At 43.4% G+C, this 71936-nt stretch overlaps 3 protein-coding genes and 1 long non-coding RNA gene across 19 annotated transcripts; 2 read left to right on the top strand and 2 right to left on the bottom strand.

The window, feature by feature from the left end:
• Positions 1 to 6712: 6712 nt before the first annotated feature.
• On the bottom strand, positions 6713 to 7941 carry LOC127304023 (protein ALP1-like). The gene is made up of 2 exons (XM_051334734.2): positions 7081 to 7941; positions 6713 to 7011 (listed from the first exon to the last, which is right to left on the bottom strand). Exons 1-2 carry the CDS (start codon positions 7844 to 7846, stop codon positions 6713 to 6715), a joined length of 1065 nt encoding a protein of 354 aa, XP_051190694.2. The 5' UTR covers positions 7847 to 7941.
• Positions 7942 to 18989: 11048 nt separating this feature from the next.
• Positions 18990 to 20803, top strand: LOC127301656 (uncharacterized protein At2g39795, mitochondrial). Of its 3 annotated transcripts, XR_011748698.1 has the most exons (3): positions 18990 to 19591; positions 19707 to 20033; positions 20153 to 20288. XR_011748698.1 is itself a non-coding variant. In XM_051331931.2 (2 exons), exons 1-2 carry the CDS (start codon positions 19071 to 19073, stop codon positions 20607 to 20609), a joined length of 681 nt encoding a protein of 226 aa, XP_051187891.1. In that variant the 5' UTR covers positions 18990 to 19070; the 3' UTR covers positions 20610 to 20803. The 3 variants fall into 3 exon arrangements, 2 of the variants coding, with proteins under 2 accessions (XP_051187891.1, XP_051187892.1); XM_051331931.2 differs by lacking the exons at positions 19707 to 20033; positions 20153 to 20288 and adding an exon at positions 20450 to 20803; XM_051331932.2 differs by having other exon boundaries at positions 19707 to 20288.
• Positions 20804 to 25431: 4628 nt separating this feature from the next.
• Positions 25432 to 35566, top strand: LOC127301655 (uncharacterized). 14 transcript variants are annotated; one of them, XM_071823655.1, is made up of 16 exons: positions 25432 to 25890; positions 26165 to 26376; positions 27012 to 27077; positions 27169 to 27318; positions 27453 to 27509; positions 27712 to 27836; positions 27944 to 28044; positions 28272 to 28382; positions 28508 to 28599; positions 29704 to 29793; positions 30753 to 30916; positions 31045 to 31152; positions 31347 to 31465; positions 31975 to 32092; positions 33204 to 33292; positions 35309 to 35566. In XM_071823655.1, exons 4-8 carry the CDS (start codon positions 27172 to 27174, stop codon positions 28379 to 28381), a joined length of 540 nt encoding a protein of 179 aa, XP_071679756.1. In that variant the 5' UTR covers positions 25432 to 25890; positions 26165 to 26376; positions 27012 to 27077; positions 27169 to 27171; the 3' UTR covers position 28382; positions 28508 to 28599; positions 29704 to 29793; positions 30753 to 30916; positions 31045 to 31152; positions 31347 to 31465; positions 31975 to 32092; positions 33204 to 33292; positions 35309 to 35566. The 14 variants fall into 14 exon arrangements, 11 of the variants coding, with proteins under 11 accessions (XP_071679756.1, XP_071679750.1, XP_071679752.1 ...); XM_071823649.1 differs by having other exon boundaries at positions 31970 to 32092; XM_071823651.1 differs by adding an exon at positions 26002 to 26034 and having other exon boundaries at positions 31970 to 33292.
• A 3032-nt stretch (positions 35567 to 38598) lies between these two features.
• LOC127298174 (uncharacterized) lies at positions 38599 to 47400 on the bottom strand. The gene is made up of 3 exons (XR_007849650.2): positions 47091 to 47400; positions 46187 to 46292; positions 38599 to 39179 (listed from the first exon to the last, which is right to left on the bottom strand). It is a non-coding gene; the product is annotated as an uncharacterized lncRNA (long non-coding RNA).
• Between the last annotated feature and the right edge of the window lie 24536 nt (positions 47401 to 71936).

Below are 71936 nucleotides of genomic sequence, written 5' to 3'. Positions count from 1 at the left end.
ATATATAGGAAGTCATTTTATAAGATTTAAAATGATCCGGAAGGTTCTAGAAGGTTCTAGAAAAGTCCGGAAGAAATCACTAAGGAAGGCGGAGTCCCGGAGGGACTCTACCTCCCATGGCCGGCCAACCCTAGGAGGGTGGAGTCCACCTTGGTCTCCTCCAAGGGGGCCGGCCACCCCCCCCCCACATGGAAAGGGGGAATCCCACCCCAAGTGGGATTCCCACCTTGGGTAGGTTTCCCTATCACATGGAAGGTTTTGGGTTCGGGTCTTATTCGAAGACTTGTAGTCCAACACTTGGGGCTTCCACCTATATAATGAGGGGCCAAGGGGAGGGGGCCGGCCACCCCAAGACCACAGCCTGGCCGCACCCCCTTAGTGGCCGGCCACCCCCTCCCAAACCCTAGCCGCCCCCTCTCTCCTCCAACGCTCCCGCACGCTTAACGAAGCTCCGCCGGAGTTCTCCACCACCACCGCCACCACGCCGTCGTGCTGCCGGATTCAAGAGGAGACTACTACTTCCGCTGCCCGCTGGAACGGGGAGGTGGACGTCGACTTCATCAACACCGAACGTGTGACCGAGTACGGAGGTGCTGCTCGTTCGTGGCGCCGTGATCAAGATCTTCTACGCGCTTTTGCAAGCGGCAAGTGAACGTCTACCGCAGCAACAAGAGCCTCATCTTGTAGGCTTTGGAACTCTTCAAGGGTGAGTCTCGATCATCCCCTCGTTGCTACCGTCTTCTAGATTGCATCTTGGCTTGGATTGCGTGTTCGCGGTAGGAAATTTTTTGTTTTCTATGCAACGAATCCCTACAATGAACACTTTGAGTGTTCGCCTTTGAAGCTACATCTTTTCTCGTGAAGATCAGACTTGGTGTAGTGGATTTGGTTCGTGTAATCACTAAGACAATGTGAGGGATGTTGTTTTAAGTGGGAGTTCACCTAGTTAATTTCAGAATTAAAATTGAACTCAATTTATCATAAACTTAGTCTAAACTCTTTGCAAATATGTTGTAGATCATGGCGCCCCCCTCCATCAATTTTAACCAGTTCCTAGAGAAAGAAAAGCTTAAGGGCAATGGTAGCAACTTCACTGACTGGTTCCGTCACGTGAGGATTTTCCTCACTGGTGGAAGCCTGCAATATGTGCTCGATGCATCGCTAGGTCCCCCACCACCTCCTGCAGTGTCCGAGGACATAAAGAATGTTTATGAGACTCGGGCAACTCGGTACTCCGAAGTTTAGTGTGCCATCTTGTGCAGCTTAGAGGCTGAGCTCCAAAAGCGTTTTGAGCACCACGACCCCTGTGAGATGATGCGTGAGCTCAAACTTATCTTTGAGACTCATGCGGCCGTGGAGAGCTATGAGGCCTCGAAGCAGTTCTTTAGCTGCATGATGGAAGAGGGCAGCTCCGTTAGTGAGCACATGTTCGCCATGTCCGGACATGCCAAGAAGCTCAGTGACATGGGGATGATGATCCCTAACCAGCTGGGTATTCACCGTGTCCTTCAATCACTGCCACCAAGTTACAAGAACTTCATGATGAACTACAACATGCAGAACATGAATAAAGATTTACCTGAACTCTTTTCCATGCTGAAATCTGCTGAAGTTGAGATTAAAAAGGAGAACCAAGTGTTGATGGTCAACAAGACCACCGGTTTCAAAAAGCAGGGCAAGCCTAACAAGGGTAACTTCAAGAAGGGTGGCAAGAAAGTTGCAGCGCACCCTGAGAAGCCTAAGGCTGGTCCTAAACCTGAGATTGTGTGCTATTACTGCCAGGGGAAGGGGCACTGGAAGCGCAATTGCTCCAAATACTTGGCCGATCTGAAGAGCGGCCACGTCAAAAAGAAAGGTATATTTGATATACATGTTATTGATGTCTATCTTACTGGTTCTCGTAGTAGTGCCTGGGTATTTGATACTGGTTCGGTTGCTCACATTTGTAACTCGAAACAGGAATTGCGGAATAGACGAAGCCTGGCAAGAGACGAGGTGACGATGCGCGTTGGAAATGGATCCAAAGTCGATGTGATCGCCGTCGGCATGCTCCCTCTACATCTACCTTCGGGATTAGTTTTAAACCTCAATAATTGTTATTTGGTACCTGCGTTGAGCATGAACATTATATCTGGATCTTGTTTAATGCAAGACGGTTATTCGTTTAAGTCTGAGAATAATGGTTGTTCGATTTATATGAGTAATGTCTTTTATGGCCATGCACCTGAGATGAATGGTTTATTCTTGTTAAATCTCGATAGTAGTGATACACATGTTCATAACATTGATGCTAAGCGAATTAAATTGAATGATAATTCTACTTATATGTGGCACTGTCGTCTTGGTCATATTGGAGTGAAGCGCATGAAGAAACTCCATTCCGATGGACTTCTTGAGTCACTTGACTTTGAGTCACTTGACAGATGCGAGGCATGTCTAATGGGAAAAATGACTAAGACTCCATTTTCTGGAACAATGGAGCGAGCTACAGACTTATTGGAAATCATACATACCGATGTGTGCGGACCAATGAGTGTAGCATCGCGCGGTGGTTATCGTTATGTTCTAACCTTCACGGATGATCTGAGTAGATATGGATATATTTACTTTATGAAACATAAGTCCGAGACTTTTGAGAAGTTCAAGGAATTCCAAAGTGAAGTAAAAAATCAACGTAACAAGAAGATTAAGTTTCTGCGTTCTGATCGCGGAGGCGAATATCTGAGTTATGAGTTTGGCATGCATTTAAAGAAATGTGGAATACTTTCACAGTTGACACCGCCGGGAACACCACAACGTAATGGTGTGTCCAAACGTCGTAATCGAACTCTCTTAGATATGGTTCGGTCTATGATGTCTCTTACCGATTTGCCGTTATCGTTTTTGGGTTATGCATTAGAGACAGCCACATTCACTTTAAATAGGGCACCATCTAAATCCGTTGAAACGACACCGTATGAACTATGGTTTGGAAAGAAACCTAAGCTGTCGTTCCTTAAAGTTTGGGGTTGCGAAGCTTATGTAAAGAAGTTACAGCCTGACAAGCTAGAACCCAAAGCGGAGAAATGCATCTTCATAGGATACCCTAAAGAAACAATTGGGTACACTTTCTATCAAAGATCCGAAGGCAAAATCTTTGTTGCCAAGAACGGACCCTTTCTTGAGAAGGAGTTTCTCACTAAAGAAGTGACTGGAAGGAAAGTAGAACTCAACGAGGTTAATGAACCTTCTCTCATAGATCAGAGTAGCGCAGTGCCGGAAGAAGTTCCTGCACAGCCTGCACCGATAGGAGAGGAAGCGAATGATGATGATCATGAAACTTCGAACGAGGAAGCTACTGAACCTCGCAGATCGACGAGGGAACGTACCACTCCTGATTGGTATGATCCCTGTCTAAATGTCATGATTGTGGACAACAATGATGAGGACCCTGCGACGTATGAAGAAGCAATGATGAGCCCAGATTCCTGGGCCGCGCCGCCCTATTGTCTGGTCGCCTCGTGGCCCCACTTCGTGACTCCTTCGGTCTTCTGGAAGCTTCGTGTGAAAATAGGCCCCTGGGCGTTGATTTCGTCCAATTCCGAGAATATTTCCTTACTAGGATTTCTGAAACCAAAAACAGCAGAAAACAAGAATCGGCTCTTCGGCATCTCGTTAATAGGTTAGTTCCAGAAAATGCATAAATATGACATAAAGTATGCATAAAACATGTAGATATCATCAATAATGTGGCATGGAACATAAGAAATTATCGATACGTCGGAGACGTATCAGCATCCCCAAGCTTAGTTTCTCGTCATTCCAGTAGGTAAACGATAACAAAGATAATTTCTGGAGTGACATGCCATCATAACCTTGATCATACTATTGTAAGCATATGTAATGAATGCAGCGATCAAAACAATGTAAATGACATGAGTAAACAAATGAATCATATAGCAAAGACTTTTTATGAATAGTACTTCAAGACAAGCATCAATAAGTCTTGCATAAGAGTTAACTCATAAAGCAATAATTCATAGTAAAGGCATTGAAGCAACACAAAGGAAGATGAAGTTTCAGCGGTTGCTTTCAACTTATAACATGTATATCTCATGGATAATTGTCAATGTAAAGTAATATAATAAGTGCAATATGCAAGTATGTAGGAATCAATGCACAGTTCACACAAGTGTTTGCTTCTTGAGGTGGAGAGAGATAGGTGAACTGACTCAACATAAAAAGTAAAAGAAAGGCCCTTCAAAGAGGAAAGCATCGATTGCTATATTTGTGCTAGAGCTTTGGTTTTGAAAACAAGAAACAATTTTGTCAACGGTAGTAATAAAGCATATGTGTTATGTAAGTTATATCTTACAAGTTGCAAGCCTCATGCATAGTATACTAATAGTGCCCGCACCTTGTCCTAATTAGCTCGGATTACCTGGATTATCATCGCAATGCACATGTTTTAACCAAGTGTCACAAAGGGGTACCTCTATGCCGCCTGTACAAAGGTCTAAGGAGAAAGCTCGCATCAGATTTCTCGCTATTGATTATTCTCAACTTAGACATCCATACCGGGACAACATAGACAACAGATAATGGACTCCTCTTTTATGCATAAGCATGTAGCAATAATTAATTTTCTCATATGAGATTGAGGATATTTGTCCAAAACTGAAACTTCCACCATGGATCATGGCTTTAGTTAGCGGCCCAATGTTCTTCTCTAACATTATGCAATGCTCTAACCATTTTAGTGGTAAATCTCCCTTACTTCAGACAAGACGAACATGCATAGCAACTCACATGATATTCAACAAAGAGTAGTTGATGGCGTCCCCAGGAACATGGTTATCGCACAACAAGCAACTTAATAAGAGATAAAGTGCATAAGTACATATTCAATACCACAAGGCTCCGTTTGGATGTTTGTATTGGCAGGCTTGGCATTGCATTGGGTGTAATATCAATGTCATGAGATATTCACATTGAGATCAATACCAATATCTTTGTTTGGATGTTTAGATATTTGGATTGTGGAATTGATATCCTAGTTGAATGCCAAAACCTGTTTGGATGGTAAAAGTGATGTATTGCATTTGTATGAGAGTTTGATCATAATACATGTTTGCAAACGATTTTCTTTGTAAGTTTTGAATAAAGAATGATTGTATGACATAACAATTAATAAAATGCAAAAAATATATAAATTTATGACATCATCTTTTAACTTTAAACAAACATGGAAAATGGAGTGAACATAAATTCATATGAGCAATACTATTCTTCAAAATATGACAATAGCAACACAATAATAAGTTCCTTGCATAATTCAAAAGGTTCACCACACGTTACACAATCTGGTACGCAATATTACAAGTTCTTAGGATAGGTCGCACATGTCATATGAATTAAATTGCACTCCTCTAATTCAGCATCAACAACCATTCCTTCCTGAAGGCCATGGGGAGCTCCATAAGTGCTTGGAATAAGCGTTCACTAAGGATCAACTTACCATATGCTCGCAGCTTGTCACTCTGAGAAAAATCTGGTATCTTATCAAGTGCGGCAAGGATATCAGCAGGAGGAGTAATCTGTGGCATGGGTAATGGCTCAGTTGTCTTCAAAGCATCATTGAATGATGTCTTCAGCTCTCCAATCATGCACAGAATTGCGTCACACGCCCGCTGCTTCTTTGGAGCTGGTTCAACAGATTCCGGAGAGATTTCTTTGTCTTCTGGTTGCGGATCTGCAGCAATCTCAGCTCCTGTCCTAGCACCTTCACCAGTGGCATGATCTTTTGAGTATATGGTGCAGATGTCATCCCAATTGTGCACTACTTTGTTCTTGTAAATAGCTGCTTTTTCATTAGCCTACAAACATGATCAGTGAGGTCAGATTGGGAAGTTGCAAAGTGAGCATGTATTAGATTGGTAAGATAAAGGACATACCTCCACGTATCTGTTCCATACATCATCACTATCAATGGACAGTACGTTCTTCTCATTGTCCCAACCAAATCCACTCAGAGCAAGAATTTTGCTAAGGATCTCATAATGCTTGTCAAAAGTTTTGCACCTGGATACAATTTTATCCTTTGTGACAGTCACTCCACATTGGTCACGTACAACCTTTATAGCAGCATTGTAGACATGTGGCTTCCATCCATTTTGGGCATGATCACCATTGTTGTGATGCTCAACAAGCACCGCCAACAACGCATGGTCCATCTCTGGAGACCATTGCACATAACTTCTGCTGAACTTCGCCTTGGATGGTTCTTCAACCCTGGATAGATCTTCAGCCATGGACCGGCCACACAAAGTAGATTAAGTACAAAAGATCGGGTAAGGTCATTTCATATATTAATTTATCATGATGATGCATGTACAAAATATCCAAAAGGCACCATCTAATAGCACAAAAGAAAGGCCAACTCCAACTAGCTAACCTACACATCCTACTACACATCTAATTCTGCATGGGCCACAAGATAATCAGCAAACATGTCGTCCGCTAAATCATTTCTAAATATGTTCCATTCAGCCGTCATTTGAACAGTTCTAATGTAACCAACATCATCTACAGGCTCAATGGGTTGAGCCGCTATTTCACTATCCACTTCCGGCAGCAACAAGTCGTCCATCATATGCTGCCTATCACGTGCAAAGTTGTGCAACACACAACAAGCATTAATAATTCGAACCTGCAACACACAACAAGCTTTTGTTCATATCAAGCATTTGCCATTTGGGTAGTTTTTATTGAACACTTTATGGACATATGTTACCTGGTCCTTTATGTCAAAGAAGCTAGGACAACGTAGAACAGCCCACTTTTTCTTCCATAACCCAAAAGTTCTCTCAACACAATTTCTAGCACGAGAATGACGCAAATTATACAACTCTTGATAATTTTGAGGATGTTGTTGACTCGCTGCCCACTCTTTCAAATGATAACGAGTGGATCTGTATGGACATAGAAAGCCAGGTCCATTTGTATAACCAGCATCGGCTAAGTAATATTTTCCTATGTTGAAGCAACTGAGTTAGCTAACAAACAAATTAAGTAAAACTACGCGAAGAGAAAGAGTCGTACCATGTGGTACAACAAATGCATCTTCTCGGCTTGTTCTCATTGCATCACGCAAGACCCTTGAGTCGGATGCTGAACCCTCCCAGCCAGGTAAGACATACAGAAATTTCATATTCCAGTCAACAACGCCTAGCATGTTAGTGGTGTAGACTTGTTTTCTATTTCTGTACCGCCCTTGGTCAGCCACATCAACACAAACATCAATGTGGCAACCATCTAATGCCCCAAGTGCATCAGGAAACCACTTCCATTTGTAATCATTTGGAGCTTCAATAGATGGATCAGGAAGCTTAATAAACTCCGCATGGAGAGAGAGAATGGCTGTTAACACTTCTGAAAAGTGTGTGCTAATAGTCCATAACGACCTCTTGTACTGACCTCGCAGCAACCTCATTTTCAGACCGTGACCAACTACTAGCAAAAACATGGCAACCTTTTCTTCCACAGAAACAAACACACTACCACGGAGACCACACCTCTCACGCAATATAGTGCACAAATCATGAAAGTTCCTTTTAGTTAAACGAAGTTGATCATAGCATGCTACTTCGCTGCCATCATACATATCTTTTAGCAGGTACTTTCTTAAACTCAGTTTATGCTCATCATCATTAAAGCTTCCTAATTCCCTCGGTGCCCTTTGTGAGCTAAGGTACGCCATAGCAAGAAGAACGGAGTGGAAGTATTGTTCAGTCAATACAATCCTTCTTCTCTTTCTTCTTCTGTTTTCTTCCGTTATATAAGAAACCAATTCTAATTCTTCGCTCATTTTCCAACTACAATATACATCAATTTTATTAGCATGCCATATAATTTGCAACCTAGACAGTGAATAGCAACACCAAATTATGAGAACTTTGCAAACAATTCACATCACCATTTTAACACACAATCACACATACAAATAATTCACAGATAACTTGATTGAAAATTAAACTTCACAGAGATTTGGGGGAGAGGGGGGCGAAATCAGTAGCCAGCCATGGCAGCCAGAGGGGCGGGGAGAGGATTACCTGCGCGCGACGCCGGGTCGGGGAGATCAAGCTCGCCCCGTCCTCCTCACTGCTGCTCGCGACCTGTGAGGGGCGGGTCGATTCACCAGGGGAAAAGGAAGGGGGCGATGTCGAGGGAGAGGGCGCGAACGCCGGCGGTCGCCGGGAGATGGCGGGGGAAGGGCGTGCGGCGGCGCGGCGGAGGTACCTGCAGGCGCCGTCGATTTGCCTGGAGCACGGCGCTAGGTCGCCAGGTCGGGGGAGTCGGGTTCTGGGGCTCGACTACGATGCCAAGCAATGTCGAGGTCTGGTGCTGGACTTTCGGGAACGGGCTCTCTCCATAGGAATCGGGCCGGTCAATATTCGGGCCGAATACCTAGCCCCAATGTCTAGCACAGCCAAACAGCTTCAATTGAGGTATTCGGGCTGGGAATGCCCCAATATCCAATGCCAAGCCTCAATACATACATCCAAACATGGCCCAATAGTTTTTAGGCTATTTGTCCCATGAGCTATATATTGTAAAGGTGAAGAATGGAAATTTTAAAGGTAGCACTCAAGCAATTTACTTTGGAATGGCGGAGAAATACCATGTAGTAGGTAGGTATGGTGGACACAAATGGCATGGTGGTTGGCTCAAGGATTTGGATGCATGAGAAGTATTCCCTCTTGATACAAGGTTTAGGCTAGCAAGGATTATTTGAAACAAACACAAGGATGAAGCGGTGCAGCAAAACTCACATAAAAGACATATTGTAAATATTATAAGACTCTACACCGTCTTCCTTGTTGTTCAAACTCAATACTAGAAATTATCTAGACCTTAGAGAGACCAATTATGCAAACCAAATTTTAGCATGCTCTATGTATTTCTTCATTAATAGGTGCAAAGTATATGATGCAAGAGCTTAAACATGAGCATAACAATTGCCAAGTATCACATTATCCAAGACATTTTAGCAATTACTACATGTATCATTTTCCAATTCCAACCATATAACAATTTAACGAAGAAGAAACTTCGCCATGAATACTATGAGTAAAGCCTAAGGACATATTTGTCCATATGCAACAGCGGAGCGTGTCTCTCTCCCACACAATGAATGCCAGGATCCATTTTATTCAAACAAAACAAAAACAAAAACAAACAGACGCTCCAAGCAAAGCACATAAGATGTGATGGAATAAAAATATAGTTTCAGGGGAGGAACCTGATAATGTTGTCGATGAAGAAGGGGATGCCTTGGGCATCCCCAAGCTTAGACGCTTGAGTCTTCTTGATATATGCAGGGGTGAACCACCGGGGCATCCCCAAGCTTAGAGCTTTCACTCTCCTTGATCATGTTGTATCATCTCCCTCTCTTGATCCTTGAAAACTTCCTCCACACCAAACTCAAAACAACTCATTAGAGGGTTAGTGCACAATCAAAATTTACATGTTCAGAGGTTACATAATCATTCTTAACACTTCTAGACATTGCACAAAGCTACTGAAAGTTAATGAAATCGAAATATCCATCGAACATATCAAAACAGGCAATGCGAAATAAAAGGCAGAATCTGTCAAAACAGAACAGTTCGTAAAGACGAATTTTATTGAGGCACCAGACTTGCTCAAATGAAAATGCTCAAATTGAATGAAAGTTGCATACATATCTGAGGATCACTCACGTAAGTTGGCATAGTTTTCTGAGTTACCTACAGAGAATTTGGCCCAGATTCGTGACAGCAAAGAAATCTGTTTCTGCGCAGTAATCCAAATCTAGTATGAACCTTACTATCAACGACTTTACTTGGCACAACAATGCACAAAACTAAGATAAGGAGAGGTTGCTACAGTATTAAACAACTTCCAAGACTCAAATATAAAATAAAAGTACTGTAGTAAAAACATGGGTTGTCTCCCATAAGCGCTTTTCTTTAACGCCTTTCAGCTAGGCGCAGAAAGTGTATATCAAGTATTATCAAGAGACGAAGTGTCAACATCATAATTTGTTCTAATAATAGAATCAAAAGGTAACTTTATTCTCTTTCTAGGGAAGTGTTCCATACCTTTCTTGAGAGGAAATTGATATTTAATATTACCTTCCTTCATATCAATGATAGCACCAACAGTTCGAAGAAAAGGTCTTCCCAATATAATGGGACAAGATGCATTGCATTCAATATCCAAGACAACAAAATTAACGGGGACAATGTTATTGTTAACAGTAATGCGAACATTATCAACTCTCCCCAAAGGTTTCTTTGTAGAATGATCAGCAAGATTAACATCCAAATAACAATTTTTCAATGGTGGCAAGTCAAGCATATTATAGATTTTCTTAGGCATAACGGAAATACTTGCACCAAGATCACACAAAGCATTACAATCAAAGTCATTGACCTTCATCTTAATGATGGGCTCCCAACCATCCTCTAGCTTCCTAGGAATAGAAGCTTCGCGTTCTAGTTTCTCTTCTCTAGCTTTTATGAGAGCATTTGTAATATGTTTCATGAAAGCCAAGTTTATAGCACTAGCATTAGGACTCTTAGCAAGTTTTTGTAAGAACTTTATAACTTCAGAGATGTGACAATCATCAAAATCCAAACCATTATAATCTAAAGCAATGGGATCATCATCCCCAATGTTGGAAAAAATTTCAGCAGCTTTATCACAAGCAGTTTCAGCAGTTTTAGCAGTTTCAGGCAGTTTTTCGCGCTTTGCATTTGAAGTGGAAACATTGCTAACACCAATTCTTTTACCATTATTAGTAGGAGGTGCAGCAACATGTGGAGCATTAGGATTACTAGTGGTGGTAATAGTCCAAACTTTAGCTATATTATCTTCTTTTTCATTTTCTTCTCTTTCCCACCTAGCACGCAATTCGGCCATCAATCTTATATTCTCATTAATTCTAACTTGGATGGAATTTGCTGTAGTAACAATATTATTATTATGATTTTCATGAGGCATAACTTTCGATTTCAAAAGATCAACATCAGCAGCAAGACTATCGACTTTGGAAGCAAGTATATCAATTTTCCCAAGCTTTTCTTCAACAGATTTGTTAAAAGCAGTTTGTGTACTAATAAATTCTTTAAGCATGGCTTCAAGTCTAGGGGGTGAATTCCTATTATTGTTGTAAGAATTCCCATAAGAATTACCATAGCCATTGCCATTATTATAAGGATATGGCCTATAGTTGTTACTAGAATTGTTCCGGTAAGCATTGTTGTTGAAATTATTATTTTTAATGTAGTTTACATCAACATGTTCTTCTTGAGCAACCAATGAAGCTAACGGAACATTATTAGGATCAACATTAGTCCTATCATTCACAAGCATAGACATAATAGCATCAATCTTATCACTCAAGGAAGAGGTTTCTTCATTTAATTTACCTTCTTACCTTGTGGAGCTCTTTCCGTGTGCCATTCAGAGTAATTAATCATCATATTATCAAGAAGCTTTGTTGCTTCACCAAGAGTGATGGACATAAAGGTACCTCCAGCAGCTGAATCCAATAGGTTCCGTGAAGAGAAATTCAGTCCTGCATAAAAGGTTTGGATGATCATCCAAGTAGTCAGTCCATGGGTTGGGCAATTTTTAACCAAAGATTTCATTCTTTCCCATGCTTGTGCAACATGCTTATTATCCAATTGTTTAAAATTCATTATGCTACTCCTCAAAGATATAATTTTAGCAGGGGGATAATATCTACCAATAAAAGCATCCTTGCATTTAGTCCATGAATCAATACTATTCTTAGGCAGAGATAGCAACCAATCTTTAGCTCTTCCTCTTAATGAGAAAGGGAACAATTTTAATTTTATAATGTCACCATCTACATCCTTATACTTTTGCATTTCACATAATTCAACAAAGTTATTGAGATGGGCAGCAGCATCATCAGAACTAACACCAGAAAATTGCTCTCGCATAACAAGATTTAGTAAAGCAGGTTTAATTTCAAAGAATTCTGCAGTAGTAGCAGGTGGAGCAATAGGTGTGCATAAGAAATCATTATTATTTGTGGTTGTGAAGTCACACAACTTAGTATTTTCAGGAGTACCCATTTTAGCAATAGTAAATAAAGCAAACTAGATAAAGTAAATGCAAGTAACTAATTTTTTTTGTGTTTTTGATATAGCAAACAAGATAGCAAGTAAAGTAAAACTAGCAACTAATTTTTTTGTGTTTTGATTTAGTGCAGCAAACAAAGTGGTAAATAAAATAATGCAAGACAAAAACAAAGTAAAGAGATTGGGATGTGGAGACTCCCCTTGCAGCGTGTCTTGATCTCCCCGGCAACGGCGCCAGAAAATCTGCTTGATACGCGTACAGCACGCGTCCGTTGGGAACCCCAAGAGGAAGGTCTGATGCGTACAGCGACAAGTTTTCCCTCAGTATGAAACCAAGGTTTATCGAACCAGTAGGAGCCAAGAAGCACGTTGAAGGTTGATGGCGCAACACCAGGGATTCCGGCGCCAACGTGGAACCTGCACAACACAACCAAAGTACTTTGCCCCAACGAAACAGTGAGGTTGTCAATCTCACCGGCTTGCTGTAACAAAGGATTAGATGTATAGTGTGGATGATGATTGTTTGCGGAAGACAGTAGAACAAGTATTGCAGTAGATTGTATCGATGTTAAGAATGGACCGGGGTCCACAGTTCACTAGTGGTGTCTCTCCCATAAGATAAATAGCATGTTGGGTGAACAAATTACAGTTGGGCAATTGACAAATAGAGAGGGCATGACCATGCACATACATGCTATGATGAGTATAGTGAGATTTAATTGGGCATTACGACAAAGTACATAGACCGCTATCCAGCATGCATCTATGCCTAAAAAGTCCACCTTCAGGTTATCATCCGAACCCCTTCCAGTATTAAGTTGCAAACAACAGACAATTGCATTAAGTATGGTGCGTAATGTAATCAATAACTACATCCTCGGACATAGCATCAATGTTTTATCCCTAGTGGCAACAGTACATCCATAACCTTAGAGGTTTCTGTCACTCCCCCAGATTCACGGAGACATGAACCCACTATCGAGCATAAATACTCCCTCTTGGAGTTAAGAGTAAAAACTTGGCCAGAGCCTCTACTAATAACGGAGAGCATGCAAGATCATAAACAACACATAGGTAATAGATTGATAATCAACATAACATAGTATTCTCTATCCATCGGATCCCAACAAACACAACATATAGCATTACAGATAGATGATCTTGATCATGTTCGGTAGCTCACAAGATCCGACAATGAAGCATAATGAGGAGAAGACAACCATCTAGCTACTGCTATGGACCCATAGTCCAGGGGTAGACTACTCACTCATCACTCCGGAGGCGACCATGGCGGTGTAGAGTCCTCCGGGAGATGATTCCCCTCTCCGGCAGGGTGCCGGAGGCGATCTCTTGAATCCCCCGAGATGGGATTGGCGGCGGCGGCGTCTCTGGAAGGTTTTCCGTATCGTGGCTCTCTGTACTGGGGGTTTCGCGACGAAGGCTATAAGTAGGCGGAGGAGATAGGTCAAGGGGCGACGCGACGGGCCCAGACGCCAGGGCCGCGCGGCCAGCTCCTGGGCCGCGCCGCCCTATTGTCTGGCCGCCTCGTGGCCCCACTTCGTGACTCCTTCGGTCTTCTGGAAGCTTCGTGTGAAAATAGGCCCCTAGGCGTTGATTTCGTCCAATTCCGAGAATATTTCCTTACTAGGATTTCTGAAACCAAAAACAGCAGAAAACAGCTACTGGCTCTTCGGCATCTCGTTAATAGGTTAGTTCCAGAAAATGCATAAATATGACATAAAGTATGCATAAAACATGTAGATATCATCAATAATGTGGCATGGAACATAAGAAATTATCGATACGTCGGAGACGTATCAGTATGATCCCTGTCTAAATGTCATGATTGTGGACAGCAATGATGAGGACCCTGCGACGTATGAAGAAGCAATGATGAGCCCAGATTCCAACAAATGGCAAGAAGCCATGAAATCCGAAATGGGATCCATGTATGATAACAAAATATGGACTTTGGTAGACTTACCTGATAGCCGCAAGGCTGTCGAGAATAAATGGATCTTCAAGAGAAAAACAGATGCGGATGGTAATATTACTGTCTATAAAGCTCGACTTGTCGCAAAGGGTTTTCGACAAATTCAAGGAGTTGACTATGATGAGACTTTCTCACCTGTGGCAAAGCTAAAGTCTGTGAGGATTTTGTTAGCAATAGCTGCATTTTTCGATTATGAAATTCGGCAGATGGATGTCAAAACGGCGTTCCTTAATGGTGATATTGAGGAAGAGTTGTATATGGTACAACCCAAAGGTTTTGTCGATCCTGAAAATGCTGACAAGGTATGCAAACTTCAGCGTTCCATTTATGGACTGAAGCAAGCATTCCGGAGTTGGAACCTACGCTTTGATAGAGTGATCAAAGACTTCGGTTTTATACGGACTCATGGTGAGGCCTGTATTTACAAGAAAGTGAGTGGGAGCTCTGTAGCGTTCCTGATATTATATGTAGATGACATATTATTGATTGGGAATGATATCGAACTATTAAACAGTGTTAAAGGTTATTTGAATAAGTGTTTTTCAATGAAAGACCTTGGTGAAGCAGCATACATTTTAGGCATCAAGATTTATAGAGATAGATCAAGACGCCTAATAGGCCTTTCACAGAGTACATACCTGGACAAGATTCTAAAGAAGTTTAGAACGGATGAAAGCAAGAAAGGGTTCTTGCCTATGTTGCCAGGTAAGGTCTTGAGTAAGACTCAAGGTCCAGCTATGGCAGATGAAAGAGAGAGGATGAGCAAGATCCCCTATGCTTCGGCAGTAGGCTCTCTCATGTATGCCATGTTGTGTACTAGACCGGATATCGCACATGCTGTTAGTTTGACTAGCAGATATCAAAGTGATCCAGGAATGGAACACTGGACAGCGGTCAAGAATATCCTGAAGTACTTGAAAAGGACTAAGGATATGTTTCTTTGTTATGGCGGTGACCAAGAGCTCGTTGTAACCAGTTACGCCGATGCAAGTTGGAACACCGATCCTGATGACTCTAAGTCTCAGTCTGGGTACGTGTTTATATTGAATGGTGCGACAGTAAGCTGGAGCAGTTCCAAGCAGTGCACGGTGGCGAAATCTTCAACAGAATCTGAATATATAGCGGCTTCAGAAGCTTCATCGGAAACGGTATGGATGAAGAGGTTCATTGTTGAGCTTGGTGTGGTTCCTAGTGCATTGGACCCGTTAGTAATTTATTGTGACAACACGGGTGCCATCGCCAATGCAAAGGAACCAAGGTCACACAAGAAGCTGAAGCATATCAAGCTGCGTTTTCATTCGATTCGCGAGTACATCGAAGATGGTGAAGTAGAGATTTGCAAAGTACACACAGATCTGAATGTTGCAGATCCGTTGACTAAAGCTCTCCCTAGGGCAAAGCATGACCAACACCAGAATGCTATGGGTGTTAGGTACCTTACTATGTAATCTAGATTATTGACTCTAGTGCAAGTGGGAGACTGTTGGAGATATGCCCAAGAGGCAATAATAAAGTGGTTATTATAATATCTTCATGTTTATGATAAATGTTTGCATACCATGCTATAATTGTATTAACCGAAACATTGATACATGTGTGTTATGTAAACAACAAGGAGTCCCTAGTAAGCCTCTTGTATAACTAGCTTGTTGATTAATGGATGATCATGGTTTCGTGATCATGAACATTGGATGTTATTAATAACAAGGTTATGTCATTAGTTGAATGATATAATGGACACACACCCAAATGAGCGTAGCATAAGATCAAGTCATTAAGTTCAATTTGCTATAAGCTTTCGGTACATAGTTGTCTTAGTCCTTCGACCATGAGATCATGTAAATCACTTACACCGGAAGGGTACTTTGATTACATCAAACGCCATTGCGTAAATGGGTGGTTATAAAGATGGGATTAAGTATTTGGAAAGTGTGAGTTGAGGCATATGGATCAATAGTGGGATTTGTCCATCCTGATGACGGATAGATATACTCTGGGCCCTCTCGGTGGAATGTCATCTGATTAGCTTGCAAGCATATCATTTTATCATAAGAGATGACATACCGCGGTACGAGTAAAGAGTACTTGTCAGTAACAAGGTTGAACAAGGTATGGAGATACCGATGATCAAACCTCGGATAAGTAAAATATCGTGTGACAAAGGGAATTGACATCGTATGTAAATGGTTCAATCGATCACAAAGTCATCGTTGAATATGTGGGAGCCATTATGGATCTCCAGATCCCGCTATTGGTTATTGCTCGGAGAGGAGTCTCGACCATGTCTGCATAGTTCGCGAACCGTAGGGTGACGCGCTTAAGGTTCGATGTCGCATAAGTAGATTCAGAATATGAGTTGGAGTCCGAAGTTTTTGTTCGGAGTCTCGGATGGGATCCAGGACATCATGAGGAGGTCCGGAATTGTCCGGAGAATAAGATTCATATATGGGAAGTCAATTTCCGGGGTTCGGTAAAAAGTCCGGTGTTTTGACCGGAGCTTCTAGAAGGTTCTAGAGGGCCACCAGTGGGCCCACCACCCCGGGAGAGGCCACATAGGTGCCACATGGCATAGTGGGTCCAGCCCACCATGACATGTGGGCCCAGGCTGGCCCCCCTTAGAGATAAGATCTATCTCTAATTTAAATGGTTTGAATTTAGAGATAAGATCTATCTCCTAAAATAAAGCGTTTAAATTAGGAGATACAGGGGAAGACTTGGGGGAGGAGTTGCCCCCTCCCCATGCGCCGGCCAAGGGGGCAGGTGGGCCCTAGGGGAAACCCTAGGCCGACCCCCCACCTATATAAAGAGGGGAGGGGGTGGTCGGCCAAGGCCTCCCATCCATAACCCTGGCCGCCCCCCTCTCTCTTCCACCTCCATACGCTGTGCAGGCTTAGGCGAAGCCCTGCAGCAACTCTTCTCCACCACCACCACCACGCCGTCGTGCTGCTGGGATTCCGTGGAGATCTACCACACCTCCGCTGCCCGCTGGAACGGGAGAGGAAGGAGCTTCATCGACACCGTACGCGCGACCGAGTACGGAAGTGCTGCCGGATTGCAGCACCGGGGACGATCGTCTACACCAACAACGAGATTAATCTCGTAGGCTTTGGAATCTTCGAGGGTTAGTCTCATCTCCATCTCGTTGCTTCGATCTTGTAGATTAGATCTTGCGTGTTCCATAGATTAGATCTTGGATTTATTCGTCTTTGCGGTAGGAATTTTTTTGTTTTCTATGCTACGAACCCCATCATGATGCTGCCACCGCTGGAGGTTGATTTCGGCCATCCCGCCTCCGCTGTCACACGAAGAGAGCGCTTCGCTGCCGCCCGCTAGACTTCCTGTCTTTTTTCCGAAAAATTGCTATGAAATTCCGGCCTATTTTGAGCTACTTGGCAGGAATCGATGGATGAGCATCGGCCACAACCTGTAAGGCGCGCGAGCAGCAGGTGGCTTGGGGGTAAGCTGCGCGGCGACCTAGGCGGCGGGGGGGGGGGGGGGGGGCGACGGGTGGCTTGCTAGGCAACATGGCGGTTGGCGGTGTATGGCCTCGACAAGGGGCGGATTAGGTGAGGGGCGGGCGAGCAGGTGAGCGGGGGGTGGCCTGGGCGAGGGTGTGTAAAATATGCAAATTTTCAAAGAAAAACTTTCTCTTTTATACATAGACCCCTAAAAAATACCGAGGTTTTCTTTAAACTTGACAAAGGTACATATATTGTTGAGATGTACATGTACATAACAATTTGCAGCAGTTATTTTGCGGTATCTTCTAAAAAAAGACCTCACCTTCACCACCGTTGTGGCAAGCTGCATTGTCACCGACTCCATTGAGGCCCTTTCCTCAACTCACCGGCAACGTCTCGGTCAGCCGTGCCATCCCCATCATCGGCGAGGTGGGCATGCCTCATCCCAGTCGTCGGCACATCATCTCTACCATCTTCGGCCACCGTCGGATGTTAACTGGGCCTCGGCCCACCACTCTCCCTTCACAAGCGTCGCGACGATAACAGGGGGAAATCCTATACACTGACCAGGTCGGTGCCTACCAGGCACCGCACACCCTGGTCGGGTATTGGGCTTGGCCCATTTTCACATTTTTTCTTGTTTTTCGTTTTCTGTTTGTGTTTTTTTTTCTTTTTTCTGTTTCCTTTTCTTTTCTTTTTATTTTTCTTTTTGTTCAAAATCGAAAAAGTTTAAATTTGAAAATAGTTCAAATTTGTAAAGTGTTTAAAATGAAAAATGTTCAAAGCTAAAAAAAATTCGTATCTAAAAAAATGTTCATAATCGAAAAATGTTCAAATTTAAAATTTGTTCATTTTCAAAAAAATGTTCAAATTTTGGGAAAAATCGATATTCGTTCAAATTTAGAAATTCGTTTAAATTTCGAAATCTGTTCAAAATCTGAAATTTGTTCACTTTTCAAATTTGTTCAAATTTTTAAAAATGTTTGGGATTTAAAATTATCTATATTTTGAAAAATGTTTAAATTTTGAATTTGTTCAGATTTAAAAAAGTTCAATTATTTTTTAAGAAATCTCAAAAATTATTTTGGTTTTCCAAAAAAACATTGAGATTTAAAAATGCAAAACAAAACAAAGGAAAGGAAAGGTGTACCTGATGGGCTGCGGCCCATGAAACTGCTGCCTGCCCGTGGGGTGCGGTGGCTTGTTTCCGCCGACCAGGTCAGCAGAAAGCACCTCCCGTGCTTAAGGCGTCAAACATGGTTCGCCAAAGGCCTGTTCCCCCATCTTGTGCTGCAAAGTTGGGCCAGTACTACTAGGCCCTACCGGCCCAAAGACAGAAGAAAGCCCAAAATCATAACGATTTCCGACCCAGCCCCCTGCGACAAAGAGGGAAGCGACTTTGCCCACCCCACCCCTGCTTTCCCCAAAACCCTCTCAAAATCACCGGCGGCCACCGTCGTCCACGCGCAGCGCCGCTTCGCCATGGCCCGGCGGCTGCTCAGCCTACGCCCCCAACTCGTGGATCTCCCTCCCCGTCTCCTCCATTCGCGACAGTATATGTCCGCCATGCGCCGCTCCGCCTTCCTCGACCGCCTCCTCCGCTCTCTCCGCTCCGAGATCTCCTCCTGCCGCGCCGAGCCTGCCCCGCCGCTACCGCCTTCCGTCGCGCAGTTCACCGTGGATGACCGCCCCGGAGAGCAGTGGGTCCGCCTGCGTCGTGCGTTCTCTGCCTCCAAGGGCGGGGATCAGGAGGAGGTCAAGGTGGATGCCACCTTGGTCGACGGCGCCGTGGCGCCAACCCGCTCGGGCGCGGTCGCCGAAGACGGTGGACCGTCCAGGATGCACATCAGCGTCCACGTCGAGGTCTCCAAGCCCGCGCGGCCTGACTTGGCGCTCAGCTTCGAGTGCTCAGCGTGGCCCGAGGAGATGGATGTGGAGAGGGTCTTCCCTGTCCGCCGCAGTGGGCCGACGCCGGAACAGCAATACATGGGCTGCGCATTCAGGTGAGCCAACGTTATGGAATTTCAATGAAAATATGTTGCATACTGTAGTCATATCCACAATATTACTTAGATTCCTTGATTTGTTAAGAATCCTATTCGTGCAATGCTACTTCAGTATAGGTACAACAAACGATTTAATCGAACCAGGATATCTGGCTCCAATAATCACAGGGATGAAGGGATGATATAACAACTTTATGTGCACCCAGTTTACTTCATCTTGCTCAGGCCACAAGAAATGGTCAACTTTGCACACAAAATTTCTGCTGGATCGAACATCTACATGTGTGAATCTTAAGTTTCAAGTGGAAAGGAAGTGTTTCTTAGCAAAGCTCATTTTATCCTGGGCTATCCTTTGAGTTCCGGATTAAATCATGCTATACCTGTTTATCATGCCTACAGGCTACACTAGTGGACTAGTGGTGACTGACTGCCTGGAGAGGTAATCATGCAATAGATGGAATGCTTGGGGATGTGGATGGAACATTCTTTCAATTCCAGTTCTGTGTTAACTGAAATTTAGTAACACAGAAATTTGATCAAATCTGTTTCTGGATGAAGTGAGGCATGTAGACTTACTTCAAATGCTTTGGAGGATGAAAATGCTTGCTCCTTGGAGTAAACAAAAGAGTGTAAAATAACCAGGGTGTAATCTTGCACGGGTAAACTATTTAGCACAAAAATATCCTACAGTTCTTGTTGTTAACTGGTATTATTTTGCTTTATTAAGATTCAGACTTAGTTGTTTGAATTACTACAGTATAGGCACATTATGATAAATCTCGTGAGATGTTAGTGTGCCTTTTTCCACTAGCTGTTGCATGTATTGATAACTAGGCTGGTCTTACCAATGAGCAGGGAGTTAGATGACGAGATGCAAAGTGCAATGCGAGATTACTTGGAGCAAAGAGGAGTGAATGATGAGCTTGCAGCATTCCTGCACACGTACATGGAAAATAAGGAGCAGAGAGAAATTGTCCGCTGGCTGAAAAATGTCGAGTGCTATCTCAAGAAATAGAGAACATCTGCTAGACAATTTGAGTTAGATTAGTTGTGTCATTTTGTCACTTCATCATAAGTGCAACCTTTATTTTGCTAGATGTGAGGATTGCAGGGCATGGTGCATGGTGCATTCTCGATACTCAACATCCAACAGTTGAGGGGCCAATGTTTCACTAGTTCATAATAGTATGTTGTTCTCGTTTATCTTGATGTTTCTAAATCTCAAAGTGAGTGATCACAATTTCGTTCTCTTGGCTTGGAAAATCCAAAAATTGTAGTTTGAAAAAGCGAAGGATTATGCGTGCACCTTTCCTGCGGTTATTGCCAAATCCATTTTAATAGGCTCAGAGATGAATTGATAAGATATTGGACCCTTCCAGAACTATAAACTTGGGAAGCAGACCTTCTTACACTGTGAAATCACTCTATTTATTTTCCTACAGATATAGAATTCTGTTATTTTAAAGTGTTCAGGATTTATCCCAATTGTTATTAGAGGAGCTGATATTTATAAGGCAAAACATCTGAAATTACATTGTGCAATAACTTGGTTCTTCGAAGCATCCTGTTTTGGATTTTCTTTAAGAGCATTTTCCCCTTGATGGCTACTCTGAGAGCTTTCCGTTATGTAGAAGTCAGAAGTGTTCAATGTTGAGGAACACAAATATTTCAAAGCTAAAACTGAACCAGCAACTTGAAACCCATTCAAGAAAGAGGGAAACAGGCAAACAGCTCCCGAACAATTACCTTGGATTCTCTTGATTATATATGATTTCATGAGCAGGATGAGGATATTTAAATAAAAGCCATAAATTCTTTACTGGGCTATGTGTGCCTAGGTGAAGTTGGTCAATCACAAGTGATAGTCAAGGTAACCCAATTAAATTTTGACTAATACTCAAGAAAAATATTGTGCAACCATCAACTGCCATGTATCTACTACTAGTTGAATGCCCGTGTGTTGCTACAGTCTGATAAATTTCTTTTTTGTCGCACATGTTGTGCACACGAAAATAAGATGGCGTAAGATTTAAAGTGTGTAGAAAGGAAAAAAAATATGTGGTGTTATGGGCCAACATCAATCATACTTCAATTAATTGAAGTTTTTTTAATATGAAGACAAATAAATTTTCAACCTATAACAATATTTAATTTAATAAAAATTAAAATAAATATGCAAGAATAACATTGACATGGTAATGTAGGATATCCGTAAAACTCGATTCTTCTCCAAAATTTTGTTCAACCCTATCAGGCTCTCTAAAGGACAGCGCTGATAATCCTCCGGAGGTTCGGGACTTCTGAACCTCCGGATCCCCAGCGTGACACGTGTACTTTTCCCACGGTTAAAAAAAGAAGAGGATGGTTGTGGTCCACGCAGCTTCGTCCTCCTCCCCTTTTCCACGCTCCTGGGTTCTCTCCCTCACAAATGACATCGCTGATCTCCTCGTAGACGTCGCCACCTTGCACCGTAGATAGCTACCAAAACCATGCGAACTCCGGCAAGCAGCTCCGCCGCCCCTCCTTGCAGCACGAGCTGGCAACACCACCTTCAGCTCCTTGCAGCACCGTCGTGCTCGCGCCGTCGAGTGAAGGTCCGGCGAGAACTCACCGACCACCGCGGCAGCACCGCCAACCGTCGATGGTAGCATCGCCGGCCGCTGGTTGCAGCATCGCCGCCCTCCTCAGCATCACTATCCGTCGGCCACATCATCGCTGCCCGCGGCCGGGAGCGCCTCCGTGCTGCATGTAGTTCCGCTGGAAGGCCTTGCAGCATATGCGGTGGCCCTTCGAAGCTCAAACGGTAGGCCTTTGCAGCGCCGACCATGGTCCTTTGCAGCTCCATGTGGTGGCCCATTGCAGCTCCAGCGTCGGTAGGCCTTGCAGCACTTGCGGTGGCTCTTCACAACTCCGACGACGCCCATTCGCAGCTCCGGCGATAGCCGGTTGTAGCTTCAACGTCCTGCCCTTTGCAGCTCCAGCGCGAGGATTTTGAAGCTCTGCCGTAGGCGGTTGCAGCAGGGGCAGCGGCGGCGATGCCTGCAGCAAAAGGAGGGAGTCGGGGCTGGCCGGTGACCTCCCCTGCTCACTGCAGCGCCTCCAACACCGCCGCCTGCTCATCGCAGCACCACCATCCACGCCCTCGCAGATTCAGGGATATAGGGACCTTGAACGGCGGCGGTAGCGTGGGAGCACGGTCAAACTGCAACGCATCGGATTTAGCTCTTGCACGGATTTGGGGCAAGGGCACCGTCTCACGAGCGTTGACGAACTGTGGCTGTGGGGGAAAAAGAGCAACGGTAGAATCCAATGGAGAAGAAAGGATCTAAAGAGATAAGGTTTCCCTCGTGGGCCCCACGCACGGCTGCCTGGCAAGTGGATGGACGCGTGGCGGGCGGAGAAGCCGGAGGCAGCGAGAGCCCGCGAGCCTCCGGAGGAAACAAAGCGTTTTCCCTCTCTAAATGTCACACCATATATTCCACTCGCCCATATATTGTGATAATATAACGTTTTTGGGGATTTAAGCTTGCTTTCATCGAAGGGTAGGCTGCTCATTTCCCCAAAGATCAAAGTGTTATGTTTCTTCCTAACTTAAATCTGGATCGGACATCAACGGTTGCATCAAGGGAAATATAAAATAGACAACACAAACAACCACACTATATGCAGGCTAGAAGCAACAACAAAAAATAACATTTTTCGGCAATTCTTTGCAAGGAGACAGAAAAATCACAACCATAAGCTAGCATAAGAAGCACGACGCCTCTGTTTTCCCAATCTCCATCTTCTCTCCCCAGTGCAACCACACTCCCTAATGCCTCTGCAGCACACGCTCCGCGGAGACACCCACGAGACGATCAAACAAGAAGTTAACATGGCTTCTCAAATCAATCTTAGGCTATGAATATGCAAGAGAAGAAAGGAGAGCACAAGCTCTATTAACATCTATGGTTGTTACATTCGGATATCATAGATGGGAATTAGTCATCATGCTTTCACTATTTTGTGAAATTGGTAGCAAAGTATTTGAAATCAAAGTATTAGAAAATTACAGTATTTTTCCCCGTAGGCACAAGATACTAACTATAGTTCAGATGTATTAGAGTTTGACCTGTTTTCTAGTGTTCATAAGGGTACCGCCGCAACAGGGCATAGGCGTCGCAAGCACACGCAGGCTGCCGTCACCAGGAAGTGGCTAGAGGACAAAGGCAACAACATCGCCGAACATGAGGATAGTGGCAAAGGCTGTGTGCTCAAATCGTTGGTGTTGTCCAACGTGCGTTTCTCCCTCTCCAAGCACGGTGACGTCGTCTGTTTTTCCACGCGGCAAGACTACTCACCTCAATTTTCTAACTTTCTCCGGGTTTTTTTTTAAATACGTCTCGGGCTATTTCTTTAATATTTCCAAAACAACACGGTTCTGGGGAAGTGCAGGATTAATACCCATAGTTTCTATTTATTCCCAAAAACATAAAAGTAGTGCAATTTTAAAAATAGTGGTATTGTGAAAATAATTCAAAAATACATTTAACCCAATAAAGCATAGATGAATAGAACATGTTTTTCATAGGGTAAACAAAGATGATGTTGCTTTCGATGAAGCACACCTTTTTTTAGAAGTAACCACGCATCCATTCATATTAGCAACTGGTTACATCGTGGAAACCACACGAACACTCCAGAACAACAGCTGTTCCGACATTTTGCACAAAAGACCTTACAAAAATAGAAAATTGCACATGGGCCATTGAGATCTTTGCGCAGACCGCCATCAAGCATCTCCCGCACCCGCCTCCGTCGAGGACGCCGGAGAGGAAGGAGATGACGCCAACGAACCTTGACTCGGAGAAGCACCCTCGCAGACGCCGCTGCATTGTGGACCTCTAACCGCACCCGCCAAGCACTGCGGAGTTGCCTTCTTTGGGGAACATCGGCCGGGGATAGCCCCGAGCTTGTCCAAGTCGCGCCGCCGATGGAGCCAATCGACAGAGTCGATGGAAAACCGCAGCGCCACCCAACCGCATCCGCCAAGCCCGCGTCGGCGCCAGCAGCCCCTGGAGCCTGCCGGCAACTAGTGCCGGCGCTACTCCTATACAAATCCCCTTGCACCCATCGCCGGAAATGGAGAAGACGTCGGCGGAGGGGAAGCGGAGAAAGGGGAACAAAAGTCCTCAACTGAGTCGCCGCCGCCGCCTCCACGACCGTACCTGGACACACACATAGCTAAGCCAGATCCTCGATTGATGAAGATAGAAACAGCCTCGTCAACCTTGGATCCGGAGGCATACTATTGACCCCACCACCACCGCCGCCGGAGCAGAGAAGCTGGGGGCCCAAACCCTAGCACTGAAGACTATACCTAGTCTACTGCTATACAAGTCCGGACGCCGGATCCGGCCACTCCTCCACCACCGACGAGCACGAGGCCCTCGGGGCGGAGAAACGGCCGGAACCAGCGCCGGAGATCTAGTTGCCTCTCTGGTCACCTCTCTCGGTTACTGTAGAAGGAGATAGGGACGAGAGGTGGCATCTGATTAGCTAGGATGAAGCGCACCTACGATAGCATCAAGTATAGCACCAATACGATCAGTAGTGATCAATACCATGTGAGGGGTGTATAGAAATCCAAGAGGGACTTGTTTCTCCTTCTATTGTCTCCATAGGTGTTGTACCATTGCGGCATTGCCCACATCAAGTGCACATCTAAAGGTATAAACGATGCCCCCCATAGGGGGCCTCTGAGGCTATCCACGATAGGCCACCTCGCGTGCGTGGGTTGGGCGGTGGCCTGGGTTCGTCTCTCAGAATTGGGCCACGTGCCACTTGGGGATTGGCCTGACCCAAAATATCCCAAATCAGATGGAGAGAACCAACCCTATCCCCACGTAGCCAACCTAAAATCCCCCCGTTCGTCTCCTCTGCTCAGCCGCCACCGCAGCGACCTCGCGCCGGCGCCTTCCCAAATCGACGGTGCCCCTCGTCCCTCCCCCTCCCCTATCCATCTCTTCCCTGCGCCACTTCCTCCATCTCTGGATCGGGAGGAGGAGTTCGCCGACCATCAGTGTAGCGCGGGATCGACGCAATTGGAGATTCACGGCCGACGAGGCGGTTTCCACTCTGCCCCCTGGCCAGCGTCGCCCTCCCAGCAAGAGGAGAAACGGGGCAGCGCTGGAGAGGAGACATAGACGGGGGAGCGGATTGGTTGTGGTCTTGGGTGGAGAGGGGTGGAAGTGGAAGTGCCTCACCTTGTTGAGCAGATAGGGCAAGCGTGACCGCTTCCTCGACCTCCATGTCAGGTTCGTCCCCCACTCATCTCTCTCTCTCTCTCTCTCTCTCTGTGTGTGTGTGTATTATCTCCATCTCTCTTCCTAATGTCAAGCTCTATAAGATTAGCTCCTATTTTTCAGATCGGAAGTGACATAGGCATAGCTGCTATGAAGGTTTTCCATGCTACCCAGTGATAAAATAGTTCTCCCATGTGTATTGATCTATTTCTGCATCTTATATTATGGTCAACATTGCTAACGAAAAAACAGAGCTTTAAATAGTTATTGCTGAACAAAATTACAGATACAAATTTGGGACATCTGGAAGATCCAGAGCGATGTGGGGGTTAGGCCTCCACAACCACCCTTCTCTGCTACAGCAGTCCGTTGGTGAGGCTTAGATTTGGGGCTTATCCAAGGAGAAGTGGTCGGCTCCGTTTTGGCCGGATGGACGACGACCAGCAGCTCAAGACGTTGGCCAGCCCTCCTCTGCTTCTTCTTTTCAAGGATCTACAGGTTTTCCCTCTTCCCTTTCTCTCTCTGATACACGGCTCCTCACGAGGCTGTGATAAAAGTGGAGGCCGTGTTTGATTTAGCCCTTAAAACATCACCTCATGGTTTATGCAGATCCATTTTTACTTGCATGGAAAGTGTTCGATGAAAATCCCTCATAAGACTATGCATGCAACGAATTTCCCTGCTATATGCTTACAGTTTTCTTGGTCATTCTTTATCATAGAATACATACACATTTGCTAAAATCATGAGTTCACCATGCATATATTATTAATAGTATATATGTGTGATGTGCAGTCTACAAAAGGACAGTGAGATATACGGAAATGTAGCTTAGATTCAAGCTGCATCCTTTTTAGATTTTTAGACTGAACATTATCACTATTAAACTAGAGTAGTTTTCATATGCTACAAATATATGGCATGTCATGATGTCATATGCTACAAAGAACTTAATTTATTGACGATCAAATGTTAACTTTTTATGTGAGCTTATTAGATCATAATGATAGTTAGGAAATAAGCAATGGCATTTCACAATGGCAAGAGACAATGGTTTTTCTCCATCGTTGTGTATCAGCACATCTAGAATTATTCTATGTTCAGGTTCCATAAAAGTTCACATACTTGTGCAGGTGGTCAGTCATGGGCAGAAGGATGGCTTGTGATTACCCGTGTACACTTGGGCAGAAGTATGAGGAGTGAGTCTGCAATTATGCCTAGAATCTTTCATCTAATTGAATCCTTTTTTGTTGGAAATGTTTGGTCTAAGAAGGAGATTTTTTTTTACAGATTATGTCGGTGGTTTGCTCGCTAACAGATAAGACCGAGGCTGATGTGAGCTGGCAGGCGGAGGTTCAAGAGGAGCGCGACGTTGCAACCTCCAGGCGTAGCGTTAGCCGCTACTATCACCATCGCCATACTTCTCTCAGCTACATGGATGTGAGTGCATTCACACAGTATTGAGGTTTCTCTCTTGCTGCTACTCCACCTGGAGGAGCGCCGTCTTGGTCACCGGACGGTCATCCTTGTGTCGACATGGTTGCGTGTATATTTGGTTACCTTTTTCTCTGCAGCTTAGTAAACGAGAGAAACAGAGATCTACACAGCGGCAAGGCAGAGTTGAAACTTCTGTAAGATTTCTATTGTGTGTGCTTGCTTTCCTCACATTAGTTCATATTGTGTGTGCTTAGTTGACCTCAGCAATGGAGCTAAAATTAGATACATCAGAAGTTCATAATTACTGACATAGCAATGGGTCAATCTTCAGCGTCATTGATCTTATTTTGCTCAAAATTATGCACACTGAAGATGGAGTTGTTTTGCTTTGTACAGGTGATCCGGATATTACAGATGGATTTTTTCACACAGCGAGGATGTTTCTTTAGATGTTCAAGAATGTATGCTTATGTTCAAATGTTAGTTATGATGTGTGTGTGTGGTGAAGTAATTATCCAGCGGTAGTAATTAGTAACCCGTTGTTATCTACATCCCGTTTGGTAGAAGTCATTTTAATTACTTGCTAAAACTGTATGAGGACTGACTGAGTTGTTTTTGATCTATTCAGCAAATTTATAGATTGGATTAGGCTGATATGCTTAAGCCAAGCTCAGGTTCAAGTGCGCTTCTCATCTAAACAAGAGTGCCATTGCTGTTGTCAAAATTTAGGTGAGAACCGTGAACCTGTATTTGTTTTTGCACTTATGCTGTTTGGCAGTAGCACTGATAGCTTTGTTAGAAAGCAAAGTAGCTTTGCACTCACGCACATGGACAATTACATTAATTATGTTCTATACCTATCAACTAGCTAGCTGATTTTATATACGTGAAATATGATGCTTAATCAGATCTCCATCTTTATTTACATTTATGACATGACATTTTTTTTATTCCAGAACTCACAAGGAGGAGGTCGTTGGGGTCATCTCCAATGGTGTGGAGCTCCATCCTTTGCGCTGAACCGTTCTGGTTTGCCGTTTTTTCTGCAGTTTGTGACATCGGCTGAGGTTTGTCTAATCTCAGCATCCACATTCTTTAAATCTCCTTTTGTTTTTCGAAGAATCCAAAGGTCATGAGCAAATTAAATTTTGGGATTTGTTGGCTCCATTGATTTTGACTTTGCTGTCTGTAGATGGTTCCTAATTTCCAAGTTAATTCAGACATCTCCACAGAAGTGAAGGAAGAGAGCAAAATAGCAAAACCTGAGGATAATCTATCTACTAGGTGAGCATCTATGAGCCTATGACCTCTAATCACCATATTTGTTTTGGAAAATTTACTGAATTATGAATGTATATGTAATCTTCTAAAAGCTTCCTTGACATTACTAGCATGTGTCTTTAATCTTTGTGGAGGCACGCAAGGATCCTTTTTTATCAATTAGGTACAGCAAAAAGAATCACTACACATGTTTAGTAAGTTATGATCATACGAATTATGTTTATCTAGCATTAGTAATCAGAATAGTACTGAATTCATGGGAGTACTAATCCATAAGAGTGTTGATCCAGTACTGCAAACACCGCATCAGTGTCGCTGGATTGCCTTGGGCACGAGCTCCGAGTCGGCGCTAGCGGGCCCGCCGCCCTTGGGCGTGGGTGCTGCGAAAGGCACGAGATTCGCGTATGGCATGCCCCACCCGACCTGCTCAACGCTCACCGCCGCTAGAGGTTTGGCGGCGCGCCTCCTCGGGGAGCCCGTCCCCTTCAGTAGTGGTGATTCTCTTCAAGATATAGAAGCTTCATCATCATCATTCCTACTACATATATCTTCACTGACATACTCTTGAGGATGTGCTGACCTATAGGGGATACCGTAGGGACTGCAACTACCACCAGAGGATGTGGCACTATTAGTATCGTAATCTTGAGCTGTTACAGCAGGATAGTGATAATCAACATTAGTGTTAACCACCGCCAAGTTCTTTTTATGAAAGCCATTCGCTCTGTTTGTTATTTAACGAATCATGCATGCATTTTTCACCCAGCATTAAGCACGGGGAATCAACAAAATCTACCTTATCCATCAAACAAAGAGAATCTCTAGGACGAGGATATTGGTGTCTTCCATCACTGCGCTGCATAGGGAAAGCTGATGCAGCAGATGATTTCCTCTTCATGCCTCGATACATATTTCCCTCCAACACAGTCCCGTCCTTTATTACAAGATGACTGCCCCCCTGAGTTTCCACCTTTTGTCCGACTCCTAAGTGAACCACTAGCACATCATGATAATTAATTGCTTGCTTGTTTACATTTCATCCCAATCCATGTGTTTGTTCTATTGGGTGTTCAGTCACACCAACAATGCTTAGTGTGTGCTTTGCAGCTTTCACTAGAAGAGATGAATGGCAACAAGGAATAGCATCAGTAGGCCGGGTTGGTTTGGGATTAATAGTATCAGCTGACATGTTATTTGGTAAGCTTCATATCAGCCAACAGGAATTCACTTCTTTATATTCTTTTCCTAGCTTTCTAGGAATTCCTGTGTGTCCATAATATTATCAGATTCCCTGTGATCATTCATGCATACCAAAATTTAAATGACATAACTTATTAGAGATAATTACTTATGCGTAGCAGATTGGTTATATGTCATATGAGCACTTCCAGTTTGAGTGAGTAGTATTTACCTCATAACATATAGTACTAATATTTACTTACAGAGGTGATTTTTTAAAACTTTGGTTGTCTTTATGTGGCAAATTTAACAGCTCTAGGTAGATGATCAGGATCAACGTTCAGTGACTTGATCCAAGTAATGAACATTTCAAAGCATGCTATCTTCCATTTAAATTTATTTGAAAGTTGTGCTTCTTCAAGCCTTACTGTATAATTACCTATACCTATTAACTTGAGTATCTTTCTCTTTACATGGATTGTCCTTATATTTTCCTGTACAAAGAAACATGGTAAAAAATATCGATTTGTGCTTTCATGTAAGGGCTGCCATTGCTCAGTTAAGAAACAACCAGACTGGCGTAAAGTTGATTTAACAATATGGATCATTTTAGTTTGTAACCCTGATATTGTGATTGTTCACCATTTAATACTCCAGTACTTCTATGGTACTGGTTTGCCTACATCCCTTGGAGGGAACAAAATGAGGGAAAGCTTGAAGGCAATCTACAAAAATTTGTATGCACAAATGTATGGTCAGGGTTTTTTCAAATTCATATGTTGGATAGTTTTTCCAGTATGATTTCCATGTGCTTTTTTATCCGTTTATGTTATGAAAGGAATTTTTTATGATGGCACGCTGGTTTCGAGTTGTGCTTCATTTCTAATGTTTTTTCAAAGATGTTATTTCCATATATATTAGGTCTCTGAAATTATCTGATATTTTTTATATCTATGTCACGGTGGGATACAATACAGAATAAGGCGGAGGGCGGAATTGGTGACATGGATGGAGGAGGATGATCTTGGCATGGAGGAGAAGGCGGGGAAGTTGCAGATGAGGAAGTTGTATGGGGACACAAGGATGGTATCGACAGAGCCGCAAGCCGCTGCCAAACCATAGGGTGACGCCTATGACTGAGGTGAGCTCCCTCTCCAACATCCCTCACTGCATCTCTCGCGTGCTCACTCACCGTGTCCTCTCCTCTTGTGAAGTGTTGGTTCCGTGTTGACGTGTTGACCGCATCTCGATGGTGCCTGTTCCTTGCAGTGTCTTTCCATGGCCAGCTGGTGGCTGAGCGCGATGTGTTGCTGTTGGTGAGAGTCTGGAGCAAGAAGAGGAGCTAGAGAAGATAAATGTCCCCTATTTCCGTTACAGGTATTTTTGATTCTTTACCATACAAAGGAGTCTTCTGGTAATGATTATTTTGTAAATTGTGGGGTAAAAAACATATTTGGTGGACTTCTATGTTAATTAGTTCATTTTTAGACTATGTTTCTATGATTTCTCTTTGTATGGCTATTGCTGCACATATAATTGTTGCACTGCTCATTGTAATATGAAATCAGCAGCCAACTGCCTCCTCGTTGAGGAGCAGTGCCATCTTCTCAACTCATCTGCGCCCATGGTGATGAACTCCACCGCTGACCACCATCTAAAGATGCCCGTGGGGCCGACCGCATCATCTGAGGTGAGCGAGTGTTTTGTCCTTGTATTTGATTCTCCCTATTGAAGCATAAGAATTGTCATATATAATTGTTCTCATGATCTCTAAATAGGTTGCAGTTATCCAACTTCCTGCTATATATATTTGGATTTTATGTAAACCTCAAAGAAATCATGGTCTTTCTACCAGTGGATGTAATATGCTTCGTAGTGCTATTAGACTAGGACCTCCAAAATAATATGAAGAAATGCATCTGATGCCATGTGTTTCCTCAACTATTGATTATGTAAATTCATGTATCATCTAAAAGAGGATATTCATCCATTTATTTTAAGTACCATATGGTAATCTGTGCCACAAATAGCAACTGATGGTTAGTTGCTATGGTCAATAAATGCAAGATATTAGCAGCAGTTTTGCAGGCTTATGGAAGAAGCAATATCTCTCTTGAATCTGCTTGATTATTCTCTTTCTAATGCCTGTAATTTATCCCTGATCAGTTTTCTCAATAATATCCCTTAATCACAGAACAGTTTGATCTCACTACATCGAAGCTCTCTGGAGTGACATGGCGATGACAGGTAGTCTGTTTTGACTGTTCACATGCTCTGTCAGTGAGTTTCTCTCTCCATATATTACAAGGAGTTGCAGGTATGAAACTTCTATTGTTGAGGTTCAACCTTCTGATTATTGATTCTTCTATTGTTTCTATATTATTAAGGTCTCAGTTCAGCTGTGTGTAGCATTTTATTGTAATCCACCTTTTCAGTACCAATGATCAGTTCAGGAGAAATGAACATAATATTGAGAAAACTGGGTTCAGGAGAGATGAACATAATACTGAGAAAACTGGGAGCTACATGCTAACAGTGATCTTAAATATTTATGTTTTTTGTACCCATGTTTCCCTCGGCTGTTTTTGGACTACTATGGAATTAGTGATTCGTGCTTGCTGTTAGTCCCATTTAGTGTTTCAGATGTAGCTTGATTTACATTTCTGTCATTCTTATATGTCTGCTCTACATTGATCTATATACTGCTTTACTTACTTTTGATATAATTAGGAAGGACTCTTTGAGCGTCATGGAGGGAAAACATAATGCTTGCACATTGTCTTCTGAATACGGCTCATAAATGTAGAGATACATTAATTTTCTTTTGGTTTGTTGGGTAGTGAGCTTAGACTTTGCAAATCACTGCAGTGAGCATAGCAAATTTCATAGATTTTTTTTTTTGGAATGATCGGTTTTGGCGCTGCAGAAGCATTTTCTTCAATCTTCTACACTTCGGACATGGAGTTGATGATTATGCTACCAATCGTATACATCATACAACCCCATTAAATATATCTTTGTAACTAGCTGTACCTTTCACAGTCCCTGATTTGACGTTGTTCCCTTTTGAAAGTAGCTATTGTTGTGGTGTGTAGGCACTAGAGTACGAAATTAAGACCTACAATGACTACTACCCCTGCATATGTGTTGCTGCTACAGCGAGAGCGCTCGTAGGCCTAATGGTGTAGCAATTGAGATTTTATCCCATTTCTTAGTTTCTTCTCTGCCTTGATTTTACCCCAATTCTTTCCTTTTTTTAGTTAATCCATTCGTTTTTTGTTTATTTTTACTGTGCTTCCATTCACTGATTTATTTTCCTCTTTATCCTTTCCTGCATGCCTTTTCAATTTCTACTTTCACGCATGATCAAAATTTTGTTTCTTTTTCTTTTTGCTTGACATAGTTGCTTTGTTCCATTTTCTTTGCAGGTTGTTGTCTTGCTGGAGATTGTTGCCCGAGAGCTTAGCGGGTGACATTTTTATGCTTTTGCTGGATTTAGGATCCGTCCTTATTGCCGGTATGCTGTAGACCTTGATGTAGATTTATAGTGAATTGAAAGCCACCTCCTATGTTGGTATTTATTTCCATCTTTCTATTATAACTTACTTGCCCACTTCATATCCCTGCCATACATATACCTCTTCTGGTGTGTTTGATTTTGTCAAAAACAATTTGTACTTGTTTTGTGAATGGCCATGAAAATGCAGCTGCTTACATACTGACCGCAGTGGAGGTTTATTTGAAATAGTGTCTATGCATACATGATTTCTGTTCTTTTTTTGCTGGGGCCTTTGCTATTATGCACATATGTTTGTGGTTAATTAAAGCTATAAATTAGCTCACACATGGTTTCTGTTCTCTACTAATGAACTACTAATCAATTTGTTACGAACTAATCCATTCAACTATTATCATTTACTCTAACTCTATTTCCTATGCTGGAACTAATCCATTCATCCACTATCATTTATACTCTAACTCTATTTCCTATGTTGAAAGCTATCGAAACATATCCCGAAATTATATATTGATGTGTTATGAGCCACTCCCTTTCCATACTGTCTGGTTTTTAATTTTAAGGCTTAACAAACCTATATATGCTAAGTTTCTCTTTTACTTACCAATTAAATTTGGCCAAGAGATTTATGTATTGTTTTAGGGTCAATTTTCTTGGGAAGGTAGTGGCAATGCCTTATGTTGCAATCCTCGAAGAATTTACATGAAGGTGCCGAGTGACCTGGTCTTGAATATATAATAACATCACCTCTTGTGCATAGCCCCGAAAAAATCCAGCCATTTTTTTGATTTCTACAGACCATCTCCTGCTACCACCATTTTTTCATGCAGCTCAGCGGCTATTCTTGCGGAAGCACATGCAAAGTGTGAATATATAGTTCGATACATTTGCATGTATTGTGATCAGTGAGGTCATCCTAGCGTAGCCAGTTAAGAACTATTGAGCCTTTTAGTTTGATCTAATTAGAATTAGCTGGATTGTGCTTAATGATAGAGGAAATGATGTCAACATATAGCCTACATTTTAAAAATCAGGAGGAAGATGAAGTAGGTTGAGTGTGGGCTGGTACTGGTATTTGCATAATTTTTTTCCCCTAAATATCAAACTAAATATCAAGTTTTTTAGCATCTTATCTACAATTGGACCCGACACCTATGAAAGGAAGCTATTTCTTACTCATCATGTTGGTAGAATTGGTGAAGATGGATAACCAGTACACATAAGTTTATTTTTTCAGTAACCACTACCTCTACCTCCTGATTAGATACCACCTTCCGAAGCTTTATTGTCAACACAACCTTGATAAGTACAAAATTGAAGATTTATGTATGCGATTGTCTAATCTACTGACTGACTTTGAGACCTATTATATAAGGGAAATCATCAGAACCTATAGATAAAAGAGAGCTTTATCCTTTCAGCCTTTCAAGTATACTTTGCTCAAATTAGTATGAGAATATCCGAAACTACTTACAGCACAATTATTTTCCAAAGCTTCTGCTAAAAGACAACAAGTTTTAGCAGCGCATATGCATTTTTTTTCTTCACAAATGACTCAACTAAGACATGGTCATTGTGGAGTGAATTTGCCTTGTGGCTGATACTTTTTCCTCCTTTGCTACCGTGGAACATGGCTCTGCTTCTTCATTTATGAAAAATATTCTATCAATTCTATTAACTACTACTTTTCTAATGATCGTCCAGCTATAATATGACTTAGCTAACTGTAGTATTGCTCATGCTCTTCGAGACCATTCAGATTTTGGAACTACAAAGATGCTATCCAATAAATATGAATACAAAGCAAGAGAATGTCCTCAACTTTTCTCTGACTTATTAACATTTATCATTGCTCAACCTGCTGTGTCTCTTTAGTTTTCACCATTTCTCATGTGACGCATGAAAAGTTTCTTATACCATAAGGTCCTGTTTTTGCTGGCTAAAATTCAGCCTTCTTGGTAATTTGGATGGATAAAGTTCCTATGTTGATTCACTTCTTGTATAAAACGTTTGCAGGTTGCTAACGTACAAACCATGGGCTGATGTATCACCCAAGAAGAATGCAGTACTCGATCATCAGTACCTAAATTGAGATAGCTTCCTCTCATGTTTCCATGTAGGTTAGCATGCTATTTATGGATGATGTTTGGTCTTAGGCTTTGTGTATTATGTAATGGACACCTTTACTGGCAAATTTTATGGGAACCTTGTGTGTATGTACCTATTGTTATTTCAGAACCATATGATCAATTTAACTTTACTGGTTGTCCGCTATGTATTCTATGTCCGCTTCTAGATGGTTTTGAACAACATTACTGCTTCCTCTCTGCGAACCAAAACTATTCTTGCTTAATTAAAATTTTCTAACTTAAATGGAGTGACAAGGGCTCATGGTTTCTTGGAAAATCCATTTGGATATTGGACAAATTTGTAGAACTTCACAGGACTATTTTTTTCAGTCTCAACCTGATACGAACTCCACCAGCTATTTACCTGGGAGCTCATATACATCAGACGTATTCGCAAGATTGTGTTAGATAATCTAATTTCAGAATGCAGTTGCGTGTAAAGTTCCATCTTCATTGACATTCATCACCAATTTTAGTCAACATACTATAGATTTTTATGGTCTTTATACAAAACCTGCAATGGCATGAATTTTACGGGGTCGTGCGCCAAGGCGCACATCTAAATCTAGTTGTATGAATGCAGGTGTGTTCTGAGAAAAGATAATAAACAGAGCCAGCTTGGACTGCTGGAGATGATTTATTAGAATTTTACCAACGCCAGGCGACCTGCACAAAAGCTAAGAAAAATATCACAAACCAGATTCTATATGCGCATAACTTTTGCAGTTAAAATTACAATTAAACATCTATAGCAAAATGGATGATATGCATGTAAAGTGGTTGTGTATTTAATATCAAATTTTAGGCAGTAGTTTATGATAGACTGCATATTCTGATTTGATTTAAGTTTCAATATTCAAAAAGGAAATACATAATTTGGTTAATAAATTATCTCCAGGTCTCCCCATATGTAGTCTAGCAATAACATCTACATGAAGCTCTCTCAAGACCCTTTAGCATCTGCATAATCAACCAAAGAAAGACACATTAAATTAATGGAAATACCACAAATTTGATATGGACAGAGAAGTAAAATAAAGTTCCAGGCAACAAAAGGCTTTCATTATTCTTTGCTTATCTTTATCTATTTATTTCCTTGTTACCATATTTCCTTCTCTTCTAACCAGGAGCCCCTAGCTGCGGCGATCCATGGCCATACACTTCGCCATAACACCTCCTCGTTGGCTACTCGTCTCTATTGCCGATGAGACCTGCATTGCTCACTGGTGAGTGGTGACTGGTGAAGTACAACAAATAGGCGTCAAAGACCAAAGGGCGATTCTAAAGAAAGGATATGGGACACCGGAAAAGTCCTATTTAAACCTGGGTGCACGTAAATCCTAGTTGGAAATGCATTTTCGAAATGTGAAAAAATTCTGAAATAAAAATATCCGGGTACGTACGCATGTTTCATGTGTGCGTAGAAAGTTTTCGCGGAGAAACCACTTTTTTATTTCAGAATCTAAAAAAGACAAAATATATCACATATATACTGCTATATAGCCCTGCAAAATTTCACTTTTTTACCGAGATAAAATAAAATGTTTTTTCGTCACGAAACTCATGCCCAGGGAACATATTTGAGATCATCAGGGAAATCATTTTGTGTTTCGATTTTTGAAACATGTTTTGACATCACAAACGGAACTTTTCAAAAAGTGGGTTCACATGCCCCCATGTTCACAAAAGCATGGGACACCATTCTATTGTGTGGCGTAAGTTGGAGCATCTTCCTTTGGTATTTCCATACATTTACTTTGCTTTAATCAGCAACCTACAATCAGTATTCCAATTCTTCTGAGGTAACAGTGTGCAGTTAGAGCATGTCTAACACAACCCGTTAAAAGGGCCAAACCGTATAATAACCGATGTAATACGGGTTTGAGCTCCACCCGGCCGTCTAGCAGACTCCGTAAAAACGGCCCCCGCTTCGATTTTTGCTGGTTTCGATTACGGGGCGGGTCTTCGCCCCCTACTTGTGCGGGGTGGGAGCGGGGATAGAGGGCCAAACCAGTATCCCATTTTAGAAAACGCGCGCGGACATTTCAGTTTCCCCACCCGTTTTCCCCCGCGCCGCCGCCACAACCACCCGCGCGCCGCCGCCGGAATCCGTCAGATCCGCCCCCTCCGCCGCCCGCCGAGCCGCGCCGCACTGCGTTCACGCCCGCCGCACCTCCGCTGCACCTCCCGTCGAAGATCCGCGTCCCTCCGCGCGCGCCGCCGCACCCCCGCCGCGGTCTTCTCCACCGTTTTCGCCGGTGAGTATTCCGCCGCGTTCTTCTTCATTCTAGACGTATTTGGGGGCTGATGTATGCTTCACCGTGGTAGATGGCTTCGGAGGATGTGCATATGGCGGAATTGGAGTATTCGTCGACCGATTGGTCCTCGTCGGATTCCGGCGATTCGGACCTCGACGAGGTGCTCAACGATGACGAGATGGAGACGATGTTGCTGTTGTTCGGCATGAAGCACATGGAGGACCGTGCCAAGCTGCTAGATCAGAGAAAAGGTTCCGTGATGGGGCGTATGTGCATTCCGCGGAACCGCGCACTCGGCCACGAGCAGCTGATGCAAGATTATTTTGCTGAGGTACCGACCTATCCTCCCCGCCTCTTTCGTAGACGGTACCGAATGCGTAGGACTTTGTTCGAGAGAATCGTCAAAGATTGTGAGGCAAATTGCGATTATTTCAAGCAAAGAAGAAACGCTGCCCAAGTCATGGTATTTAGTCCATATCAAAAAATATCTGCCGCCATGTGGGTTATTGCATACGGTATACCAGCAGATTATACCGATGAGTACCTTCGCATTGGTGTGCAAACAACCACGGATTGCGTGCGTATGTTTGCCAAGATGGTGATCAAGTTGTATGGAGAGACGTATCTCCGAGCTCCAAATGAGGAAGATACAAAAAGGCTCATGGAGATCAATGAAAAGAGGGGGTGGCCGGGGATGCTTGGTAGTTTGGATTGCATGCATTGGACATGGAAAAATTATCCAAAAGCATGGCATGGAATGTATTGTGGCAAAAGTCGTGATGCTACCATTGTTCTTGAAGCTGTGGCCTCGCAAGACTTATAGATCTGGCATTCTTTTTTTGGATTGCCGAGGACACTCAACGATATCAACATCTTGAATAGATCCCCTTTGTTTGCAAGACTAGTTAAGGGTTGAATATTCTGTTTTACGGGGTGGGGATACGGGGTCTGCTAGCTCGGACGAGTTTTCGGCCGGCGAAAAGTAAATACAGAGCCCTCTACTCACGTTTTAAGGGGCGAAAAAATACGTGACCTATTATACATGCTCTTAAATTGTCCGTACTACTATGTGGCGTCACAGATTGTTGATCCATCTATTCGTCGAATCATCGAGGTCACGGGTTAAGAGGTTGTGCTTGTAACGACACGAGACAACCTAGGTCCCTCGACACCCGAGTGATTCATTGGTCCCAACTCCTTGACAGGTGACGTATCAACATGCTTCCGACTGGCAGAGACCATAGCACTGGTCACACACTCACGCCCCTCCTCGTTCGACTCTTGTTCTTGTGGTAGAAAGACATAAGAGATGACCAGATTCATAATCAAAAAATCGTGCACACCATCTGTCAGCGCTCGAGGGAGTTGTGATTGGTGCAGGTTCACGGTTGCTGGTGAACCTGTAACTCCATTGATACTTATAAGGTAATCGAATCCTTGTGAAGCTTCTGTGATCTTCTTGGTCATGTCTGCTGGTGTGGTTGGTGTTGTCAGTAGCACCTGCAACCAACAAAATATTGTTAATAACTGTTAACAGAAATCATACATATTTCCTTCAAATATAATGTTGGAAGAGGCACGCAAATTACCAGTTCAAGGTTTTCTTTTGCTGAAAGCAAATGCCTCGAACTAAGGAAGATTGGGCAGCACAGAACTGGCGTCAGCTTCTTCAGCATGTGCAGCACAACGCAGACGTCGGCTCCACATGCATCGAGCAGCCTTAGAGCATCTCCAGCCGTTTGGGCTCCCCACGCCCAAATCCGGCGATATTGTCGTCCGGATTGGAGGAAAATTTGGCCTGGGGAGGCCCATCTTCCCAACCGCGAGCCCAGGATGGATGTAACGGATTTCGGCGAATTCAGACAAAATTGGCGAGTTCGTTCAAACATAAGCGAATTTTAATGATATTTAACATATAGAGGCGAGTTCGTGCATAAATAGGCCGAATTCGTACATATATTTGAATTCGGCGATTGGCAAACTAAACTTAAACTAAATAGCGGCCTACTACATGCCGAAATGGCGGTAGAAGGACGTGTAGTCGCCGCCGCCGTCGTCGTCGCTCGAGCCGGCGTTGTCCTGGGGCGGCGGAGCCTCGTACCAGCGGCTCGTGCCCTGGCCAGCGTCGCCGGTGCGTGGCGGCGACGGAAGGTACATGTCGTCGTCGCTGCTCTCCTCGAGCTTCACCACCTCCCTGGGAGCGGCGTTCCTAGCGGCGGATGGTGCGGCGGCGCGAGCGGCGAGTTGACGCACGGCGGCCAGATCCAGCAGCCGCCGCTGCTACTCCACCTCCTGGCGCTCCCAGTCGCGCCTGGACCAGTCCAATGCGGCGTCGTCCGCGCGCTTCTCCTCCTCCATGTCCTTCAGCGACCTGGCGATCGCCTCCGCCATCGCGGCGTCCTCCGCGCGCTTCGCCTCCTCCTCGGCGAGCTGGTTTGCGGCGGCCTCTTTCTTCGTCTTCTTCCGGCCGTTCTGCGGAGCGGAAGGCTGGTCGCGGATGACGAGGGCGCCGCTGCTGCGCCCTCTGGTCGGCGGTGACGACGCCGGTTCCTTCTTGACGGTCGCCCACTCCTGCTTGACGGTGGCCGGCGTGGACCCGCCGGACCTGGACGCCGACCGCGAGCCAGACGAGGAGGAGGATGACACCATCCTCCTCGGCATCCAGGAACTACCGTGCTGGCGCGACACGGTAGGCGCCACCGGCGGCGGCATCCCCAGGACGGGGAAGTTCCCGTCCTCGATGTGCGCGAGCACATTTTCGAGGGTGCGGTCAGGCGCTCCACCATCGGCGGCTGGCGGCGTTATTCCTTGCCGGAGGAGGAGGAGGGCCGTCGTACGCCCGGATTTCGCATTCATACCTGCGCCGGAAGAACGCGATCCACGATTCGTGGTTGTCGGGGAAGAAACGCGGATCTGCGCGCTGCTCGTCACTGAGAGTGGCGAGCACCTCGTTGATCGCCGTTTCGAGTGCGCCCCCCCCCCCCCCCCCCCCCCGTTGGCGGCGGCGGGATCGGCACGCCGCCTGCGCTCAGCCTCCATCCCCCCGGTGCGCGGAAGTCCGGTGGCACCGGGTAGCCCGCCGCGTGGAGGAGCCGTCCCTCCCATTGGTGGAGAGAGCGGCGGCCGAAGCCGTTCTTGGCCGCACCGTCGTTCGCCATTGCTACCTCTTCGAGTTCGGGGGAAGATTTGGTGGAATGCGAGAGAGAGGAGAGGTGAATGCGGGGCAGACGCGGTAGTTCGGCGATAAATAGAGGTAGGCGCGCGTGATACCGAGGCGACGGCATTAACTCGCTGCGTGGAAGCTACGCGGCCGGCGAATACTGACCGGCGGCAGGCTTTTACAGCGCGCGGAAGACGATGCGATGAGGACGACGATCGTGGTCTCTCGCCGACAAGTTGGGGCCACAAGACGCGCAGGAAGTTTCCTCGACGTTTCGCGCGCTTTCGTTTCGTCCGGAGTCCCCGACCGCTCCCCGGGGGGCCGGGGATGGCGTGGGATCGCCGGATGAATTTAGGCCCAAATCCGGACGAAAACAAGGAACCGGGGACGCGACTGGACCGAATTACGCCGTCCGGATGGAAAAAACGTCCCTCGGAAGCCTAGTCGGGGAGACGAGTGGAGATGCTCTTAGCACCTCCGCCGTTGTCGCTAGCAGTGATGTATGAAATGAATGTTGTCTGCATGTACACACGCAATATTCAGTTCAACTTAAGCATCTACCGATCAATCCTTTCGTGTGTGCCTAGACACATGCTACCAACTTATGGAATACTGCGATGGACTAAATGACCTACGGGAAAATCAGGCGCTGCCGTGCAGCCTATCATTGCCGTGAGGCACCGCACGGCGCCGCAAGAGGCACGCACGGCAAAGAATATGTGCACGGCAAAGTTACAGGGTGGCGCACGGCAAAGATACAGAGCACGGCAACCTCACCCGTGCCGCACAGCAACGTCCACTCGCACGGCAAAGTCCCTCAAACGCGCACGGCAAAGAAACCAGGACGGCAAAGCCAACAGAGGCCGCACGGCAAAGAAACTGTGCTCGGCAAAGGACTGGGACGTTGCCGTGGGCCTCCCTTTGCCGTGAAGCCAGACAAAATGCACGGCAAAGGCGTCTTTGCCGTGCACTCCTTCTTTGCCGTGCGCCATACTTCATTTTATTTGTTTTTCTTTCTATTTTATTTCATCTAATACTTATGTTTATTTTTTTATTAGTTTTACTTTTTGATGACTATTTATTAGTGTTACTTAAGACAATGTGCAATATAAAATTACTCTCCATGTTCATCCCCCACATATATCATGGTTTCGGAGCAATTAATACGCGCTTCGGAAAATCTGCTAAGTGTTATCGCCCAAATGTGAGGAATGTCACACCGGGGAGCTACTTTTGCACCATTAGACCTTGCACCACACTTTGACACATATCATAGGTCCGCATGCAAGATTTGGTGGGGTTTCGGTGCTCCGGCGGTCGTTCCCCCTCCTCCCCCCAAAACAGCGGAATGTGTGCCCCGGCGGGTCTACCCCCTAGATTTCTCCGCGCGAGGGTGCACCAATGTACATTTTCATTCTTTTAGGTTTATTTAGGACATATACACATGGAGAACCAAGATTGGGACCCTTTGGCACATATACCCGCAGCTAGAGCCATTATCACACGATCGAGGGTGTGCCTGATCTACTGGTTAGGGTTAGGTGTAGGGTTAGGGTTAGGACGAGGGTTTAGGGTTTAGGGGAGATACTTTTGCACTATTACACATTGCATCACACTTTCACACATATCATAGGTCCACATGCAAGATTTGGTGGGGTTCCGGTGCTCCGGCGGTCGTTCTCCCCCTCCTCCCCCCAACACAGCGGAACGTGTGCCCCGGCGGGTCTACCCCCCTAGATTTCTCCGCGCGAGGGTGCAACAATGTACATTTTCATTCTTTTGGGTTTGTTTAGGACATATACACATGGAGAACCAAGATTGGGACCCTTTGGCACATATACCCGCAGCTAGAGCCATTATCACACGATCGAGGGTGTGCCTGATCTACTGGTTAGGGTTAGGTGTAGGGTTTAGGGTGTAGGGCTAGGGTTTAGGTTAAAGGTAAGTATTTATGGTTAGTTATAGGTTTAGGGTTTAGGGTTAGGGTTTATGATGCATGGTTCTGCAGCTCCGGTGTCGTGGTTTAGGGGTTTAGAGGGGTTTAGGGCTCGAAGCCTCCCCAGTTTAGGGTTTAGGGTTTAGAGGAGCTACTTTTGCACCATTAGACCTTGCACCACACTTTGACACATATCATAGGTCCACATGCAAGATTTGGTGGGGTTCCGGTGCTCCGGCGGTCGTTCTCCCCCTCCTCCCCCCAAAACAGCGGAACGTGTGCCCCGGCGGGTCTACCCCCTAGATTTCTCCGCGCGAGGGTGCACCAATGTACATTTTCATTCTTTTAGGTTTGTTTAGGACATATACACATGGAGAACCAAGATTGGGACCCTTTGGCACATATACCCGCAGCTAGAGCCATTATCACACGATCGAGGGTGTGCCTGATCTACTGGTTAGGGTTAGGTGTAGGGTTAGGGCTAGGGTTTAGGGTGTAGGGCTAGGGTTAAGGTTAAAGGTAAGTATTTATGATTAGGTATAGGTTTAGGGTTTAGGGTTAGGGTTAGGGTTTATGATGCATGGTTCTGCAGCTCCGGTGTCGTGGTTTAGGGGTTTAGAGGGGTTTAGGGCTCGAAGCCTCCCCAGTTTAGGGTTTAGGGTTTAGGGGAGCTACTTTTGCACCATTAGACCTTGCACCACACTTTGACACATATCATAGGTCCAGATGCAAGATTTGGTGGGGTTCCGGTGCTCCGGCGGTCGTTCTCCCCCTCCTCCCCCCAAAACAGCGGAACGTGTGCCCCGGCGGGTCTACCCCCTAGACTTCTCCGCGCGAGGGTGCACCAATGTACATTTTCATTCTTTTAGGTTTTTTTAGGACATATACACATGGAGAACCAAGATTGGGACCCTTTGGCACATATACCCGCAGCTAGAGCCATTATCACACGATCGAGGGTGTGCCTGATCTACTGGTTAGGGTTAGGTGTAGGGTTAGGGCTAGGGTTTAGGGTGTAGGGCTAGGGTTAAGGTTAAAGGTAAGTATTTATGGTTAGGTATAGGTTTAGGGTTTAGGGTTAGGGTTAGGGTTTATGATGCATGGTTCTGCAGCTCCGGTGTCGTGGTTTAGGGGTTTAGAGGGGTTTAGGGCTCGAAGCCTCCCCAGTTTAGGGTTTAGGGTTTAGGGGAGCTACTTTTGCACCATTAGACCTTGCACCACACTTTGACACATATCATAGGTCCACATGCAAGATTTGGTGGGGTTCCGGTGCTTCGGCGGTCGTTCTCCCCCTCCTCCCCCCAAAACAGCGGAACGTGTGCCCCGGCGGGTCTACCCCCCTAGATTTCTCCGCGCGAGGGTGCACCAATGTACCTTTTCATTGTTTTAGGTTTGTTTAGGACATATACACATGTAAAACTAAGATTGGGACCCTTTGGCACATACACCCGCAGCTCGAGCCATTATCACACGATCGAGGGTGTGCCTGATCTATTAGTTAGGGTTAGGTGTAGGGTTAGGGCTAGGGTTTAGGGTTTAGGGGAGCTACTTTTGCACCATTACACCTTGCACCACACTTCCACACATATCATAGGTCCACATGCAAGATTTGGTGGGGTTCCGGTGCTCCGGCGGTCGTTCTCCTCCTCCTCCCCCCTAAACAGCGGAACGTGTGCCCCGGCGGGTCTACCCGCCTAGATTTCTCCGCGCGAGGGTGCACCAATGTACCTTTTCATTCTTTTAGGTTTGTTTAGGACATATACACATGGAGAACCAAGATTGGGACCCTTGGCACATATACCCGCAGCTCGAGCCATTATCACACGATCGAGGGTGTGCCTGATTGTTGGGACCCCGGAGGTCGGGGCTAGACAAACCCAGATCTCCATCTGGAATAAGTATAACCTAGATCTCTAGGGCCTACAGGGAGAGAATCGGTAACACAACAGTGACTCTACGACTCAAAGAGTAATACAAGCTCATAACTGAGCTAAAAACCAAAGTATTACAAGCAGAGATCACTGACCTGACAATTCATCAATCAACGGAAGCGAAGTTATGCTATTCTAAATAGCAAGATAGCAAAAGGCCTAAGAGGCCAGGAGCATAACGGTGACGTCCCAACCCATAGATTCCAGGCTGCCACCTGGGAATCCCAAGCTACTCGTCGATGTCGACCTAGAAACCACCATTTGTTGGAGCGACTTCATCTGAAACAAAGCATGCAAAGCTGAGTACAGGGACTCAGCAAGACTTAGTACAACCTGTTAGCAAAGCTGGTATGCGAGGCTTTATGTGGAGCTTATTTTGCAGAAAGCCAGTTTTCCTTTATAAACAGGAGGGAGCAGAAGCTCGTCTATTCAGATCATTTTAAAAGGGGATAAGAGAGCGATATCACTAGCTCTACTGATCATCATATTGAATCCACCGAATCTTCATCATCAGCTGAACCTATCAACTAGGAGCACCCCCTCGATACCCTGAGGAGGGATCCTTATCACACATTGATTCCAAATTTTACGATTAGGGTAATCACAGAATCCATCACCAACTCGTCCGTAACCGTGGACACGGCTTTTCGAAAAGATTTAACCCTGCAGGGGTGTACAACTTTACCCACACGCGCCGACCGACTCTTAACGCCAGTACATTAGCACACTTCCTTGGTGTGCCGGCAGAGGGTGGTCGACCAAAACCTTTCCCTTGTTTCGCCTATTCCATGAGTCAATCTAAATGGGGAACTCCGTCATCGTAGGTAGCCATTCTCCGTGGCGGCCCTGATCATTGTGCGCAGGGGATCCAGTTCAATGCCTCCAGCATCCTTCACCCCGGCCACGCCCTGTATGATGCACCTTTGAAAACCTTTTCCACGCCTTCGCCATGCAGAATGCCAAATGGAACTCGCAAACTAATTGACTCATGGGTAAGCTAGGCAAGTTCGGGCCAAGGGGTTCCCATGGGCCCCGTGTGGTTGTACACTCAGTCTTGGTTCCGAAGGCGAGAACCTCAGGTCCTAGTATCGGCGAGAACGAGTCAAATCACCACATACCCATGTGGCGGTCCATCCAAGCCTTTAAAGATGTTTATTAACATCACTGATCTTACCACATCATCCTGCCATACTAGGTTCATTCGCAGCTCTGATTCATCAACCGGATGGATCAGAATTCGTCAACTAAGCATGGCTAAGCATAATCAATATAACGGCTCTAGCGGTGCACACATAGCTCAAACCTAGTCTTGCTGGGAGCAGTGGATCATAGTATTTAGGCTACAAGGATGGTAAATGCAACACATAGGATAACTATACCTGTCGATAAAACATATTGGAAACGAATGCAATATGTAGGAACCAGAAGTAAAAGCATTTCGAACTCATAATATGAACCAGGCTAGGGCTTGCCTTTGTACCTGACAAACAAAAGTGGATCTTCGGAGATCCCATGCTTGACTTGTTCGTCGATGGACAAGTATTGAGTTGCGTCTTCGTCGATCTTCATCTTCTCGGGCACTTGCTCTATCGATCGCGAAGAAGCAAATACCGGAAAGGTAAAAGAACAATCAACACATGGCATTGATGCAATGCACATACAAGGATGATGACATCACATGTTAATTAGGTACTGAAACTAACCCTAAGACATCATCAATTTAACTGGGGTTCGACGGGACTAGGGTTAGCAGATCCGGAACCTCAGAGGGGTACATTTTAGTTCTTCTAAAACAACTAGGGTTCAAGTTGTTTAACAATGCATGATTGTGTAACCAAAATGTAGATCTCATTTTTCTGAAAATTTTGATATATTATACATATTTTTCTGATTTAAAATGAATTACTTATGAATTTTACAAGTTTTAACCATTTTAAATCATTTTCTGAAAATTCCAGAAATTATTAAAAGCCTGACAGGTTGGACCCACTGTCATAGATTTATTTTTTTCCTAACTATTTTTGAAAATAATAAAAATCTTACAGAGGGGTCCACATGTCAATGCATTTTCATTTACAGAAATAAAGAAAATAGAAAAAGAAAAGGGGCGGCGGGACCCACCGGAGTCAACCAGGTGGTCAACAACGGCGGTGAGCCGCCGGTGGCGCACAGCAGCGACGCTGTGGAGCGCTCCAGGGCACGCGAGAGGGTGCGTCCGACGCGCGAGGACGCGGGCGACCACTTGGTGGTGGCGCCGCTCCCGAACGGTCGCCGGAGAGCGGCCGGCGACGACGAATGGCGGCGGCCGGGGCAGGTGAACATGGAGGGGGCTCTAGGGAGGGGGAGAGATAAAACGGTGGGGCGCCGGAGCACCGGGTGCTCACCACGAGCGTCGTGGAGGGGTCAGCGAGGCTGGGGGACGTCGGGAGGCGCCGCGGCGGCCACGGCGAGCTCGGCCGGCTGCGGGGAAGAAGACGTTGTTGGCGTCGATTGGGGGCGCCAGCGGCCAATTCCTTTGGCGAGGAAGATGCAGGGGCGAGGCGGAGCGAACGACGTCGACGGCTAGGCTTGGGGAGGCCTCTAGCGGCGCGCGCAGAGAGAGGATAAGAGAGGGCACGGGGGAGAGAGGGATAGGGGAGAAGGAGGGAGGCGCCGGGGTCCTTATCCCCTCGCTAAGGGCGGCGAGCCGCTGGGCGCATCGCATCGGCCGATCGACGGCTCGGGCGGCGACAGGCAGCAGCCTGTGTGGCTGAAGGTAGAAGACAAGGGGGTTTTCTCAAATAACCCCCTGGACTATAGGGTTTTACTGGAAACTCAAAAACAAGACTGGTTTTGCAACATTTGGTATTGAAACAAGTTTATAAGGTTACAAATAAATACCTAGGGATAACCCTAAGATACTTTGGACATCATTTGAAAATAGAGGAAGGTTTGCATAACATTAGGGTTTTCCAAAATTTCACTTCAATGCAATTTTCTTAGGAAAACATCATGATGCAAATGATGCACAAACAAACCTAATCTTGGTTTAGCAAAACAGGGATGTTACAGATCTATCCCCCTTAAAAGAATCTCGTCCCGAGATTCCAAGGTAGGAATAGAGAAAGTAACAAGAACTACACCGGTCTTCGACGATCTTGTCGATGCCACGACGGTCTTCCTTCTTGAAGAGGTTGATTCACGACATCATGAAGAATTTGATCCTCAACAGCATGAAGAGCTCTTCATTCTGCTTTCTTCACTCTAAAGAAAAGAGGGAATGACACTGTACGGTGGATCTTCATGAAGATCGAGTATCTCATGGTCAACTCATGGAAGGAGTGCTTAGAAACAACTCTTGAGCTGACAAACATGAAACACGTCAAGGTAACGGAGGAGACGGAAGAAGTTTCAAATTTTGGTAGACAATTGCTCCACGCTGGACAAGATTACGAAGGGACAAGGTAGCGAGGAGTTAAACTGCCTTTGATACCATAACGAGGCACTCTTAGAGAGGGTGACTCGTAGAAGCACGGATGAGTATCCAACGAGAGCAACTTTGGATTTGAAAAAATCATAGTCACTCTTTTGGTATGTGTACATGAAACGGTTGTTGTCTACCCAAAAGGCTGGGCCTAGATGACTGACGAATTCACACAACGTGTGAATTAATTAGAACTTCAGGTACAGACAAAAAGAAGGGAAGAGCTCTGGCTACTGAAGTGCCAAGGTTCATGATATAACTTCATGTTACTTGAACGAATAGACAACAAAGATTCGTCACCCTAAGAGAAGATATTTCTCCCAGGATTTGGACTTTGAATGTGAAAAGAGGATTGTCATTCGGTTAAAGCTTGCTCAAAAGTACTGGGGTCACATATGGATGACGAATTCACACAACGTGTGAATTAAAGAAAGCTTCAAGTGAAAACCAAAGGAAGGGGAAAGCATTGTCGAATGACGTAGTAAGGATCACCGGGGAGTGAAATTTCTTCTCACGGAGTTGTTATCACCGGAGAAATGGTTTCGAGGGATTGACCGAGAGACATTTAGCAACGCTGCTTCTAATGTTCTCCTTGATGTTCTAGTCACCAATATCAGGCTTCTGACTAGCCTTCAATAGATCATCAAGTGAAGGTCGAGACATTAGGATTAAAAAGACATCATAAGGGCAACTCCTAGAATAAGTCACATAAGATCCTTATGGGGAGTGGCTGTTCTTTATGATTCAAGAGATTATGGCATCGGGCCTTCCGACTAATAGTGTTAACCACGACATCAATCTTGCCGGATTTACAAAGAGACCCATGTCATGAATCCTTGAGAAACACTAACCATCATTGCCGCTTGAGGTTCGGCTTAGGTTAGATGTAAAGATATTTCAGACGTAGCAAGTCCAAATAGAAATTTGCAACAGCTACCACCAAGGTAAAGCTGCTAGATTCTCAAGATATAGACTACAATGTGAAGCTCCAAAAGATCGAGCTAGATTGCATAATCCATGTGGTTGCGATTGCAAAAGACAATTGCGCGCATATGAACTGCTTGCAATGAAACACAATTGAGTCCTAGCGGGGACTTCGAAGAAGATATTGAAGTTATTAAGCTTGTTCTCATTCTTTAACAAACCAGTTAGTGGCTTAGTGTGCATAGAAGAACATTTCAAGCAAATGGAGGTAACAACCTACCACTCAAGAATATTTCGCACATGCATGGCCGACTTGCGATGATTCCTGGGGAAAACAAAGGGAACCCTCCTCGAATTCATGGCGACATCTTTCAGTAAATGCACCTGAAGTAGAGAAGGTTAGTTCCAACTTCTAAAACACATACTTCGTGATAACACAAAGATGGTTCTTAAAGGTTTCCAACATTAGTGCCAATTGTTCAATATGAACCTCTTTAGACATGGAGAAAATAAGAATTCCATCGATGGGCTCAACAACAAACTGATCAAGATACTCCAATGAGAGACCCATATATTGCATGAACAATACAAAAGTGTTGGTCAGACCAGAGGACATGAAGGTGTATTCAGATGAAACACCATTAGTATAAACATCATCAAGATATTCCTCGGAACTGAGTTTGATTTGATGATAGCCCAGACTCAAATCAAATATGGGGAGGATAGCATACTGATTGCGTGTAGTTAACACGTCCGTTGGGAACCCCAAGAGGAAGGTATGATGCGCACAGCAGCAAGTTTTCCCTCAGTAAGAAACCAAGGTTATCGAACCAGTAGGAGCCAAGAAGCACGTTGAAGGTTGATGGTGGCGGAGTGTAGTGCAGCGCAACACCAGGGATTCCGGCGCCAACGTGGAACCTGCACAACACAATCACAGAACTTTGCCCCGACGTAACAGTGAGGTTGTCAATCTCACCGGCTTGCTGAAAACAAAGGATTAGATGTATAGTGTGGATGATGATGATTTGTTTGCGAAGAATGATAAAGAACAATTGCAGCAGATTGTATTTCAGATGTAAAGAATTGGACCGGGGTCCACAGTTCACTAGTGGTGTCTCTCCCATAAGATAAACAGATGTTGGGTGAACAAATTACAGTTGGGCAATTGACAAATAAAGAAGGCATAACAATGCACATACATATATCATGATGAGTACTATGAGATTTAATCAGGGCATTACGACAAAGTACATAGACCGCTATCCAGCATGCATCTATGCCTAAAAAGTCCACCTTCAGGTTTTCATCCGAACCCCCTCCAGTATTAAGTTGTAAACAACAGACAATTGCATTAAGTATGGTGCGTAATGTGATCAACACAAATATCCTTAGACAAAGCATCGATGTTTTATCCCTAGTAGCAACAGCACATCCACAACCTTAGAACTTTCTGTCACTGTCCCAGATTTAATGGAGGCATGAACCCACTATCGAGCATAAATACTCCCTCTTGGAGTCACAAGTATCAACTTGGCCAGAGCCTCTACTAGCAACGGAGAGCATGCAAGAACATAAATAACATATATGATAGATTGATAATCAACTTGACATAGTATTCAATATTCATCGGATCCCAACAAACACAACATGAAGGATTACAAATAGATGATCTTGATCATGATAGGCAGCTCACAAGATCTAACATGATAGCACAATGAGGAGAAGACAACCATCTAGCTACTGCTATGGACCCATAGTCCAGGGGTGGACTACTCACACATCGATCCGGAGGCGATCATGGCGATGAAGAGACCTCCGGGAGATGATTCCCCTCTCCGGCAGGGTGCCGGAGGAGATCTCCTGAATCCCCTGAGATGGGATTGGCGGCGGCGTCTCTGGAAGGTTTTCCGTATCGTGGCTCTCGGTACTAGGGGTTTCGCGACGAAGGCTTTAAGTAGGCGGAAGGGCAGGTCAAGGGGCGTCACGAGGGGCCCACACAACAGGGCCGCGCGGCCAGGGTCCAGGCCGCGCCGCCCTGGTGTCTGGCCACCTCGTGGCCCCGCTTCGTCTCTCCTTCGGACTTCTGGAAGCTTCGTGGAAAAATAGGACCCTGGGCGTTGATTTCGTCCAATTCCGAGAATATTTCCTTACTAGGATTTCTGAAACCAAAAACAGCAGACGACAAGCGGCTCTTCGGCATCTCGTCAATAGGTTAGTGCCGGAAAATGCATAATAATGACATATAATGTGTATAAAACATGTGAGTATCATCATAAAAGTAGCATGGAACATAAGAAATTATAGATACGTTTGGGACGTATCAAGCATCCCCAAGCTTAGTTCCTACTCGCCCTCGAGTAGGTAAACGATAATAAAAAGATAATTTCTGAAGTGACATGCTATCATAATCTTGATCATACTATTGTAAAGCATATGAGATGAATACAGCGATTCGAAGCAATGATGAAGATAATGAGTAAACTAATGAATCATATAGCAAAGACTTTTCATGAATAATACTTTCAAGACAAGCATCAATAAGACTTGCATAAGAGTTACTCATAAAGCAATAACTTCGAAGTAAAGGCATTGAAGCAACACAAAGAAAGATATAAGTTTCAGCGGTTGCTTTCAACTTCAACATGTATATCTCATGGATAATTGTCAACATAAAGCAATATAACAGGTGCAATAAGTAAACATGTAAGAATCAATGCACACAATTGACACAAGTGTTTGCTTCTAAGATAGAAAGAATAGGCAAACTGACTCAACAATAAAGTAAAAGATAGGCCCTTCGCAGAGGGAAGCATTGATTACTATATTTGTGCTAGAGCTTTTCATTTTGAAAACAAGAAACAATTTTGTCAACGGTAGTAATAAAGCATATGTGTTATGTATAAGATATCTTATAAGTTGCAAGCCTCATGCATAGTATACTAATAGTGCTCGCACCTTGTCCTAATTAGCTTGGATTAACACGGATTATCATTGCATAGCATATGTTTCAACCAAGTGTCACAAAGGGGTACCTCTATGCCGCCTGTACAAAGGTCTAAGGAGAAAGCTCGCATTGGATTTCTCGCTTTTGATTATTCTCAACTTAGACATCCATACCGGGACAACATAGACAACAGATAATGGACTCCTCTTTAATGCATAAGCATTCAACAACAGTTAATTTTCTCATAAGAGATTGAGGATTAGTTGTCCAAACTGAAACTTCCACCATGAATCATGGCTTTAGTTAGCGGCCCAATGTTCTTCTCTAACATTATGCATACTCAAACCATTTGATCATGAAAATCTCCCTTACTTCAGACAAGACGAACATGCATAGCAACTCACATGATATTCAACAAAGGTAAAAGAGTTGATGGCGTCCCCAGAAACATGGTTACCGCTCAACAAGCAACTTATTAAGAAATAAGACACATAAATACATATTCTTCACCACGATAGTTTTTAAGGCTATTTGTCCCATGAGCTATATATTGTAAAGGCAAAGAATAGAAATTTTAAAGGTAGCACTCAAGTAATGTACTTTGGAATGGCGGAGAGATACCATGTAGTAGGTAGGTATGGTGGACACAAATGGCATAGTATTTGGCTCAAGGATTTGGATGCACGAGAAGAATTCCTCTCAATACAAGGCTAGGCTAGCAAGGTTGTTTGAAGCAAACTCAAGTATAAAAGGTGCAGCAAAGCTCACATATTAACATATTGTAACTATTATAAGACTTTACATTGTCTCCTTGTTGTTCAAACACCTCAACCAGAAAATATCTAGACTCAGAGAAACTAATCATGCAAACCAAATTTTAACAAGCTCTATGTAGTTATTCATTAATGAGTACAAGGTACATGATGCAAGAGCTTAAACAAGATCTATATGAGCTCAACAATTGCCAAGTATCACATTATTCAAGACATTAAACCATTTACCACATGCAGCATTTTCCGTTTCCAACCATATAACAATGAATGAAATAGTCCAACTTTCGCAATGAACATTAAAGATAAAGCTAAGAACATATTTGTTCATACGAAACAGCGGAGCGTGTCTCTCTCCCAAACAAAGAATGCTAGGATCCGATCTTATTCAAACAAAAACAAAAACAAAAAACAAAAGCAAACAGATGCTCCAAGTAAAGCACATAAGATGTGACGGAATAAAAATATAGTTTCACTAGAGGAACCTGATAAGTTGTCGATGAAGAAGGGATGCCTTGGGCATCCCCAAGCTTAGACGCTTGAGTCTTCTTAAAATATGCAGGGATGAACCACGGGGGCATCCCCAAGCTTTGACTTTTCACTCTCCTTGATCATATTGTATCATCCTCCTCTCTTGACCCTTGAAAACTTCCTCCACACCAAACTCGAAACAAACTCATTAGAGGGTCAGTGCATAATTCATATATTCAGAGGTTACATAATCATTCTTAACACTTCTGGACATTGCACAAAGCTACTGAAAGTTAATGGAACAAAGAAATCCATCAAACATAGCAAAATAGGCAATGCGAAATAAAAGGCAGAATCTGTCAAAACAGAACAGTTCGTAAAGACGGATTTTATTGAGGCACCAGACTTGCTCAAATGAAAATGCCCAAATTGAATTAAAGTTGCGTACATATCTGAGGATCACGCACGTAAATTGGCAGATTTTTCTGAGCTACTTACAGAGAGGCAGGTCGAAATTCGTGACAGCAAGAAATCTGTTTCTGCGCAGTAATCCAAATCTAGTATTGGCTTTACTATCAAAGACTTTACTTGGTACAACAATGCAATAAAATAAAGATAAGGAGAGGTTGCTACAGTAGTAACAACTTCCAAGACTCAAATATAAAATAGTAGCAAAATAAAAACATGGGTTATCTCCCAAGAAGTTCTTTCTTTATAGCCATTAAGATGGGCTAAGTAGATTTTAATGATGCACTCATAAGGAATAAGAGTTGAAGCAAAAGGAGCATCAAGAAGCAAATTCAAAACACATTTAAGTCTAACCCACTTCCTATGCATAGGAATCTTGTACACAAATAAATTCATGAAGAACAAAGTGAATAGCATAGGAAGACAAAACAAGTGTAACTTAAAAAAATTCAGCATATAGAGAGGTGTTTTAGTAACATGAAAATTTCTACAACCATATTTTCCTCTCTCATAATAATTTCCAGTAGCATCATGAAAAAACTCAACAATATAACTATCACATAAAGCATTCTTATCATGAGTCTCATGCATAAAATAATTACTACTCCCAACATAAGCATAGTCATTCTTATTAATTGTAGTGGGAGCAAATTCAACAAAGTAGCTACCATTATTATTCTCATCACCATAATCATCAAATGTAGGAGGCATAGTATAATCATAATAAACTTTATTCTCAATAGTAGGTGGCACCAAAATACCACTATCATCATAAATGGGAGGAAAAGTGTCATCAAAGTAAATTCTCTCCTCCATGCTTGGGGAACTAAAAATATCATGCTCATCAAAACCAGCTTCCCCAAGCTTAAATTCTTCCATAGCATTAGCAATAATAGTGTTCAAAGAGTTCATGCTAATAACATTGCTACAACTATTTTGCAAACAAAGTTCCATGGGTTTTTTAATTTTCTCTTCAAACACCTCATGTCCTAACTCAAGATAAATACTATAAAGATCTCTATTATTTTTGTTGTTTTCCATTAAGCCTAACTAGTGAAATCACACAACTTAGTGTTCTCAGGAGTATTCATTTTAGCAGTAGTGAATAAAGCAAACTAAATAAAGTAAATGCAAGTAACTAATTTTTTTGTATTTTTTATATAGAGAACGCAAACAAGACAATAAATAAAGTAAAGCTAGCAACTAATTTTTTTGTATTTTTGATATAAAGAGCAAACAAAGCAGTAAATAAAATAAAGCAAGACAAAAACAAAGTAAAGAGATTGGAAGTGGGAGACTCCCCTTGCAGCGTGTCTTGATCTCCCCGGCAACGGCGCCAGAAAAAGAGCTTGATTGCGCGTAGTTAACACGTCTGTTGGGAACCCCAAGAGGAAGGTATGATGCGCACAGCAGCAAGTTTTCCCTCAGTAAGAAACCAAGGTTATCGAACCAGTAGGAGCCAAGAAGCACGTTGAAGGTTGATGGTGGCGGAGTGTAGTGCGGCGCAACACCAGGGATTCCGGCGCCAACGTGGAACCTGCACAACACAATCACAGAACTTTGCCCCAACGTAACAGTGAGGTTGTCAATCTCACCGGCTTGCTGAAAACAAAGGATTAGATGTATAGTGTGGATGATGATGATTTGTTTGCGAAGAATGATAAAGAACAATTGCAGCAGATTGTATTTCAGATGTAAAGAATTGGACCGGGGTCCACAGTTCACTAGTGGTGTCTCTCCCATAAGATAAACAGATGTTGGGTGAACAAATTACAGTTGGGCAATTGACAAATAAAGAAGGCATAACAATGCACATACATATATCATGATGAGTACTATGAGATTTAATCAGGGCATTACGACAAAGTACATAGACCGCTATCCAGCATGCATCTATGCCTAAAAAGTCCACCTTCAGGTTATCATCCGACCCCCCTCCAGTATTAAGTTGTAAACAACAGACAATTGCATTAAGTATGGTGCGTAATGTAATCAACACAAATATCCTTAGACAAAGCATCGATGTTTTATCCCTAGTAGCAACAGCACATCCACAACCTTAGAACTTTCTGTCACTGTCCCAGATTTAATGGAGGCATGAACCCACTATCGAGCATAAATACTCCCTCTTGGAGTCACAAGTATCAACTTGGCCAGAGCCTCTACTAGCAACAGAGAGCATGCAAGAACATAAATAACATATATGATAGATTGATAATCAACTTGACATAGTATTCAATATTCATTGGATCCCAACAAACACAACATGAAGGATTACAAATAGATGATCTTGATCATGATAGGCAGCTCACAAGATCTAACATGATAGCACAATGAGGAGAAGACAACCATCTAGCTACTGCTATGGACCCATAGTCCAGGGGTGGACTACTCACACATCGATCCGGAGGCGATCATGGCGATGAAGAGACCTCCGGGAGATGATTCCCCTCTCCGGCAGGGTGCCGGAGGCGATCTCCTAAATCCCCCGAGATGGGATTGGCGGCGGCGGTGTCTCTGGAAGGTTTTCCGTATCGTGGCTCTCGGTACTGGGGGTTTCGCGACGAAGGCTTTAAGTAGGCGGAAGGGCAGGTCAAGGGGCGTCACGAGGGGCCCACACAACAGGGCCGCGCGGCCAGGGTCCAGGCCGCGCCGCCCTGGTGTCTGGCCACCTCGTGGCCCCACTCCATCTCTCCTTCGGACTTCTGGAAGCTTCGTGGAAACATAGGACCCTGGGCGTTGATTTCGTCCAATTCCGAGAATATTTCCTTACTAGGATTTCTGAAACCAAAAACAGCAGAAAACAGCAACTGGCTCTTCGGCATCTCGTCAATAGGTTAGTGCCGGAAAATGCATAATAATGACATATAATGTGTAGAAAACATGTGAGTATCATCATAAAAGTAGCATGGAACATAAGAAATTATAGATACGTTTGGGACGTATCACATACCCATAAAGGAGATACTTCCTCCTTTAACACGATCAAAACTAGACATCGCTTCAAGAAAGATCAAGTCGGATAGAGCTCTTGTGTTACAACTCTCCAAGTTGTTGTGGAATCTCAACCAACTAGTCCAGGATATCCAATATGGTGTCTTGGAGGAGCGATTCAGAGAACCAACTTACTCACGAACTTGACAACACGGTCATGTGAAAACATGGCGATACTTCTAGAAAGACATCTAGAATATCACGTACCACCGATATATCACTAAGTTCTAGAGGGAAGCTTGCTTTATAAAGAAAGCGATATGGTCGTGAGAGCATCGGAACAAACCTAACTCTTCGACCGAAGAAGGTGTGCCTAGATAACACACTAGGGAACACATTCAAACTTTGCTTGGTGATTGGTTAACCAATCATGCTAAGAATGAGTGAAATGTCTTAGGATTTCAAAGCAATGAAAATTACTAAGAATCTTGGATGGCCATATCAATACATACACCCCAACATTCCCAAGCACGGACAGCTCGGAGGAAGGGCGAGTAAAGATATGTAAGAGCATCGATAAGGCCATGAGACTTAGTACGACCTATAGATATAAAAGAGTGTGATACTCTAAGGTAGAACAGAACAGAAAGAGCATAAACCTTTTAATCTACGGATTACAACATTTTGACCAAGTCCTAGAAATGGACGAGGTCCTGGAGTTTGTTTCTCCTGACATCTCGAAGTGAAATGTCTTGGGAGACCACAAGAGTAGCATGCACTAGAAGACACCAATGCACATTTACAACTTGGCTCCTAGCTCGCAGGCAAAGGTCAGAAAGTAACTAAAGAGAAGGAACACGATCAGAATTAGAAATTCTGAGATGTAGATGCACAAGATAACACTCTTGTACAACTTATGCTAAAAAGGGGATTGTGGCATAGTCACAGACATAGATATGAGTCTCACAAAGAGTACTCTTGTCGTGATCCTTTTGGTTCTCGGAAAGAACCTCTGCCATAGCTAAAGGTAGGAAAGGTCTTTGCTGCCGTAATTCAATCACGACTACAATCAAAGACTTGAGGGATAGGTGGATTTGAAGTTAGCCATTCCTGATATATGGTTTGACCATGGACAACAGGGGTCAATGGAATGGATCTTGGGTTAAAGGTCAGCATCATGCACTGAATTCAAAAGAACCCAGCATAATCCGGGACCTTCGGTTCAAGTCCAAGGGTTAAAACATAGAGAAAGGAGTAACTACTATCTGAGTGACACGGAGGACACTTCGAGGCAGTAATCACAAGATAACTTTCAAGAAGCCATAGCTAGCTTCAGAAGTATCCAATAAAAAGGAAAGGAGGCATCCAAGGTGAAAGAAAACCTCGAAGCCTAGAACAGAACTATGTGGAACCCACAAAGTAGAGAGATCATGATGGAAGGAGATCTCACTAACAAAACAAAACAAAGAGAGATTAAATAACACACAAGACTTCAGAAAACTCAACACTAGGTCAACTGGTTAAGAAACGACCTGCCTTTGAGACACCTAAGTTTTGAAAGACCAGAAGAGATGGTAAAAAAATTCAAATCAACACAAGGTAAGGTGTGACTCTGAATTAGAGAGATACCAGATAAGGAGTAAAAAGAATCCTAGTTAGATTTTCGCAGATATTTTTTTGCTTTCAAATAGTTTTCACAACCACTAGACTCAACATCGACCAATAGAAAGGGTTTCATACAGGCAGTCCTGCTCTGATACCAAAACCTGTGGCGACCCCGGGGGTCGTAGGCTAGACAAACCCAGATCTCCATCTGGCATAAGTATAACCTAGATCTCTAGGGCCTACAGGGAGAGAATCGGTAACACAACAGTGACTCTACGACTCAAAGAGTAATACAAGCTCATAACTGAGCTAAAAACCAAAGTATTACAAGCAGAGATCACTGACCTGACAATTCATCAATCAACGGAAGCGAAGTTATGCTATTCTAAATAGCAAGATAGCAAAAGGCCTAAGAGGCCAGGAGCATAACGGCGACGTCCCAACCCATAGATTCCAGGCTACTGATACGTCTCAAACGTATCTATAATTTCATATGTTCCATGCTACTTTATTGATGATACTCACATGTTTTATACACATTATATGTCATATTTATGCGTTTTCCGGAACTAACCTATTGATGAGATGCCGAAGGGCCAGTTCCTGTTTTCTGCTGTTTTTGGTTTCAGAAATCCTAGTAAGGAAATATTCTCGGAATTGGACGAAATCAACGCCCATGGTCCTATTTTTCCACGAAGCTTCCAGAAGTCCGAAGAGGAAACGAAGTGGGGCCACGAGGTGGGGACACAGTAGGGTGGCGCGGCCCAAGCCCTGGCCGCGCCGGCCTAGTGTGTGGCCCCACTAGGACTCCACCGACCTTGCCCTTCCGCCTACTTAAAGCCTCCGTCGCGAAAACCCTATACGGAAAAAGCCACGGTACGAGAAACCTTCCAGAGCCGCCGCCATCGCGAAGCCAAGATCTGGGGGACAGGAGTCTCTGTTCCGGCACGCCGCCGGGACGGGGAAGTGCCCCCGGAAGGCTCCTCCATCGACACCACCGCCATCTCCATCAACGCTGCTGTCTCCCATGAGGAGGGAGTAGTTCTCCATTGAGGCTCGGGGCTGTACCGGTAGCTATGTGGTTCATCTCTCTCCTATGTGCTTCAATACAATAATCTCATGAGCTGCCTTACATGATTGAGATTCATATGATGATGCTTGTAATCTAGATGTCATTATGCTAGTCAAGTGGATTTTACTTATGTGATCTCCGGAGACTCCTTGTTCCACGTGTGTAAAGGTGACAGTGTGTGCACCGTGTGGGTCTCTTAGGCTATATTTCACAGAATACTTATTCGCTGTTATGAATGGCATAGTGAAGTGCTTATTTATATCTCTTTATGATTGCAATGTGTTTTGTATCACAATTTATCTGTGTGCTACTCTAGTGATGTTATTAAAGTAGTTTATTCCTCCTACACGGTGTAATGGTGACAGTGTGTGCATCGTTGATACGTCTCCGACGTATCGATAATTTCTTGTGTTCCATGCCACATTATTGATGTTATCTACATGTTATATGCACACTTTATGTCATATTCGTGCATTTTCTGGAACTAACCTATTAACAAGATGCCGAAGTGCCAGTTCCTGTTTTCTGCTGTTTTTGGTTTCAGAAATCCTAGTAACGAAATATTCTCGGAATCGGACGAAATCAAGACCCAGGTTCCTATTTTCACCGGAAGCATCCAGAACACCCGAGAGCCGCCAGAGGGGGGCCCTGTGGGCCCCAGATGATAGGGTGGCGCGGCCTGGGCCCTGGCCGCGCCAGCCTATGGTGCCGCCGCCTCTTCGACCCTCCTGCGCCGCCTCTTCGCCTATATAAAGCCCCTGACCTAAAAACCCTGGGGCGTTCGACGAAAACCACAGAAACCTTCCAGAGCCACCGCCATCGCGACGCCAAGATCTGGGGGACAGGAGTCTCTGTTTCGGCACGCTGCCGGAACGGGGAAGTGCCCCCGGAAGGCTTCTCCATCGACACCGCTGCCATCTCCACCGCCATCTTCATCACCGCTGCTACTCCCATGAGGAGGGAGTAGTTCTCCATCGAGGCTCGGGGCTGTACCGGTAGCTATGTGGTTAATCTCTCTCCATGTACTTCAATACAATGATCTCATGAGCTGCTTTACATGATTGAGATTCATATGAGTTTTGTATCACAATTCATCTATGTGCTACTCTAGTGATGTTATTAAAGTAGTTCTATTCCTCCTGCACGTGTGTAAAGGTGACTAGTGTGTGCACCGTGTGGTTCTTGTCGTAGGCTATGATCATGATCTCTTGTAGATTGTGGAGTTAATTATCATTATGATGGTATTGATGTGATCTATCTGGTTATGTTGATCTATCTTACACTATAAGGTTACTTAAATATGAACAAATTGTGGAGCTTGTTAACTCCGGCATTGAGGGTTCGTGTAATCCTACGCAATACGTTCATCATCCAACAAGAGTGTAGAGTATGCATTTATCTATTCTGTTATGTGATCAATGTTGAGAGTGTCCACTAGTGAAAGTGTAATCCCTAGGCCTTGTTCCTAAATACTGCTGCGTTACTACTGCTTGTTTACTTGTTTCTTGTGTTACTACTGCTGCAATACTACCACCATCAACTACACGCCAGCAAGCTATTTTCTGGCACCGTTGCTACTGCTCATATATATTCATACCACCTGTATTTCACTATCTCTTCACCGAACTAGTGCACCTATTTGGTGTGTTGGGGACACAAGAGACTTCTTGCTTTGTGGTTGCAGGGTTGCATGAGAGGGATATCTTTGACCTCTTCCTCCCTGAGTTCGATAAACCTTGGGTGATCCACTTAAGGGAAAACTTGCTGCTGTTCTACAAACCTCTGCTCTTGGAGGCCCAACACTGTCTACAGGAAAGGAGGGGGAAAGTAGACATCAAGCACTTTTCTGGCGCCGTTGCCGGGGAGGAAAGGTAAAAGGCACTCATACTTCGGTTCCAGGTAAAGTACTTTTCTGGCGCCATTGTGTTTGTGCTCGAAGCTATTTCCTTTAGATCCTGCAATTGCATCTTTTTGTTTCTTGTTTACACTAGTAAGGCATAATGGAAAACATCTGTGAGCTTTTTATTCTATTTCCAGAGTCAAGACATGAATGGTTTAATGCAAAAATTAAAAAACCCATGGAACATGTTAGCATGAATACTTTGAACACCATTGTTGCTAATGATATGGAAAATTCTAAGCTTGGGGAAGCTGGCTTTGATGATCATGATATTTTTAGTCCCCCAAGCATTGAGGAGAAAATTTTCTTTGATGATACTTTGCCTCCTATTTATGATGATTATAATGATAGTGGTCTTTTGGTGCCACCTACTATGGAGAGTAAATTTTGTTGTGATTATACTATGCCTCCTACACTTGATGAGAATAATAATGATAGCTACTTTGTTGAATTTGCTCCCACTACAACTAATAAAATTGATTATGCCTATGTGGAGAGTAATAATTTTATGCATGAGACTCATGATAAGAATGCTTTATGTGATAGTTATATTGTTGAGTTTGCTAATGTTGCTACTGAAAGTTATTATGAGAGAGGAAAATATGGTTATAGAAATTTTCATGTTACTAAAACACCTCTCTATGTGCTGAAATTTTTGAAGCTACACTTGTTTTATCTTCCTATGCTTGTTACTTTGCTCTTCATGAACTTGTTTATTTACAAGATTCCTTTGCATAGGAAGCATGTTAGACTTAAATGTGTTTCTAATTTGCCTCTTGATGCTCTCTTTTGCTTCAACTACTATTTCTTATGAGTGCATCATTAAAACTGCTGAGCCCATCTTAATGGCTATAAAGAAAAGAACTTCTTGGGAGATAACCCATGCGTTATTTTGCTACAGTACTTTGTTTTTATTTTGTGTCTTGGAAGTTGTTTACTACTGTAGCAACCTCTCCTTATCTTAGTTTTGTGTTTTGTTGTGCCAAGTAAAGCCGTTGATAGAAAAGTAAGTACTAGATTTGGATTACTGCGCAGTTCCAGATTTCTTTGCTGTCACGAATCTGGATCCACCTCCCTGTAGGTAGCTCAGAAAATTAAGCCAATTTACGTGCATGATCCTCAGATATGTACGCAACTTTCATTCAATTTGAGCATTTTCATTTGAGCAAGTCTGGTGCCATTTTAAAATTCGTCAATACGAACTGTTCTGTTTTGACAGATTCTGCCTTTTATTTCGCATTGCCTCTTTTGCTATGTTGGATGAATTTCTTTGATCCACTAATGTCCAGTAGCATTATGCAATGTCCAGAAGTGTTAAGAATGATTGTGTCACCTCTGAATATGTTAATTTTTATTGTGCACTAACCCTCTAATAAGTTGTTTCGAGTTTGGTGTGAAGGAAGTTTTCAAGGGTCAAGAGAGGAGGATGATATACTATGATCAAGAAGAGTGAAAGCTCTAAGCTTGGGGATGCCCCGGTGGTTCACCCCTGCATATTCTAAGAAGACTCAAGCGTCTAAGCTTGGGGATGCCCAAGGCATCCCCTTCTTCATCGACAAATTATCAGGTTCCTTCTCTTGAAACTATATTTTTATTCGGTCACATCTTATGTGCTTTACTTGGAGCGTCTGTATTGCTTTTATTTTTGTTTGTGTTTGAATAAATTGGATTACATCATGCTTGTGTGGGAGAGAGACACGCTCCGCTGGTTCGTATGAACACATGTGTTCTTAGCTCATAATATTCATGGCGAAGTTTCCTCTTCGTTAAATTGTTATATGGTTGGAATTGGAAAATGATACATGTAGTAATTGCTATTAATGTCTTGGGTAATGTGATACTTGGCAATTGTTGTGCTCATGTTTAGGCTCTTGCATCATATGCTTTGCACCCATTAATGAAGAAATACATAGAGCATGCTAAAATTTGGTTTGCATAATTGGTCTCTCTAAGGTCTAGATAATTTCTAGTATTGAGTTTGAACAACAAGGAAGACGGTGTAGAGTCTTATAATGTTTACAATATGTCTTTTATGTGAGTTTTGCTGCACCGGTTCATCCTTGTGTTTGTTTCAAATAACCTTGCTAGCCTAAACCTTGTATCGAGAGGGAATACTTCTCATGCATCCAAAATACTTGAGCCAAACAACACTATGCCATTTGTGTCCACCATACCTTCCTACTACATGGTATTTCCTGCCATTCCAAAGTAAATTGCTTGAGTGCTACCTTTAAACAATTCAAAATTTATCACCTCTGATTTGTGTCAATGTTTTATAGCTCATGAGGAAGTATGTGGTGTTTATCTTTCAATCTTGTTGGGCAACTTTCACCGATGGACTAGTGGCTTCATCCGCTTATCCAATAATTTTGCAAAAAGAGCTGGCAATGGGATTCCCAGTCCCAAATTAATTAACAAAAATAGACACTCCTCCATGGTATGTGATTGTTGGACGGCACCCGAAGGATTCGGTTAGCCATGGCTTGTGTAAGCAAAGGTTGGGGGGAGTGTCATCATCATAATAAAACTAAAATAAAAAGGCACTCCTTCATGGTATGAGATTGTTGGCAGGCACCCGAGGATTCGGTTAGCCATGGTTTGTGAAAGAAAGGTTGGAAGGAGTGCCACCCAAAAATAAAATAAAATGGGAGCCGCTCTTTGAAGGTTTTCCTGGCAAGGGGGTTAGAGTACCCGCTACCATTCGTTGACAACAACAAGCACCTCTCAAAATTTTACTTTTATGCTCTCTATATGTTTTCAAAATCAAAGCTCTAGCACAAATATAGCAATCGATGCTTTTCCTCTATGGAGGACCATTCTTTTACTTTTCAATGTTGAGTCAGTTCACCTATTTCTCTCCACCTCAAGAAGCAAACACTTGTGTGAACTGTGCATTGATTCCTACATACTTGCTTATTGCACTTATTATGTTACTCTATGTTGACAATATCCATGAGATATACATGTTACAAGTTGAAAGCAACCGCTGAAACTTAATCTTCTTTTGTGTTGCTTCAATGCCTTTACTTTGAATTATTGCTTTATGAGTTAACTCTTATGCAAGACTTATTGATGCTTGTCTTGAAGTGCTATTCATGAAAAGTCTTTGCTTTATGATTCAGTTGTTTACTCATGTCATTACCATTGTTTTGATCGCTGCATTCACTACATATGCTTTACAAATAGTATGATCAAGTTTATGATGGCATGTCACTCCAGAAATTATCTGTGTTATCGTTTTACCTGCTCGGGACGAGCAGAACTAAGCTTGGGGATGCTGATACGTCTCCGACGTATCGATAATTTCTTGTGTTCCATGCCACATTATTGATGTTATCTACATGTTATATGCACACTTTATGTCATATTCGTGCATTTTCTGGAACTAACCTATTAACAAGATGCCGAAGTGCCAGTTCCTGTTTTCTGCTGTTTTTGGTTTCAGAAATCCTAGTAACGAAATATTCTCGGAATCGGACGAAATCAAGACCCAGGTTCCTATTTTCACCGGAAGCATCCGTAACACCCGAGAGCCGCGTAGGGGCCTGTGGGCCCCGATGATAGGGTGGCGCGGCCTGGGCCCCGGCCGCGCCAGCCTATGGTGCCGCCGCCTCTTCGACCCTCTGCGCCGCCTCTTCGCCTATATAAAGCCCCCGACCTAAAAACCCTGGGCGTTCGACGAAAACCACAGAAACCTTCCAGAGCCGCCGCCATCGCGACGCCAAGATCGGGGACAGAGTCTCTGTTCCGGCACGCTGCCGGAACGGGGAAGTGCCCCCGGAAGGCTTCTCCATCGACACCGCTGCCATCTCCACCGCCATCTTCATCACCGCTGCTACTCCCATGAGGAGGGAGTAGTTCTCCATCGAGGCTCGGGGCTGTACCGGTAGCTATGTGGTTAATCTCTCTCCATGTACTTCAATACAATGATCTCATGAGCTGCTTTACATGATTGAGATTCATATGAGTTTTGTATCACAATTCATCTATGTGCTACTCTAGTGATGTTATTAAAGTAGTTCTATTCCTCCTGCACGTGTGTAAAGGTGACTAGTGTGTGCACCGTGTGGTTCTTGTCGTAGGCTATGATCATGATCTCTTGTAGATTGTGGAGTTAATTATCATTATGATGGTATTGATGTGATCTATCTGGTTATGTTGATCTATCTTACACTATAAGGTTACTTAAATATGAACAAATTGTGGAGCTTGTTAACTCCGGCATTGAGGGTTCGTGTAATCCTACGCAATACGTTCATCATCCAACAAGAGTGTAGAGTATGCATTTATCTATTCTGTTATGTGATCAATGTTGAGAGTGTCCACTAGTGAAAGTGTAATCCCTAGGCCTTGTTCCTAAATACTGCTGCGTTACTACTGCTTGTTTCTTGTTTCTTGTGTTACTACCTGCTGCAATACTACCACCATCAACTACACGCCAGCAAGCTATTTTCTGGCACCGTTGCTACTGCTCATATATATTCATACCACCTGTATTTCACTATCTCTTCGCCGAACTAGTGCACCTATTTGGTGTGTTGGGGACACAAGAGACTTCTTGCTTTGTGGTTGCAGGGTTGCATGAGAGGGATATCTTTGACCTCTTCCTCCCTGAGTTCGATAAACCTTGGGTGATCCACTTAAGGGAAAACTTGCTGTTGTTCTACAAACCTCTGCTCTTGGAGGCCCAACACTGTCTACAGGAAAGGAGGGGGAAAGTAGACATCAATCGTGTAGTACTTGGCGTAGGCTATGATTGTGATCTCTTGTAGATTATGAAGTTAACTATTGCTATGATAGTATTGATGTGATCTATTCCTCCTCTCGTAGTGTGAAGGTGACAGTGTGCATGCTATGTTAGTACTTGGTTTGGTTATGTTGATCTGTCATGCACTCTAAGGTTATTTAAATATGAACATTGAATATTGTGGAGCTTGTTAACTCCGGCATTGAGGGTTCGTGTAATCCTACACAGTTAGTGGTGTTCATCATCCAACAAGAGGGTGTAGAGTCTAGCATCTATATATTTATTCTGTTATGTGATCAATGTTGAGAGTGTCCACTAGTGAAAGTATGATCCCTAGGCCTTGGTCCTAAATACTGCTATCGCTGTTTGTTTACTGTTTTACTGCATCTATACTTCCTGCAATTTTACTACCATCAACTGCACGCCAGCAAGCACTTTTCTGGCGCCGTTACTACTGCTCATATTCATTCATACCACTTGTATTTCACTATCTCTTCGCCGAACTAGTGCACCTATTAGGTGTGTTGGGGACACAAGAGACTTCTTGCTTTGTGGTTGCAGGGTTGCATGAGAGGGATATCTTTGACCTCTTCCTCCCTGAGTTCGATAAACCTTGGGTGATCCACTTAAGGGAAACTTGCTGCTGTTCTACAAACCTCTGCTCTTGGAGGCCCAACACTGTCTACAAGAATAGAAACACCCGTAGACATCAAGCTATTTTCTGGCGCCGTTGCCGGGGAGGAAAGGTAAAAGGCACTCATACTCCGGTCCCAGGTAAAGTACTTTTCTGTTGCCGTTGTGTGTGTGCTCGAAGCTATTTCCTTTAGATCCTGCAATTGCATCTTTTTGTTTCTTGTTTACACTAGTTAGGCATAATGGACAACAATGAGCTTCTTATTCTATTTCCTGATTTAAGACATGGATGGTTTGATGCGAAAATTAAAAAACCTATGGAACATATTAGTATGAACGCTTTGAACACCATTGTTGCTAATAATATGGAAAATTCTTAGCTTGGGGAAGCTGGCTTTGATGAGCATGATATTTTTAGTCCCCCAAGCATTGAGGAGAAAATTTACTTTGATGATACTTTGCCTCCTATTTATGATGATTATAATGATATTGGTCTTTTAGTACACTTTGTTATGGAGGATAAATTTGATTATGATTACAATATGCCTCCTATATTTGATGATGAGAATAATAATGATAGCTACTTTGTTGAATTTGCTCCCACTACAACTAATAAAATTGATTATGCCTATGTGGAGAGTAATAATTTTATGCATGAGACTCATGATAAGAATGCTTTATGTGATAGTTATATTGTTGAGTTTGCTCATGTTGCTACTGAAAGTTATTATGAGTGAGGAAAATATGGTTGTAGAAATTTTCATGTTACTAAAACACCTCTCTATGTGCTGAAATTTTTGAAGTTACACTTGTTTTATCTTTCTATGCTTGTTGCATTATGCTTCATGAATTTGTTTATTTACAAGATTCCTATGCATAGGAAGCATGTTAGGCTTAAATTTGTTTTGAATTTGCCTCTTGATGCTCTCTTTTGCTTCAACTACTATTTCTTGCGAGTGCATCATTAAAACTGCTGAGCCCATCTTAATGGCTATAAAAAAAGAACTTCTTGGGAGATAACCCTTGTGTTTATTTTGTTACAGTACCTTTATTTTATATTTGAGTCTTGGAAGTTTTTTACTACTGTAGCAACCTCTCCTTATCTTATTTTATTGCATTGTTGTGCCAAGTAAAGTCTTTGATAGTAAGGTTGATACTAGATTTGGACTACTGCGCAGAAACAGATTTCTTGCTGTCACGAATTTCGACCTGCCTCTCTTTAGGTAACTCAGAAAAATCTGCCAATTTACGTGCTTGATCCTCAGATATGTACGCAACTTTCATTCAATTTGGGAATTTTCATCTGAGCAAGTCTGGTGCCTCAATAAAATTCGTCTTTACGGACTGTTCTGTTTTGACAGATTCTGCCTTTTATTTCGCATTGCCCCTTTTGTTATGTGGGATGGATTTCTTTGTTCCATTAATTTCCAGTAGCTTTGGGCAATGTCCAGAAGTGTTAAGAATGATTGTGTCACCTCTGAACATGTGAATTTTTATTATGCACTAACCCTCTAATGGGTTTGTTTTGAGTTTGGTGTAGAGGAAGTTTTCAAGGGTCAAGAGAGGAGGATGATATACTATGATCAAGAAGAGTGAAGAGTCTAAGCTTGGGGATGCCCCCGTGGTTCACCCCTACATATTTTAAGAAGACTCAAGCGTCTAAGTTTGGGGATGCCCAAGGCATCCCCTTCTTCATCGACAACATTATCAGGTTCCTCCCCTGAAACTATATTTTTATTCGGTCACATCTTATGTACTTTACTTGGAGCGTCTGTTTGTTTTTGTTTTTGTTTGAATAAATGCTTGTGTGTGAGAGAGACACGCTCTGCTGGTTCATATGAACACATGTGTTCTTAGCTTTTAATGTTCATGGCGAAGGTTGAAACTGCTTCGTTCATTGTTATATGGTTGGAATCGGGAAATGCTACATGTAGTAATTGATAAAATGTCTTGGATAATTTGATACTTGGAAATTGTTGTGCTCATGTTTAAGCTCTTGCATCATATACTTTGCACCTATTAATGAAGAAATACATAGAGCTTGCTAAAATTTGGTTTGCATAATTGGTCTCTCTAAAGTCTAGATAATTTCTAGTATTGAGTTTGAACAACAAGGAAGACGGTGTAGAGTCTTATAATGTTTACAATATGTCTTTTATGTGAGTTTTGCTGCACCGGTTCATCCTTGTGTTTGTTTCAAATAACCTTGCTAGCCTAAACCTTGTATCGAGAGGGAATACTTCTCATGCATCCAAAATCCTTGAGCCAACCACTATGCCATTTGTGTCCACCATACCTACCTACTACATGGTATTTCTCCGCCATTCCAAAGTAAATTGCTTGAGTGCTACCTTTAAAATTTCCATTCTTTACTTTGCAATATATAGCTCATGGGACAAATAGCTTAAAAACTATTGTGGTATTGAATATGTACTTATGCACTTTATCTCTTATTAAGTTGTTTCTTGTGCGATAACCATGTTCCTGGGGACGCCATCAACTACTCTTTGTTGAATATCATGTGAGTTGCTATGCATGTCCGTCTTGTCTGAAGTAAGGGAGATTTACCACTCATTTAATGGTTAGAGCATGCATAATGTTAGAGAAGAACATTGGGCCGCTAACTAAAGCCATGAATCATGGTGGAAGTTTCAGTTTTGGACATATATCCTCAATCTCATATGAGAACATTAATTGTTGCTAAATGCTTATGCATTAAAGAGGAGTCCATTATCTGTTGTCTATGTTGTCCCGGTATGGATGTCTAAGTTTAGAATAATCAAATGCGAGCTTTCTCCTTAGACCTTTGTACAGGCGGCATAGAGGTACCCCTTTGTGACACTTGGTTAAAACATGTGTATTGCGATGATAATCCCGGTAATCCAAGCTAATTAGGACAAGGTGCGGGCACTATTAGTATACTATGCATGAGGCTTGCAACTTGTAAGATATAATTTACATGATACATATGCTTTATTACTACAGTTGACAAAATTGTTTCTTGTTTTCAAAACCAAAGCTCTAGCACAAATATAGCAATCAATGCTTCCCTCTGCGAAGGGCCTTTCTTTTACTTTTATGTTGAGTCAGTTCACCTATCTCTCTCCACCTCAAGAAGCAAACACTTGTGTGAACTGTGCATTGATTCCTACATACTTGCATATTGCACTTGTTATATTACTTTACATTGACAATATCCATGAGATATACATGTTATAAGTTGAAAGCAACCGCTGAAACTCAATCTTCCTTTGTGTTGCTTCAATACCTTTACTTTGATTTATTGCTTTATGAGTTAACTCTTATGCAAGACTTATTGATGCTTGTCTTGAAAGTACTATTCATCAAAAGTCTTTGCTATATGATTCATTTGTTTACTCATGTCATTACCATTGTTTTGATCGCTGCATTCATTACATATGCTTACAATAGTATGATCAAGGTTATGATGGCATGTCACTCCAGAAATTATCTTTGTTATCGTTTACCTGCTCGGGACGAGCAGGAACTAAGCTTGGGGATGCTTGATACGTCTCAAACGTATCTATAATTTCTTATGTTCCATGCTACTTTATTGATGATACTCACATGTTTTATACACATTATATGTCATATTTATGCGTTTTCCGAAACTAACCTATTGACGAGATGCCGAAGGGCCAGTTCCTGTTTTCTACTGTTTTTGGTTTCAGAAATCCTAGTAAGGAAATATTCTCGGAATTGGACGAAATCAACGCCCAGGGTCCTATTTTTCCACGAAGCTTCCAGAAGTCCGAAGAGGAAACGAAGTGGGGCCACGAGGTGGGGACACAGTAGGGCGGCACGGCCCAAGCCCTGGCCGCACCGGCCTAGTGTGTGGCCCCACCAGGACTCCACCGACCTTGCCCTTCCGCCTACTTAAAGCCTCCGTCGCGAAAACCCTATACGGAAAAAGGCACGGTACGAGAAACCTTCCAGAGCCGCCGCCATCGCGAAGCCAAGATCTGGGGGACAGGAGTCTCTGTTCCGGCACGCCGCCGGGACGGGGAAGTGCCCCCGGAAGGCTCCTCCATCGACACCACCGCCATCTCCATCAACGCTGCTGTCTCCCATGAGGAGGGAGTAGTTCTCCATCGAGGCTCGGGGCTGTACCGGTAGCTATGTGGTTCATCTCTCTCCTATGCTCTTCAATACAATAATCTCATGAGCTGCCTTACATGATTGAGATTCATATGATGATGCTTGTAATCTAGATGTCATTATGCTAGTCAAGTGGATTTTACTTATGTGATCTCCGGAGACTCCTTGTCCCACGTGTGTAAAGGTGACAGTGTGTGCACCGTGTGGGTCTCTTAGGCTATATTTCACAGAATACTTATTCGCTGTTATGAATGGCATAGTGAAGTGCTTATTTATATCTCTTTATGATTGCAATGTGTTTTGTATCACAATTTATCTGTGTGCTACTCTAGTGATGTTATTAAAGTAGTTTATTCCTCCTGCACGGTGTAATGGTGACAGTGTGTGCATCGTGTAGTACTTGGCGTAGGCTATGATTTTGATCTCTTGTAGATTATGAAGTTAACTATTGCTATGATAGTATTGATGTGATCTATTCCTCCTCTCGTAGTGTGAAGGTGACAGTGTGCATGCTATGTTAGTACTTGGTTTGGTTATGTTGATCTGTCATGCACTCTAAGGTTATTTAAATATAAACATTGAATATTGTGGAGCTTGTTAACTCCGGCATTGAGGGTTCGTGTAATCCTACACAGTTAGTGGTGTTCATCATCCAACAAGAGGGTGTAGAGTCTAGCATCTATATATTTATTTTGTTATGTGATCAATGTTGAGAGTGTCCACTAGTGAAAGTATGATCCCTAGGCCTTGGTCCTAAATACTGCTATCGCTGTTTGTTTACTGTTTTACTGCATCTATACTTCCTGCAATTTTACTACCATCAACTGCACGCCAGCAAGCACTTTTCTGGCACCGTTACTACTGCTCATATTCATTCATACCACTTGTATTTCACTATCTCTTCGCCGAACTAGTGCACCTATTAGGTGTGTTGGGGACACAAGAGACTTCTTGCTTTGTGGTTGCAGGGTTGCATGAGAGGGATATCTTTGACCTCTTCCTCCCTGAGTTCGATAAACCTTGGGTGATCCACTTAAGGGAAACTTGCTGCTGTTCTACAAACCTCTGCTCTTGGAGGCCCAACACTGTCTACAAGAATAGAAGCACCCGTAGACATCAGCTGCCACCTGGGAATCCCAAGCTACTCGTCGATGTCGACCTAGAAACCACCATTTGTTGG

Source organism: Lolium perenne, chromosome 7 (genome assembly GCF_019359855.2).
Source record: "Lolium perenne isolate Kyuss_39 chromosome 7, Kyuss_2.0, whole genome shotgun sequence".
NCBI classification, from domain to species: Eukaryota; Viridiplantae; Streptophyta; class Magnoliopsida; order Poales; family Poaceae; genus Lolium; species Lolium perenne.
Note: the sequence above shows the minus strand (reverse complement) of the source record. Positions and strands in the feature narration are given on the sequence as shown.

Coding starts and splice junctions, on each gene's coding strand:
- LOC127301656 (XM_051331931.2), top strand. CDS start 19,071: ATGGCCCGGCGGCTGCTCAGCCTACGCCCCCAACTCGTGGATCTCCCT. Junction 19,592..20,449: donor TACATGGGCTGCGCATTCAG/GTGAGCCAACGT, acceptor ACCAATGAGCAG/GGAGTTAGATGACGAGATGC.
- LOC127301655 (XM_071823655.1), top strand. CDS start 27,172: ATGTCGGTGGTTTGCTCGCTAACAGATAAGACCGAGGCTGATGTGAGC. Junction 27,319..27,452: donor CTTCTCTCAGCTACATGGAT/GTGAGTGCATTC, acceptor TTTTCTCTGCAG/CTTAGTAAACGAGAGAAACA. Junction 27,510..27,711: donor AAGGCAGAGTTGAAACTTCT/GTAAGATTTCTA, acceptor TGCTTTGTACAG/GTGATCCGGATATTACAGAT.
- LOC127304023 (XM_051334734.2), bottom strand. CDS start 7,846: ATGAGCGAAGAATTAGAATTGGTTTCTTATATAACGGAAGAAAACAGA. Junction 7,012..7,080: donor TGCATTTGTTGTACCACATG/GTACGACTCTTT, acceptor GCTTCAACATAG/GAAAATATTACTTAGCCGAT.